This window comes from Antechinus flavipes, chromosome 2 (genome assembly GCF_016432865.1).
Source record: "Antechinus flavipes isolate AdamAnt ecotype Samford, QLD, Australia chromosome 2, AdamAnt_v2, whole genome shotgun sequence".
Classification (NCBI taxonomy): domain Eukaryota; kingdom Metazoa; phylum Chordata; class Mammalia; order Dasyuromorphia; family Dasyuridae; genus Antechinus; species Antechinus flavipes.
This window is the reverse complement of record NC_067399.1, coordinates 155652166-155724254: the sequence shown is the minus strand read 5'-3', so window position 1 is coordinate 155724254 and position 72089 is coordinate 155652166.

Below are 72089 nucleotides of genomic sequence, written 5' to 3'. Positions count from 1 at the left end.
ACAAAAAAAGAGTTTTATTGATATTATCAATTAGAGCTATAGTTACTTTGGCATTCCTGAGCAAGGAGTCACAAACCGCCTATGTACTCATCCTCTGATATTTATTAAATATTTTTTCCTCCACTATCTTCTATGGATCTACTTTATCATTCCAAAGAAGACAAGTAGCATCTTATTCTTGAAAAAGAGCATCCCATTTCTCTTTTTAATTCTAAGTTTATAACACAGCCATTATTTTCCTTATCTTCCTCTTCATTTTTCTTCTCTTCAACTACATGACAATGATTTTCTATCTTGCTACATGTTAGATTCTTTTTGCTTTATTGAAGTTAAACTTCATTTATTCTTACATCACTTTCCCTGATAACCTAGAGTATGGAGAGTATTCTTTGAGTTTCTGCATTTTTTTATGAGAGAGACTAGCTTCTCGTTGGCCTGTGATAGAAGTATAAATGTCCTGTATGCATTAGTAGTCAGCTAGGTAATACAATAGACAGAACTTCAGACCTGGAGTCAGGAAGAACTCACTTCAAATTCAGTGTCAGACAATTACTAAATATATAACTTTGGGCAGATTTTTTAATCTGTTTGCTTTTTTATAAAATGGGAATATTAGCACCTACCTCCCAGGGTGGTTGTGAAGATCAAATGAGATAATATGTGTAAAGTACTTGTTATAGTGCCAGGCTCCATCACTAAAACTCATCCTATTATCAACCTGACAAATTTCAACCTTATTTTTGAACTCCTTGGGTTTTTTATACTTTACAAACCTTAAAATTCTCTATCAGTGTTAACAATCATTGCTTTTTATTACTATTAAACTATGGAAACAATAACAAGTAATAGATTATAAATGTATATGTATATATACCTATGCATGTATGTATGTGTATGTAGATATACAGGTACAATATATGCATATATGTATAGAATATATACATGTGTGTATATACATTTTTATAAAATCATTTAATAGCTTTGTCTCTGTCTTCAAATACAACCCCACAATCCTGAGAAACAGGAATGGCTAAATTGTAGTTTTTATAAAGTTTTAAAAATAAATATATAAACATCTTTATATATATTTCATATATATTCGTGAATTTTTTATTCATGAATATTTATGTTCTTCAAAATTAGAAGGAATAGAGCTATAATTTAAAAACAAAAAGCTTATACAACAGAAATCTGATACCACTGCATTTTCTTCTTCTCTAACTTTATCAACTTTTGTAAAGAGTAAAATGGTTCCCAATTCTCTCAGTGTGTTGCAAAGGAGAGAACAAACAATCTAACTCTATTAATGTCTTCCAGTCTATGACAGAGAACAGGTTTTTTGGAACTGACGATTTTTATTATTTCAGAAAAGAACTGGCTTAGCCTGTAGACCTCTCACTCAAAATTGAGAGAAAAATCTGAGTGTAAATCTAGGTTTCCCAAAGGGGAGAAAATGAGAAGGCACTTCCTATCCATTAAAGTACCCAAAATAATTTTAAGGGAAAGTTAAGCCTCTCCAGATGCTAAGCACTTTATTTCTTAAAAAACTCAAAAACATTGTAGTCTGCCAAAAACCTTGCATATGTTGTAGTTCACCTAGGCAGCTTCCTAGTGACAGCCTTCTTTCCTGGACCAACAGCTCCTTGTTAGATTTACCTTTTCCTGTAGAGATGGAGAGCTAACTCATCATGTACAACTAAACTTGTATATACCTTCTTAACTAATCCAGAGCTCTGTCTCAGAAGAAAATTAATTTCTTATATGATTTGGTGTACCTGGATTAGGAAAGATATTGTGTAGCAGAAGGAATGATGTAGCATTACAGATAAAAGAAAGTTACAACACAAAGTAACCCTTTGGTGTCTTGAAGTCACATGTTGATCCTTGAAATGTTATGTATGTGTATAGGACTGCTTGCCATCTGGGGGAGGGGGTGAAGGGAGGAAGGGGAAAAGTCGGAACAGAAGTGAGTGCAAAGGATAATGTTGTTAAAAAAAAAATTACCCAGGCATGGGTTCTGTCAATAAAAAGTTATAATAATTTAAAAAAAGAAATGTTATGTATGTCTCTTTAAGGAATTATGATAAAACAAAAATTTTAATTCAAGAAAAATGATTTTTAAAAGGTATAAATATTCTTCATGGAAAATGCAGTAAACAGGGGGCATCTAGGTGGTGCAGTGGATAAAGCACCAGCCCTGAAGTCAGGAGCATTTGAGTTAAAATCTGGTCTCAGACACTTAACACTTCCTAACTGTGTGATCCTGGGCAAATGATTAACCCCAGTTGCCTCACAAAGGAAAAAAAAAGGAAAGGGAAAAAAAAAGAAAATCATTAAACATGCAAATGCATAAATGCAGTAATGGAGATATTTGTTAGTTTGTTTGAGTGTGATAAAGTATATTATTAAAATATTGTATATTGTACAGTTTAATATTCCAATTTAAAATAATTTTTACAATTAATTATTTCATTCCTTTATCAAGATCTCTGATAAACTTTAGTTTCCATCTTTTATCATAAAGGGTATTTCAGCTGTAAATTAAAATCTAAAGCCTTGTTACAGTCCATTGGATAGAGAGCTGGACTTGGAGGCCTCCCTTGGACATTTTATTAGTTGTATGGCTGTGCATAGATTACTTTATTTTTTTTTTCAATCTCAGTCTCCTCTGTAAATTAGAATCAAGAGAACACAATAATAGCAATATGCTAGAAAAAGGCAAGATTATTGTTAATGTTCAGTTTTAGCATTTATATATCAAAAATCAGCAAGTGCTATGAATTGGGGCTTGATCTATTATTTTATTGATTGTCTAGACTTAAGAAAGTGATAAAGAAAATGTTAATGATATAGTTTGAATTTAATGCTATTCATTAAATAAATATAATGCATATTCTTTTTTGAGGGAAAGACATTTATTAAACGCTTACCATTGCACTTCTGTTTATAATAGATATGAGGATTAAATGAGATAATATATTAAAATACTTTGCAAACCTTAAAACTCTAACAAAAATGCAGAGAAAAAGGAAAATTAAATCATAAGAATACAGCACATATTATCCAGTATAATATAAATAGGTACCAATAAAGAAAATTTCTCCATTGAAGTATTCCTCTGATGCTTTTTACATGGCATAGAAGTGACCCTGATTTCTCAGAGGCTATGCCAGATGAACACAAATTATTCCTATCAATCTAAAAGAGTTTTCATCATGGACACCTGAGTGCATTGGGACTCAACAGCAGGTCAGCTATGAGATGATGAAGTTATTTGGTCAAAATACATTAAAAAGAATGTTAAAAACAAACCTAATCTAATCCAATAAACATTTATTAAGTGTCCACTATGTGCTAAGCATTCTCCTAAAGGCTGAGACTACAACTGATAAAAAGAAATATAGTCCTTGCCCTCAAAGTGCTTACAATCCTATGGGTAGAAGACATTACAAAACAGAGACATAAAAACATATTGATGAGGGGGCGAGTAATACTAGGAGATACTTAGAATGGAAACATTTTGTTCCATGCAGCTGAAAGCAAGGGAGAAGAAAATACAAAGTAGAGTTGTACAAAGTAAGGCATTGGAAGGAGTTTGGTACTCCATCCTCAAATCCTCCAGTTAGAAGGGAGAAAAGGTACCAATCAAGCCTTGAATTAGGAGAATGGTAATGAGATTAAGCAGTGATGAGTTTAATCTCAGAAATTTATCCTATTACCTAGGAAATTGAAAGGAGGAAGAGCAGAAGTTGCAAAGTGGAGTGAGAGTTGTCTCAAGAAATTTCACACTGATGATTTATATGTCCTTGAAAAATAGGTTAGGTAAATGATGAAGAGAGAATCAATTTACTCTGCTTGGCCCCAGAGAGAAATAGCAGTCCAGAATGAAAGTTGCAATGAGACAATTTAGGCCTCATGATGTAAGAAAAAAAAGTGTTATTCAGTGGAATCTTACTCTTTGTGACCCCATTTAGGACTTTTTTTAGCAAAGATACGAGAGTGGTTTGAGACTTCCTTCTGCAGATCATTTTAAAATGAAGAAACTGAGGCAGAGGGGGTTAGGTGACTTGCCTAGCTGAGGCTATATTAGAGCTCAGGAAGCTGAGTCTTCCCGACTCCAGACTAGGTTCTGTATCCATTGTGCCATCTCCTGGCCTGAGAAAGAAAATAACTTTAAACTAAAAGGAATGTATTTGCGAGAAAACTGAATGAGCCTATATGTATGTATATAGGTATGTATGTATGTATGTATGTATGTATGAATGTATTAATCCCAAACTTGATATGATAGAGATTAGCCACCGCAAAAGTTAAGGATAAGCAGATGAGGCACTCAGAAGTTCACAAAGAGATAAAATCCAAGAAAGGATTCAATAGTAAATCTGCATTCTCAAATGTCTATGTATGTACTCAAAATTTAGACAACAAATAAGAGGAAATAAGGGGCCTGAATGTGAGCAGGTATTATCTCCATTTGTCCCATCTGCATCACTGAAGATTAAGGCTTCATTGAATGTTCACTACTATGACTAAAATGTATGTCTATATGGATATAGCTTGTAAAAAGGAAATACGTTAGATAAAAGAGCATGTGGAATAGCATTTTATGTATTAAAAAGTTATTATTTAACTGAATCAGTCACGAAATCAGAGAAAGATGGGTCAAAGAGGCAAAAGCAGTTGGCAGTGAACATTTGGGTTATCTAACTTCATTTGTTGGCTTACTAATGAATCACATACACAATCCATTATGCTTAATGATTGGTGGATAAAATAGGTGAAGAAAAATTTTTCATCATTGTGCATTACAAAACAACTGAACAAAATAGGGAAAATACTAATGAGTTAGGAAAAAATCAGAAACATGACATGGTGGATTTCCATGATCAAGACACCTACCCAAATTTTCTTTTTTCTAGAAGTTAAATTCTTTTGGATAAATTCTTGACTTGTCTTGATAATTTCTGCTTTCAAAACTTGACCTGAATTTGTTATTCTTAGTTTCGTTGACCTCAGCTCATTCCAGATCTTAATTCTCTGACACAATTTTTAAAAGACCATACCATTCTCTTGCACTCTTCCTATTACCTGTTCTTATTTCCATATTAAGTACATATATTTGTTTAAAAATCTAAACCGGCTGATGAGTCCTAAGTGTATCCTTTTCAGTCTATTAAAACAAATGCAGTTTTTAAATTATGAAATTATTTTTATGTCTGTAATTAAATTCTTGACCATTTTTCTTCATCCTGTTTGTAATTATTCCTCAGAATTTTAATTTACTGTTTCCAACTTATCCTTTCTTTGGTCATTTTGAAATCTGTTCTCTCAATATCTACAGTGTAAGTCAGACTATAATTAGGTTTTCTTTCCTCCTTCCATAACAGAATTTATGAGAGAATGAACTTCTTCTTTCCAAGGTTCTTAGGCTTTTCACCTAAGCAACTAGTTCCTTTCTATTAATGAGAATCAGATCTACTATAATATTTGCTATAATAGTTCCTCCACTGTTTGGGTCCTCCCTGTAGCAAGACAATTATTCTGCTTCATAATTGACTTTTTATTCCTCTTACCACAGCAGTGGTTCTGAACTTTTACTTTTGTCCTCACATCTCCTGTGCCACTCCTCTGCTTTCCATCTCAGTTGAGGACCTTATCTTATACTTCATGGGAAAAAAATGAGGCTATTCATCCTACCTGACGTTTTGTTCTCTTAAGTATCTTTGGTTTTACCTGTTTGCACTTTCTCTCCTTTTTCACTTTGAAGAGGTAGGGTTTTTTTTTTCCTTTGCCAAGGCCAACTTCACTATAAGTAGTGTCCTTTCTATGTCCCCCCATACTCTCTCAAATAATCCCCACTATAATCCCCATCTTCTTTCCTCTTCATTATTTCTCTATTTGCCCATATATTACAGCCTAAAGGAAACCTGATTCCTCAGTCCTTAAAAAAAAATGATCCTACCATCTACACCAAATATAGTTATACTTCTCCGGTACTTTTTTGCCAAATTCCTTGCAAAAGTAGGCAATCCTTGATCCTTACACTTCCTTTCCTCTTTTCTTTATCATCTGTAACCTAGCTTCTGATTATATTACTCAACTGAAACTATGCTCTTAAAAAAAAAGTAGCTATGATCTTTTATTTGACAAATATAAAAATCTTTGTGATTTCTTTTCCTTCTTAAACTCTGCAGCAGTTAATTGTTAGTCACCTAGATACATTCTTGTCTTCCTCTTTGCTATCTTTCCTGTTAACTATTTTTGAGTTTCTTTTCTGAGTCTCTATCTGTGTCATGCCCACTAATTATGAGTGACTAGCACAGCTATATAGCAGAATCTCTACTCTTTCTCTCTCAATATTCTCTATATATTCTATAGAGATAGGAAAAACTAAGAAATAATTTCTATATTGAAATTGACTTTTAAAAAAAATTGTTCATTTCTAAAGTTGTTTAAATCACTTTTTATGTTTTTAGCAAATTCTTATTGAAATACGTATTTTATATTTTTATATTTAAAGTTGCAGTAGAGTTTTTATGTTCCTTATTCAGTGTTTTTTACATTTTATATATTTAGATTCAGTGTTGTATAACTCATTGTGCACCTGTTTAGATCACTGAGGTGGCAGAAAATTATGGCAAAAGAAGGAAAAAATGGTAAATTATTCAAGTACCTTTTCCAAGAAAACACCATTGACACTATTAAAATGGTAGAACATAGGCATAGACAGATTTTAGGAAATAGTGAAGGACAGAAGGGCCTGATGGGCTATGCTGTAGAAAGCCTGAACTTTGGACAAGTATACTTGAAACAAAGTGTTAGTGGAATTTATGAGATGATTATTCTCTACTTCACATATATACTTAGTACTTAGCATGGTGATGTAATGGTTCTCTAAGTTCACACACAATCAGTATGCTATAATGATGTAATTACAATAAGGGCTAAGAAGGACTAGAAGAGAGACATTCTATCTTTTATCAGTCTCGTGATGGCTCTCATATCTCCTGCACTAAGATAAAGACTGGGCCAGAACAAAGAATCTAGATTCTATTCTTGACCACTGTCATAGTGTCTATGCTGAGACCAAGGCCACTCCAAAAGTGTTATAAAACCTGTCTGCTAGAGCCAGTGCAACTTTATCAAAACTAAAAAAAAGGTATAAAGAGCTAAATTTAAAAGATCTCTAGGGGTACCTGTGGCTCCCCCTTCCTTTTGTTTTTGGAGGAGCATCTTGATATCTGTTTCTCTTCTCTACTCTGTGGTCCACAGGGTTATGAATAATTAAGTGCAAATCAATGACTGAACAACAACAAAATTAAAATAATTACTTTTTGGAGTCAAATGGAAGTATGGGTATGCAGTTTATTTTTTATAAGTTCCCTAAAAGAAGCTTTAGCATAATTCCAGTAGCAGACAAGACAATAGGCATGATATGTACCTCCTCTTATCCTTTTCTTTTGAAGTTTTATTTTCTTCTATAAGATCATGACAGTTGGAAAGATTTTCATTCAATGTAGTTCGGAGTTATACATTATGGTGACATCTACTAAAATGTTCTGAATTTTTAAAAAATATCATTATTATTTCCAGGTACCATAGGATCAGTATCCATCAGGGTTCTATCCCATCCCACAGTCTATATAATTTAGGTTAATTTTTTCCTTAAAAGGTAAGAAAGCTGTCCTCAAGACTTAATTGGTCCAGTGAGCAAAACTCAAGTTGCCTTATAGTTGACTCAGCTTTTTGGTGGACCCAATTACTCTATACTCTGGTCCCCAAATGACATAAAAAGTATAGCCTTTTAGATTCAGGACTCTTCAAACCTGGTGGTGTAATCTCCTTACCATGATCACCAGACTATGTCCTGTTTAGAATAAAGATAAAGGGCCTTGTTCACTCAGATAAGTAAATCCTTATTGAATATCCTTTGTATCTTAAATTGAAGTGAATCTTTTATTAACTCTCAAGTGACCTAGTATCTTCATTCTAGAATCCAATATAGAGCAATATGCCAGAAGATTGCCCTGAGTCAGGTTCAGTGCACAACACCAAGTAACTGCGGGCAACAGTTTTGTCTGTGGAAACATACTAGTTTAAGTATAGTTTCTTTGTTAAATCCTAAAACATAGTTTGGGATTTGTATTTGTAGTATATGAGTTATCTTTCCACAAAAGATAATGAGATGAACTTCTGATACATAAAGACACAATCAGTGTTGATTATGCCTTTCTTGGTGTCTGGTAGATACTAGATATTTTTGCATATATCGTTAATAATTTTCTCATTATTCAATAAAATTGTTCTCTTTCAGAATCTGTTTAAGGATAAAATATTTGCAATTTATAATGTTAATTACTTGATCCTAAATGACTATCATAAACAGATTGTTTCTATTGATGAATCTGCATGATTCAGTCTTTTGTTTGTAACTTATTTGTCATCATATTGTTAGAGTACATGTAAATGTTACATATAAAAGTTTTTTTTTTAACTTGTTATTATAGCTTAAATACTTAATAGATTACATCTGGAGGTAAACCACTTCTGGTTCCATTTGACAATTTCAGCAAGAAATATTTGTAAGTCTTTTCTGTTGATTGATGAAGAAATGTCTGTTTTTTTTTTTTCCAGAAGTACTTCAATAAGTTTTTAGAACATTTATCTTTCAGGTGCTCTGAGAATACTTATTAATTCTCTTTTTCATAAAGAACTGTTTATTTTTTTATAATTGCATTGGGACTGTAAACTCTCTGTTTTCTAAATAACATATGAGTTTTTCTTAGTATATTTCTAAGTCTGTGGTTCATTCATTCATCATCATCATCATCTTCATCATCATCATTTTCCCCAAAGAAATTCCTTTAACTTCTCCAAATGTGTTTCTGGACATAGATCTTGACCTGATGACTAATGAATTCTTAATATTTTAGTACTTGGTTTGAAGAGATTTCTTACTTCTAGATTAGTGTTGTGAAGAAATAAAATTCTTAAAAAGAAAAATAGTTTTAAACATTTTATTCAAGAAACTAAATGTACTATGCTTGATTTTTTTTTTTTTTTTTGCTGTTTGAATTGTTATTATCATAGAACATTTCAGAGGAGCTACTTTGCTCTTAAAAGATTAAATTCCTATTAATGCTAATTACTATTTCCAATCAGGAGAGAATGGAATCTTGAATTTTTAAATAACTGAATTGTTGTATACTGTATCAAGTTCAAATGAAGATCATGCATTCATTTGTACTTGATTTTCAAACTTAAACATTCTTTGCTCAGCATACAATTCAAATGAGTGATATTTATGGAAAACCTGTATTGTATTTGTATAAAATTACTAAATATCAGTGGTCTCAATCTCATGTTAGACTCATATATTTTCTCTAATTTCTTTTTATTACTCTTTTCATAACTGTAAGGTAATACATTCTTCCAACTATAGAAACTACTGGCAAATATGAGCAGCCAATAACTAGAAGTGGACACCCATTTCCTACACTATACATGACACATTTGATCATTGAACATAAGTCTATGCCTTAGTTCAGAATTATTGCCATCAGGAGGGCTAGTGAAAACAGAGCAAGTCCAAAACAAAAATGGTTGGGTTTACTGACCACAGAGTTAAGGTCAACCAAAACAGCAAAAATCAAGAAATGAAAAACAATAATTACTGAATCTACTAGCCCCACTGCTAAGGTCAAAATCTAATCACCTAGGGCCAGATTCAATAAAAATTCTGTCTGGCTTTTATGCCAAGCAATGCAGGTCTGGAAAAATCAATTTTCTGGGGTTTGTACAGACTTCCATAGTCAGTGAGGAAGTCAGCATTTTAATTCATTTTGATTCTTAGGGAAATGTAGAGGACCCAGTCAACCAGAAAGCTAAATATAGATTATAGGACAGCAACTCTTGGCTGCTTTTACCAAGTTAGATTTGAAACATTTAGAAGAGTAAAGGATCAACTAAATAATATTTTTCCTATTTTTAAACTCAGCTTTTTCCACTGATGTTTTATTTGAATTCTTCAAAGGTCTATTGGATTGCATGCATTGTTACTTTGAGCAATAACTTTAAATATTACCTTAAAGAACTCTATTCAACATTCTTTCTTTACTATTGTGAATATTATTGGGTTAAATATGACACATAGGGTAGGAGGATCCTTTTATAATAGATATTTTGGGGATTGTTATTCCTTGCTACTTTCATTTATTTCAATCTATTCAAAAGTTAATAAGCAATTCAATACCAATTTATTAAACATCAGGCAGTTTGCCAAGGATGGTGTTGACTGCTCTTAAAAAGTTTATATTCTACAGCATAAACTTATCCTAGTGCTTAAGTGAACAAACTGAGAAATAGCTGGTTATCTTTTGATAGTTTTCAAATAACTGGAAAGTATTGTTTTGGATGGAAAACTCCATAAATGGCAGGGAAAGCAGCCATCAGGATTTGTGCTCCCAATTAGAATAATGAAATGATAAGTTTTTGGAATCTGGAGAACCTGTTCCTGGACAAGCTTATGGATAACCAAAGAGTAACAGGAGTGATGGCAGGAGAATAGATTCAGCAAGAGAAGTTGGCAGGATAAATAACTGGAGTTGTGATGGACTGCTAAAGGGAAGGGGTCACTAAGAAGGAAATAAGCATTAATATAGTACCAATTATGTCTCAAGCACTGTGCTAGGCATTTTTAAAAAATAAATATATCATTTAATCTCATTGATTTGTCTGGATAACTGTATTTTCTGTAAGATAATGAATCATTGAGTTTTTTTGTGTGATTGTTTGATTTTTACTTGGGAGGCAAAGACCTGCCAGTGGTAAATAATTTTTCCCTCAAAAGAAGTCTTTTGTTGTTGTTTTGTTGCTGCTGCTTTACTATTTATCTCTATTTTTTTGTTTTTGTTACTGTTGACCTTGGACTTGGATGCTATACAAGGCAATTGTGCAATCCAGTGAGAGAATTTTACCCAGAGATTTTGCTGGAAATAATCAGGAATTACAGAAGTATTCTTGGTGATGCCTTTTAAAGTTAACATGATATTCTGGAAACAGTATAAGATGTACAACCAAGAACAGCCAGGAATTGTATAATATAGACAAAGAAATTCAGTCATAATACTTATATTTTGTGTAATAAGTGACTTTGCAGATTTCTTGAGGCCTTCAGGACTAAGAGTTATTCATTTTTAGTTTCTATTGTGTTAGAAATAATCATTTTTGCCTTAATTTTTTTCTGTGATACTGTAATCTGGATATTTAAAAGTGGAGGAATTAGCCTTGGTATTGAGGAAGGGGTAGACTTAGATATACATTATCTTGGACTTCCTAGTAAGAATATTTGAGTCAAGAGGAGTGGGGGAAAAAAACTTCTGGTATAGCTAGGATCGTAATGTCCTGGGATTCCTGTTACAAAGTTTACATTTTTATATTCTATTTTTCAGCTAGTATATTAGAATAAATAAAGGCAATGACTTCTTGCTAATGACTTTATTTATCTATCTATTTGTTTGTTTATTTTTGCTGGGACTATTGGGGTTAAGTGACTTCCTCAAGGTCACACAGCTAGGAAGTATTAAGTGTCTGAGGCCAGATTTGAACTCAGGTCCTTCTTCCTTCAGGGCTGGTGCTCTATCCACTGCACCAACTAGCTGCCTAATGACTTCATTTATAATTTTAACAGTGTATATCTGGATTAGTAGGGACAGAGAATAGGGTCTATCAAATTAAGGGAAAATATTTTGTGCAATATTGGAATAAAGATGTTATTAGTAAATGAAATGTCTTTTGTGTTTCCTTTCATTGCTTCTATTATTCCTAATAGTCAATCCACTTGTTTCATGTTTTGCCATTATACTGGTACCCCTAAAATGCTATTAAATAAGACCCAGCCTTCTTCTGATCAGGAGCATGCATTGCTATCATAATTTCTTTGAGTAAGAGCCTAGAATGAGAAATGAATTCACTATTGGTAATTTTTGATGGATCTCCAGATTATCATGTCTGTAAAGACTAGAAATATGTGAACAATTTTTCAGTCAGGTTTTTAAAATATGTGCTCAAGTCATCAAATTTAAAGCCAAGGAAAGCTGAAAGAAGATCAAAGAGCTAATTTGAACCAAAGAATGAAAACAAGTTTGTCAAATCTGATGAAGCCTTAAGTCACCAACAAATCCACTTGGGTATCATTTATTTCATGAGACCTAAAATGTGAAGGGAAGTTGAATTTAGAAGATGTAATACCTTCTTACAACAAATAGCTTAAAAGAGAAAGTCAAGACCATCATAATCCAAAGACACTTCTTTCCCTAGTTTGTGAAAAAAATTGAGACAAATTTATTCATGTTGTTATCATACAATACTGTTAGCACAAGTCCACTCTCGAAAGTGGAGACAGCTTCATTCCACCTTCCACCTTTGTGCTGGCTGGAGGCTGAAGTTGGCAGAGGCAAAGGATTAGCGGCAGGAATCAAGGAGAGAAATAGGTCTCTAAGAAAGCTAACTGGGCCCAAGGAAGGAGACAATAAAGGATTTGGGCTTTAACTCCTGGCTGCATTTTGGGGTGATTACACTGAATTGAAACAAAGGCTGCTCTCAGAAGCCATACGACAAACTTGCTCCAAGAGAACATTATATTTTAGAGAAGAATATTATATTTTGGTGCCAGAATGTGGAACAGACATGATTCTGATCCAGTGGAAAAGTCTCCTTGACCCAGAAACTAGGGTGAGTATGACAAGGAAACTTTGTTAAAGAGCTAAAATAGTATTTCATCTAAAATAGGAGAGATGTTTAGAAAACAGCGTTTTTTTCCAATTCAAGGAAAATGTGTAGAGAGCATTGTCAGGGTTGTGAAAAGCCAAGGTTTGATTATAATTTGGGAACAGATCACTGAACTTTTAGAAACTGTACAGTATACTCCTTGGTTCTCCAAGGAAAAAGAATTGAATCCAGATGAATGGAAATTAGTAGGAGAACAACTAGGTGAATGCTACAATTCCAATCCTAACTCAATTTCCAAACTTTATACATATAATTTAATACAATTGGCTTTAAAAATTTTGTAAGTGTTAGAATAAGGAAAAAGAAGAAAGAACAGAAGGAAGGTGTGCCAACTAAACTAGGTGAAAAGGATGAAGAATCAGATAAGAATGGAGTTAAGTACAATTTTGAGTGTGATACTTCACAGCAGGAGAAATTAGGTCATTCCACATCCCCTGACCCACCTCCCTCAATTAATCCTTCATAGATTGAGGGAGAAGGAGGAGAGGGAGATGTAGTGACACAACCACCAATGAAGCAGCCTGTGACAAGATTACAAAAAGCAGTGGTTAAGGCAAAAAATGAAGGACAGGATGTATCTGATTTAATACATACATACCCTGTGTTTGAAGAGCTTGACTCTTCAGGTCAAAAAAGGAGAAGATACACTCCTTTTGATTTGGAAAAAATTAAGGATTTGAAAAAAGGTTGCACTCTTTATGGGGCTACATCATCTTATGTTAAGATGTTACTAGATAATTTGTCTTATGAAATCCTAACCTCTAGTGACTGGAAATCTATAGCAAGGACATGTTTAGAATCTGGACAAAACTTTTTATAGCTTTTGGAATATCATGAATTATGTAGGATTCAAGCCCAACAAAATAGGCAAATAGGAGTTAATACACAAATCATTTTTGACCAACTAGTAGGTGAAGGTCAATATGCAGAGAATTCAGCACAGATTAATTACCCCATAACAGTTTATGAACAGATTGCTGCTGCTGCAACAAAAGTTTGGGATTCTCTACCACAGAAGAATGATGGAGGTAAAGCCTTCACAAAAACAGAGCAAGGTCCCAATGAACCCTTTGTGGATTTTGTGGGATGTTTGCAAACAGCTGTCACAAGGACCATTGGCGAAAATGCAGCTACAAAAATTATGCTAAGTAAACTAAGGAAAATGCCAATGAGGTTTGCAGAAAAATTATATGGATACTACAGAAAGATGCCACAGTGAGCACAAATGCTTATTCTATCCAGACTATGAAGAACATGGGAAAACAGGGTCCCTCTTAGCAAGGGACTTCTAGAGAAACTTGTTGATGTTTTCAGTATGGAAAGAATGGACATCTGAGAGCCCAATGCAGATATAGAGACAGAGTGAGAGGACAGGGTGAGAGAATAAAATCCAAAACCCTATGTCCAAAATGCCATAAGGGCTTCTACTGGGCCTCAGAATGTAGATTGAAGGATATGAACAGACTATTCTCAGACAAAGAAATTGAAACTATTTCTAGCCATATGAAAAAATTCTCCAAGTCATTATTAATCAGAGAAATGCAAATTAACACAACTCTGAGATACCACTACATAGCTGTCAGATTGCCTAGAATGACAGAGAAAGATAATGCGGAATGTTGGAGGAGATGTGGGAAAACTGGGACACTGATACATTGTTGGTAGGATTATGAATACATCTAGCCATTCTGGAGAGTGATTTGGAACTATGCTTAAAAAGTTATCAATCTGTACATAGCCTTTGATCCAGCAGTGATCCCAAAGAGATCTTAAAGAAGAGAAAGAGACCTGTATGTGCAAAAATGTTTGTGGCAGCCCTCTTTTTAGTGACCAGAAACTGGAAACTGAGTGGATACCCATCAATTGGAGAATGGCTGAATAAATTGTGGTTTATGAATATTATGGAATATTATTGTTCTGTAAGAAATGACCAACAGGATGATTTCAGAAAGGCCTGGGGAGACTTACAAAAACTGATGCTAAATGAAGTGAGTAAAACCAAGAGAACATTGTATGCAGCAACAAGTTTATGCAATGATCAATTCTGATGACATGGCTCTCTTCGACAATGAGATGAACTAAATCAGTTCCAACAGAGCAGTAATGAACTGAACCAGCTACACCCAGCGAAAGAACTTTGGGAAATGACTATGAACCACTGCATAGAATATCCAATCCCTCTATTTTTGTCCGCCTGCATTTTTGATTTCCTTCATAGGCTAATTGTACACTATTTCAAAGTCCGATTCTTTTTGTACAGCAAAATAGCTGTTTGGACATATATACATATATTGTATTTAACTTATACTTCAACATATTTAACATGTATTGGTCAACCAGCCTTCTGGAGGAAGGGGTGAAGGGAAGGAGGGGAAAAGTTGGAACAAAAGGTTTTGCAATTGTTAATGCTGAAAAAACACCCATGCATATATATCTTGTAAATAAAAAGCTATAATATTATAATAACAATAAAAAAATAATGTTGATTGACCCAAGGAAATGAGAGGCAGGGCTCAGCTCCAAGATATCATACTAAAGACAGATGGGGCATGATGGCAGTTGAGTTTACACCCAGAGAGTCTTTAGAAGGTCAGCACTCTGATGTGATCTATCAGCCAAAAGGCAATCAGATGGAAGAAAGGGATTACATGATCTATCAGTCAAGAAGCAATCAGAGGGGGAAAAGGGATTGCAGTTAGGAAAAATAAAGTTGTATGCAGTAGGGACTACTGAGATATCCCCTGGGGAGGTGAAATCTGTTCCTGTCTGGCCATGTATCCCTTGCCTCCAGGCACAGTAGGCTTGACCATTTCACCTTCTGAGAGTGCTTACAAAACAGTATTCATCCTGATGTGGGAAACTGAAGAATGTGTAGCTAATATCCCAGTCACTAACATAGGTAGAAAATGGTTGACTTATCAATCAGGAGAAATAGTAGCATCAGGTTTACTGTTACATAACCCTAACAGGCAACCTGATGATAGTTGCCCAGATTTTGATTCCAAGCAGCAGAGTCCAGGAATATTCTAGACTGCAGCTGTGACAGCTGGCCGATCTATGCTCCCTATTTATATAAATGGAATACCATTAGAAGGATTGGTAGACACGGGTGCAGATAGTACAGTCATTAGAGGTGCCAGCTGGCCCAGTTACTGGCCAAAGATTGAGGCAGACACCTATATGTCTGGTGTAGGAGGATCAATAGCAGCAGAATTTAGTGCTGCTCCTATGAGATGGACATTTGAAAATGAAACAGGAGTTTTTACTCCTTTTGTGGTTAATAAATCCCTATCAATCTGTGGGGAAGAGACATTTCTCAGCAGATAGGATTACAATTAAGCACTTCGGCTTTTTAGGTAGGGCTGCTGTTGAAGGCCTGCCTGCACTCTCACCGGTTCCTATTCAGTGGAAAACTGATACACCAGTGTGGGTAGAACAGTAGCCCTTAACAAGCAATAAAATTCAGGCCTTAGTATAGTACAAGAGCAACTTGACCAAGGACACTTACAACCTTCTCTAAGTCCTTGGGATTCTCCAGTATTTGTTGTAAAAAAGATATCTGGAAAATGGAGGATGTTGACTGATTTAAGAACAAATGGAAACTATGGGAACTCTTCAGCCTGGACTTCCATCTCCTACTCAATTGCCTAGAGAATGGCCTCTTTGGGTTATAGACATTAAGGATTGTTTCTATTCTGTCCCTCTAGATAAGGAGGATATGAAAAGATTTGCCTTTTCAGTTCCCAGTGTTAATTTAGCTGAGCCTTATAAAAGATATGAATGGACAGTTTTGCCACAAGGAATGAAAAATAGCCCTACTATGTGCCAAATGTATGTTGCTGCTGCTCTTACTCCAGTAAGAAAAGCATTTCCAAAACTAATATCTTTACATTATATGGATGATATTTTGGGATATGCACCTGAGGAACAAATGTTAGAAGCATGTCTACAAAAGACCATAGAAACACTAAGAAACTACAAATTGCATATAGGTACAGAAAAAATTCAAAGGCATGCTCCTTTTCAATATTTAGGATATGAAGTATATCATAAGGTGCTTACAGTACAAAAGCTTTCTTTAAGAATAGAGAAGTTGGATACCTTAAATGATTTCTAAAAATTAATAGGAGATATCCAAGGCATACATCCAGTGTTAGGCTTAACTACCAATCAATTGCCACCTCTATATGACCTTTTAAGGGGAGACACTGCTTTAAATTCACCATGCCAGCTTACAAAAGAAGCCCAAGGGGCTTTGAGAGAAATGGTTTTATCCAAATTGAAAGAATAACTCAAAAACCCTTGGAAATATCAGCTTTTGCTACAAAAGAGGCACCCACAGCAGTCCTTCATCAAGAAGACAGTGTGATAGAGTGGGTGAAGCTCCCAGAACAACCAGAACAAAGCCTTACTCCTTACCCAGTGCTTGTGGTTAGAATTTTATTGAAGGCTATTAAGCAAGCAGTACAATTATCTGGCATAAGACCTGAAAAAAATATACACATTTTATACTAATACACAAATGAATGTATGTTACGAGACCATCCCAGAATGGCAAATTTTATTGGCCATGGCTCCAAATTTTACATATGGGTCTCCATTAAAGATAACCCAGCTATTACACAATTGGCAATGGGTTTTTGAAGAAAAGGTTTCTAAGGTTTCTCTTAAAGGACAAACTATCTTTACAGATGCATCCAAACACAATATTTGTGCTGTATACTCCCATGACTTAACTATAAAAAGAGTAGTCAGAACTCCTTTTCAGTCCACTCAGCAAAATGAATTATATGCAACCATGCTAGCACTTACTTGTTTTCCAGGAGATATAAATATAATATCTGATCCAGCCTATTCAGTAGGTGTAGTACAAAGAATTGCCACAGAGCAAATAAAATTTGCAGCTTCTAATATTTATCAGCTCTTTAAGGAACTTCAAGAGCAAGTGAGAAAGCATCCAGGTAAGATTTATATCTTGCATGTCCACTCACATAGCGGACTTCCAAGTCCTATTTTTGATGAAAATTCAAAGGCAGATAGCCTTTTAACTATGTTAGCCAGTAGTCCTTTATTTCAGTTAGCCCAAGAATCTTATTCCAAATATCATCAGCCTGCTTGAGCTTTACGTTTACAATTTGGGATAACAAAAGAGGAAGCTAGGAGCATAGTAAAAAGCTGTACAGCTTGCCTTCCTTTCCACGCTCCTATCCTCCTTCCAGGGAAAAACCCTCATGGTTTAAGACCCAATGAAATCTGGCAAATGGATGTGACCCATTATAAATCTTTTGGTCATCTGTCTTTTGTCCATATTGTAGTAGATACCTTTTCAGGATTCACTTTTGCAATACCAACAGCAAAAGAGACAGCCCGAGTGGTCACTGAATTCCTTATCCAAGCATTTGCAATTATGGGTGTGCCACAAGCAATAAAAACAGATAATGAACCTGCATATACTTTTAAACATTTTGCACACTTTTGTGCACAGTATAAGATTTTATACACTACTGGCATACCCTTTAATCCTCAAGGACAGGCAATAGTAGAAAGGAGAAACAGAGACAAGATACTCCTCCAAAAACAAAAGAAAGGGAGAGCCATGGGTAACCCAGGAGAACTTCTCAATTTAGTTCTCTATACCATTAATTTTTAAAATTTTTGATAAAGATGCAGTGGCTCCAGCAGACAGGTTTTATAACCCACCAGAAGGACGATGTCCAGTGCGAGTAGCTCCACTATCTTTAGTGATGTGGAGAGATCCAGAAAGTGGTGAGTGGAAGGGACCAGATAGGTTAACTGCTTGGGGAAGAGAGTTTGCTTGTATTTCTACAGATGGAGAAGGAATTATATGGGTGCCAATGAGTCATATATGCTTTGCCCATCAGAAAGAGACAGAAAAAGAGAAAAACATTGAAATAAAGGATAAGACCTAAGAACAAAATCTGCAGGAATCATTGGATCCCCTAACACAAGATGAGGCTGTTGCAAGACTTGAAAACCAGCAGGAATTATTGGATTCCTTGAGATGAAAAATTGTTAATGAGACTATTGCAGGACTTCAAAACTTGCAGGAATTATTGTATTCCTGGCACATGAACTAATGGATAATAGATTTGTTTTAGACTATTTCTAGGACTTATGGATATGTATAATTATTCCTCATGTTGATTCATGTTATTTGTTACATCACTACTAGCCTGTGTTTTATTGCTATGTGCTTATGCGATTTATGTAATTATGTGTAATACCTCCCATATTGATGGATTTAGTAAACCTGTTTCAAATGAGCCCTTTCAGAAACCCGCTAATCTGCTTTGATTTCCCATTTCCCTTGGTGTTTTCATCTCCCTTCCTGATATGTCAGGGAGGGTGTGATCACCTCCTTTTTATGATATTTTCACTCCTTTTTTGAGCAGTCAGGGAAGGCATGATCACCTTCTTTCGGGGGGTTCTCACCTCCTTTAGAAGTCAGGGAGGTCATGACCACCTATGTTCTAAATCAAAAGACAGCGGGAGACAAATGTATTATTCTTCTTTAAAATATAAGGTTCTCTGGGAGCAGGTTTCTTGGGGGGCTTCTGGAGGCAGCCTTAGTTTCAATTCAGTGTAATCACCCCAAATGCAGCCAGCAGTTAAAGTCCAAATCCTTTATTGTCTCTTCCAAAATCTTATCTCCTTCACTTGGGGCTCGGCTAGTTTTCTGGAAGTCTTCCGGGTCTTGGTTTCAGTGTTTTCCACAGGATAGCCTGCCACCACTTCTCTGCCCAACTGCTGTCTCTGGCTTGTGAATCTCCTCAACTGAATCCTGGCTTGTGAATCTCCCAGAGTCAGTCCTGGTTGGGGCTCCTAGCTTATATATGCTCTCTTAAAGGTGTGAATCTTGTGGAACAGTAATAAATACTAAGTACACCTAGAGAACTGTTAAGCATCCTGCTAAACAACTATTGTCTCTATCAATTCCACTGACTTAGCACCTTGTAAGAATTCTAACAGGTTTCTGGCTATATCTATAAGCAGGGGCCATGTTTTATAATTTCATTTTATACCCTCAAAATGTCTGCTACTTAAGTACCTAGTATAATATTAAATACAGAATAGTTGCTTTTTAAAAGTGCTTTTTTATGAAAAAGATTGATTTATGAAGATGTCTTACCAAATCATACATACATGTGCTTTTAGTTTGTGATTCTAACTACAGATAATCATTGTTTTGTACTTCTCTTGGCAAACATTAAATGCCTCTACAAAATCATGACATTGCAAAAAGACCTTTTATTGATATTATTCTCAAGTGATGTAGAGCATAGAATTTAAAAAGCCCTTTGGCATAGTCATGTAACCTCAAACAAATGATTTATTCTCAATTTGCCTCAGTTTTCTTCTACAGAAAATGATGCTAATAATGGCACCTATTTCTCAGGGTTGTGAGGATAAAACAAGTTAATATATGTAAAGCACTTTGCCAACTTTAAGCACTATATAAATGCTAGCTATTTTTATTATGATATAGGCAGAAAAATAAAACTATTGTCATATAAATATGTGTTAAATTAAAATTGGGATACTATAGTACAGTCTAGGGGGGAAAACATCATGTTCTCTCATCTTCCCCATCCCCTGCCTCTCTGTCTCTGTCTCTCTGTCACTGTCTCTCTCTCTCTGTGTCTCTCTGTCTCTCTCTTTCCCTGTCTCTCTTTCTATCTCTGTGTGTGTCTCTGCTATCTCTGTCTTTGTCTCTCTGTATCTTTGTATATCTCTCTGTGTATCTCTCTGTCTCTGTCTCTGTCACTTTGTCTCTATGTTTCTCTGTGTTTCTCTCTCTCTGTGTCTTTCTGTCTCTGTCTTTATGTCTCTCCCACTGTTACAAATGATAATTTTTGAGGGAAACAATGCTAGATAAAAGAAATACTTTGTACTCAAAATGACCCTCTGTCCAAAATTGGGCACTTGTGCTCAAATTATTCCCCATCCTCACCACAGTCATTTTTCAAATGCTATATCATGTCATCTTTGCTATACTCATTACCCTGTTTTTCTTGCTACTCTTCTAGGTGAAAGGAGATCCTAGAAATTTATAAAACTTTTCTCTTACAGAAGGGTGCTATTTGGGGTATCATAGCATTGTCTCAGAAGAAATGATTTCCCAAAGCAGGCACTCATAAAACTAACTGTATTAGAAAGGGCAGATGTCTCACCACAGGTATACCACTCTTCCTTTGGAATGCTCTTCAATGGGGTTCTCTTCTCCCTGTGGTAGCAAGATTTTCTTCCTTATATTCCTATAGTCTTAAATCCTTCTGTTCTGCCTCCCCCATTCTCTTACAATCTCCACAATCTTTGTTGTTGAATAACAATAAAATTTGTAATCCTTTCTCTGTTTTCCTCTAGTTTTTGGATATTCCTGTCCCTTCCCAGTTTTTTATGAAAACTCCCACTCCACAATTCTGCCCCAAGAGATCTTAACTCACCTATAATAGAGATCATATTACCTTGATTATCAAGTGTCAATTTCTCTATTTCACATTCAGTCTTTAGAAATCTTGCTTTAACCTATCTTTTCAGACTTAAGTGATGTGGTACAAAATACTTAACTTTTGCCGTTTTTATTTTTTTTAACCCGCTTCCATTCATGATAATTTAAGTTCTTCTTTAATCTGATACTCTTGGGTCTTTTAAAATGCTTTGATAATCCCTCTTTGTTCTTTTGTCTCATATTTTTAAAATTCACTAAATATGAAGTAATTGCTTTAATTACTTATTCTTTAATAATTGTATTTATTCATTTTGTTTCTACAAGACAATATAAGATAAACATTTATTAATCACCTACTATGTACCAGGTACTATGCTAAATGCTGAGCATAAAATAAGAAAAAAAAAGCCAAATAGTCCTTGCCCTCTAGGAGCTTACAATCTTATGGAGGAGTTCAGTACAATTAAAGAAGCAAAAAAGGGGCAAGATTAGATGATGAGTGTCAAAGGGTACCTGAAGAGGGAGGAAAGAGTTTTTCAGTTACTCATTTAGACTTCCAGTAAGAGAGGTAGAAGCAACTGAAGGTGCCGATGAGGTATGAGTAACAAAATTCAAGCAATCTTCATGTTGATGTTTCTTTTTGAATTTATGTTACTATTGTTTGAAAGTACTTAGGAGTAAGATATCCTCTTCACTTCTGTCAAGCTTCCTCATTCTCCCAGAAATGTCCAAAATTTTCAATTTCCATTATTTTTTTCTCTGTGTAGAAAACAAAATTTTCTATATACTTGAATGTCAGTGTCAATCAGCTCTTCTATGCATTATGCATTTATGCTTACATTAGATTTATAACTAGAGAAAATATAACTAAAATATATTCAAAAATCCCATCCCTAAGTTTCTATCTACCTATGTCTCTGTCTATCATCTATCTATCTATCTATCTATCTATCTATCTATCTATCTACATCTATCTTTCTATCATCCATTTATCTATTAATGGATTTTCTTCTTTATATATAAGACTCTAGTTTGCAGGATATGTCATAAGCTACTTTGCTTATAATACTATTTCTTCTACCTTCTGAAATTCTGCAAAGTAATTTTGTGTTATTCAGATTTTCTTCTTTTCAATATTTAAAGGTTTTTATCTTAGATATTTGCAAAATATGTTCTTATTTATTGAATTTGTTGAATTTAATTTGTTTATTGAATTGAAATTGTTATCTGTAACTACTATATGCGTTGGTGTTTGAGTTTTGTGTGTTTGGTGTGCGTGTGTGTGTGTGTATGTACACATGCCTACATGGTATAACAATTATCTATGCCTTTGATCAATGTTTTGTTGGGTATATTTATAATTTCTTGTCATATTTTCATATTATTTCTTGTATTTCCATAGTCAGCATTTTAATATTTAAACTTTTGAGTTATTCTTGGAAATCTATGAACCTTATTTTCTTCAGGATTAGTTACTTTGACTTACATAGAATTTATATGTTTTGACACTGTTGTATTTAGATTTTCTTATGTTGACTTTTACTCAGTTTTAGTATTTTTTTCATTTCAAATCTGCTAATCCATTTCACTTTTTCAAAAAAAATTTATAGTATGTATTCATTTATTCATAAGCAATTGTTTTTGAATTCTTAACAGTTCTTATTTCTGACCTATATTCATTCCTAATTTCTCCTTTTCTGGATTTTCTCTTTTACAACTCTAGAATTTCTTATTCTTATTTCATTCTCTATAAAGAAGGTACAATATTCTTTTTCCTCTTTGAAATTTTTGCTTCACTTTCCTTCATACTATATAGCATTTGCTGCAGTATATAATGTTCTCTTGGTGATATCTCAAAATTTTTCCTTTGGATTTCAGGACCTCCTCTGTTGATTTATATACTGGGAGTGAGGTGAGTTTGGTAAAGCTTTTTCTTTTGATATTTCTAACATTCTCTACTTTTTTTTTAAAGAAAAAAACTTCTGACATTTATTTTCTGGCGTCTGGCAAGCAGACTCCTGGATCTAAGCTGAAATGTTCCCATAGTTTCCTGTTTGGGAGAATTGAATTTGCTGACCTGTATCTCTCCTCTAAGTGCCTTCTGAGAAGAAGGACACAGAAATGGCTCCAGTTGAGTATTCTTTTTATTTCAGTTCTAACACAGCCATCCATGTTAGCACCTCTCCTGATTCCTCCCTCTACTCTTTTCTTTTTCTTCACATATCTGAGAAGAGTAAACAGCTTATGTATGTTACAACGTATTAGGGATTTAGAGGAAGAGTTATTGAAGCAGTGTGGGCTTACTCATCCTCTTGCTGTAAGAGGTCAGAAGGCTAATAGATGGGGAGTATTGAAAAAGTCTACTAAGCACACTATTAAGAGTTCTATGGTGGTAATTTAAAAATAATTTTAGTTTATTGGAGAATCCATTCAATTGTATGGGCTTAGTAGGAATTACATCTAAAACAATTCTTTTTTATGTAAGTGTTGGGGTTGGGGAGTGTTGAGAAAGGACTAATCCAGCATCTTACCAATTGTATCATTTACTTAGATTTTTGACAAAGAAATTAGTAAAGTACAACATTGAATTTTGTAATAAGGATGTACAAATGTGGATATGTTAGTTCATTTGGGTGGGTTCAGATTCAAAGAGTAAAAATAACTTCTATCTATGTTCTTAGCACATAATAGAGTATTGCATAAAAGTACTTCAAAACTTTATGATTAATTGAACTAAGAAGTTCTCTAATGGAATGTTCCAGGTATCTGAATTCGTTTTCTTGTTTCATATTTTTATTAATGACTTAGAATACTTATCAAATTTCTACATTACAGAAATGTTGATGAAAAAGTAAAAATGTTAAGGAAATCATGATACAAAAAATATAGCATACTACTGAAACTTACAAAATGGAATTCTATAGGGATAATCATGAAACCTTACAAAGGGCAGCATTGCACAGTGGGTAGAGAGCTGATTTAGAATTCAGAAAGACCTGGGTTGAAGACCTGCCTTTGCCACAAGCCAGGGCTTTGTAATTCCAGGTGGATTAAGTAATCTCTCAGAACTCTAATTTACTCTCTAAAACTCTATACACAAAGAAGTATTGCTGATCTTCATTGTTAGAAGTATATAGAGATATATATAGAGAGACAGTATATATAGAAGAATATAGAGATTCCCTATATTGATAATAACATGGGCCTGGTCCCTCTCCTCCCCCCAAAAAAAGTTTTACACTTGATTCCAAAAATTAATCTTTAGGAGTGGTATGGCTAGACAACTTTTCTTCTGAAAAAATAAACAGAGTAACTTGAAGGTTTTAATTCACTGAAAACTCAATATAATTTAATAGTATCACCTGTCAATTAAATAAAAAGAGAGAGAGAGAGAAAGAAATGGTATTATTCTAGGTTGCAACAAGAGAAGCAAAGTGTCCTGAATGAGGAAGGTAATAGGCCTACTTTGTCTTGGTCAGATCACATATGTAGTTACAGGTCCAGAGTTACAGGACCATATTTTAGGAGAAAGGATTTTGATAAGCTAGCAAGTATCTACTATAAGGATGTATGGTGAAAGACTATATATAAAGACTTGAGACCATAAAAAAACTAAATGAAAGACTAAAGATTTTTAGGTTGGAGAAGAGAAGATTTAGGGTAAAATGAGAGGAATTCATATATCCAAAATCTAGCTGGATGGCCAACATTTGGAAGAAACATTGGATTTATTCTTTTTTTCCTCAGACAGCACAACTAAGAGTATTAAATGGAGAAAATACAGAAAAGAAAATATGGGAATAAAATAAGAAAAAGAATATAAATTAGAGATATGATAAAATCCAGTTCCCTTTCATTGGATGTTTTTAAGTGGAGACAGTATGAACAAATGTTTATTTTGGCTTCTATAAACGGCATCTAACTGTTGACCAATCCTGAGATTCTATGTTTTTGTAATCTAAATTTCTTCTTTATTTTTAACATCTTCCATTCCTCCAATATTCTTCTTATATTATGATTTCCATAAGTTTCACTAACCTCTTTTATCTCCTTAGGCACCTATCAGTTGGTTAATGTTTTTCTTAAAAGATGTTACTTAAAACTGAATGTCATACTTCAGATATAGTTAGACAAGCATGGATTAGAGTATGATTTTTCTCTTTTTCAAATTGTGTTCTGTATTAATTACATGAATTAATGTAGTTTGATATCATTGATTTTTTTGCCACTATTCTACATTTTTTACCTCTTTTGAATCTGCAGTAAACAAAGAACAAAGAATCTTTTACGTTTTCCTGAAGTTGATCCATTTCCTTTGAAAACTGACCAATTGCCTTGGAACATAAATGTAGAAGTATTTACATTTAATCTGATTATTTTTGGCTCATCAACCTAATCTACCTCAACATCTCTTTAAATTTTAGTTTGATAATTTATTAACTATCCTGTCCAACTTTGCAAAACAGATAAACATTTTATAAGCATTTTTAACACTTTCTGAAAAAAAAAATCATAGAGGTCTATGCCTTAACTACATTTCTTTAAAATACAAAGTAAATCAAATATATTATAAGCATCTGTTTTACAGTTTAATAGACAATATAAATGAAAGTACTTTCCTGTTAATGTCTTGCTGGTGCATTACCTTAATTTTCTTATCTGAACTAGATGCAGATTTTTCCTGTTCTTTTTGGAATAATTGTAATTTCCTATTTTAGCCTAGAATGTTAATTTACTTGACCAATCGCTTAAGATCTGATTTGTCAGAGTAAGCTTTAAGGAAATATGGAAGCAGGAAAGGTTTTCTAATCCAGTCTAAGTCTCTGCCTTCAAACTATTTCCTTAATGCTGCCCCATTAATGAACTCAGTTAATATTTTTATTTGGTTGGCAAGATTTTAGGAAATCACCCATGGGTTCTTATATTCTCTGGGTTGTCTAGGAAGGTTGATACTTCACACTGGAAATCACTTATCTATCCCTTTGAAAAGTCTATTACCCAGACCAAACAACAAAATGACAAATGGGAAGAGGTTGTTATCTTATCTGCTTTGGCTGGTAATATGGAAAACTATTCATCTGTGGAGTCATACTTGTTTGTATATACTTGTTCATATTATAATCTGTTCCTAGTCTGTTATTGAGATAAAATAAAACCTGATGATATCTTGGAAACAAATTCTGACAAATTTGAAAGGATCCTCAAAGGTGTTAAGGAGCATATCAGTCAGAGCTATTTTGTCTTGGCTTAATTCAATAAATATTTGATTTATAACTGTTTTATTTTTAATGCTAGTACATGTTTTCCCTCAGAGTATACACATTCATTCATTCAACATTTATAGTCACCTACAGTATATCTATTAGTGTGTTATGCTTATGTCATCTCCAGAAAAAAAAAGTCTCAATTTTAATGATGAGATGTCTTGAAACAATTTTCCCATTAAGATATAGTATTCATATACATTAGTTTATTGATTCCTTAAAAAACAATTCATGAATTTTTATTCTCCTTGTAGAAGTGTTTTTATTGAAGAGATGTGCAAACATTTGGCCATTATGCCTGCTGTGAATGCAAAAGGTGACTTTTGTATCTGCAGAAATATTAGAATTGACAAGGCTATTCCTAGGAGGGAACATTAGCTTGCAATATATATTTCCAGATTCATGATAATTTACCAGAATAATTTGACATCTGACACAATGACAGATAAGATCATCAAGAATTTGACTAACTAAAAACTGTCATTTTTAGAGTGGGCCTTTGTTGGGGGTACCTTAAGTGAACTGTCTTTTGGCTCATAGTAGCTGATATTCCATATTTTGAAAAAATGCATTTTTCTATTTAAATTTTTATTGATATATTTTGTTTTTACATTACCCTCACTTTCTAATATATTACTACTCTATGAGAGAGAGAAAAAGAGAGGGGGGAGAAAAAGGGAGAGGGAGAGGGAGAGAAAAGAACATGGAAGAGAGCAAAAGAGAAGAGAAAGAACAAGGGGAGGGAAGGAGGGAACAGAGCAGAATAAAAACTCAGAAACACAACAAACATCTCATCAAAATTGGACATTGCATACAGTGTTATACATCAAAAGTCCTCAACCATTGCAAGAAGGAAGGAGGCAGATACATATCTTGTTTTTGACACTAAACCTAATCTTTAAATCTCTTAACAAGAAATATACTCTTTAGAGCTATGTCTTTTTGTATGCATATATATACATACATGCATGCATATGTGTATATATATATATATATATATATATATATTATATATGAAACTTCATAAGATTACTCACTTAAAATGGTCAGACTTTTCTCATTTGTCTTCTGTCTGCTTAAACCCTGGCAAAAGAAGTTGTTCAGCTTGGAAACTCATGCAATATGAATGAATCAATATAGAGGAGGCCATGGTTGAATGGAAAGGTAGTGCACCCTGCTGATGGAAACCGTTTGTGTGTGCTTGCCACCCAAGTGGTCTTACTCCAATTTGTGACAGGGGTTCATGGCTTATACCTACTATGAAATGAGTAGATCAGTAAAAATGTTTGCATAAAGATCAGTATGTAAGGTCCCCCTAGATTTTAAAGTATTCTGGGCCTGTCAAACTTGTGTCCCTTGGATGCAAGAAAAGAGGAAAATTAAGTAATTAGAATACAGGGTAACTTGTAACTCACAGCTTGCTATCCTGGACAGTTATAGAGAACTTCCATCTGGCCCTTCAGAGGAAGCAACTCTGTTCAAGAAAGCATCTGAGATTATTATGTGGGCTGCTTATCTAAAATGTTCAATGAATTTAATTGGGCGTATAACTGACACTTTCCATGATCAAGGGAACTCAAATATCTGCCATTTTGTGGAAGAATTCTCTAAGAACAAAGACATTCATTCATCAGCTAAACTTCCTAAAATTTCCACTTGATTCTTTCAAGGAATTGACTTGTTTTATATATTCTAATTTAGAAATTACTCCTAATGCAATTGTTCTTCTGTCCAAGTAGGTATATGTTATCTTTGCATAGCTTTTTAAAAATTGAATAATCATGATTCTTATATGTGTATGAGAATAGACCTGTATGATCGATGACTTAAGTAGATCAACTCATGTCCCAAATGTTTTGCCTGGTAGGAATTGACAACTAAACAAGCTAGTTATTATACAATATTGAGTTCAAAAATAGTTCATTATTTAAACACTGAAGAATGACAAGATATCTGTTCCCCTTTTGTGTGAGGACTTGCATATAATATATTGTATTATTATTATTATTATTATTATTGCACATAATATATATCACTTGCACAATATATATTGTATGTCTTTGTGAGGAGGTAGGTAGGTGGGTGAGATCAGGCCAGACTTTCCTATTCATCTGTGCCTTTGGTTAAGTGATGCAGTTCCACTACAACACTGCCACCTGCTGAAAAAAATGAAAACAAAATCCTGAAAAACCAGTGCAATGAGGCCCTGAGGGGAAATGAAATTCTGTGTGGGATGATCTAGACCAGGAGGTTCTTAACTTTTTATTGTGTCATGGAGCTCTTAAGCAGTCTGGTGAAGTTTATTGTTAGATGTTTTTCAGAATACAAATTTAAATGCATAAATATATAGGGTTATAACAGTTATCAATTGTATTGAAAGTTATCAAAATATTTATTTAAAAACTAGAAATCCACAGATCCCAGATTAAGAATTTCAATGGATATATTTTTAATTACCAGTATTTATTAAAATAAAAAAGATCATGATGAGATTTTGTGGCTAGAGAAGGTAAACTAGGGGCTTTGGATTTTATTATTCTCTTAACCCTAAATAAATAGGATCATGGGGTTTAGAGCTGAAGAGGATTTTTGAAGATACTAAATCCCAATTTTTTATTATACAAGGGAGAGGACTGAGTCTCACAAAAGTTGAACTAATTACCCAAGGCTGCAAAAGTAGCAAGTGATAGAGCCAAGATTTTAACACAATTCCTATTTTTAAATCCAATACAAAACAATAAAAATGGGGAAAAATGAAATTCTGATGTAACATTTCTTTCTTTCAAATATTTATTTAATTTTCAATTTATGGAACAAAAGCAAGCATTTTAATAAAGCATAATAAAATAAGTATACATGAAATTACAAATCTATTATGTCCTACTTGCTGTTTCTTTTAATTTATTATGTAAATTTATTTATTTCTTTTTTTAACCCTCAACCCATATTATGGATAGCTACCATTAGACACAAATATGTATATATGTGTAAAATTATTCTATTTATCAATTCTTTCTCTGGATGCAGATAATGGGTTTCTTTACATTTTCTTCATAGATAATTTCCATATTTGGAAGAGTTCTCTCTAGGATTAGGAACATTAAATCATCAATGAAACTTCTCAAAATCTCCATTTTATTCTTTAAGGAAAGTGGTCTTAATCATTGAAAGTTTTTCTTGAATCAGTATTGTTGTTACTATATACAATGATCTTTTGGTTCTGCTCATTTAATTCTTCAGTATTTCAATCAAGTCTATCCACGTTTTCCTAAGATCACTGAGAATAAAGATTGCTGCTAGATACATTTTAGAACATATAGGTTCTTTCTCTTTTGAAATAGACCCAGTTGAGGGTCAAAGGATATAGGCAGTTTAATAATTCTTTGGGTATAATTCCAAATTGTTCTTCAATATGTTTTTGTCAATTCTTAATTCCACTAAGAATGAATTAGGAACATTTACACAGTCCTTCCAATATTCATTTCTTTCCTTTTCAAACCTTTTAGCTAATCTGATAGGTGCAAAATAATATTTCAAGGTTTTCTAATTTGCAATTCTCATATGTCTATAAACTGTTTTGCTTTCTTCATTGAAAAACTGTCTATTCATGTCCCTGACCCATTTATCAAGTCAGCAGTGACATATTATAGATTTGAGAATTTTAATATATTTTAAATATAAGACTTTTACCTGAGAAATTGTCTATATCCTCCCCCCCCCCCAATTTTATGCCTTTCTTCTGATCTTGGCTACATTTATTTTTGTGAAACCGTTTTTTTTTAATTAAGTTAAATTAAAAATGTCAACTTTACACCTCACTCTGCTTCTTATTGTTTGTTCCTAAATTATCCCCCTATTACTGAATTACATTTAGCAAGTTTTCATAGGTCCTAACACTAGTCAAGCAATAATATTCATAAAGTTATGAAAGCAATGAAAGACCGTAGCTTTGTAGTCTAAACTGTGATTGAAATATGTCACCAATATCAAAACTGAAAAAGCCAAAATAATTTTTAAAAATTGGTCTGAATTGTAGCATCTAATAGCTTCCTATCCAATGAAAAGTTGTCTTTGGTTTTTTCCTGTAATTAATCTATTTCTTTCCTTAGTCCAGTGATCTCCACTTTAAAACCAACATAAGAAAATTTGTGAGAATTTATCTCACTATTTAGTTTTCTCATGACAATTGTATTTATTCACCTCTTTTATGTTTCTAGTATTTGTGGTATTTGCAAGTAGAATTATCAGTTCCTCCCATTTTTACTCCCCAAAATTTGAAATCTTAGTTTTTGCTGAAAGTGATTTTTTTTCCATTTAGGTTTAGGCCAAAATTTTAGGACATACTATAAACAAACTATATTGAAGTTTGAGTTCATTTGTGTTATGGAATATGTTAAATCATTCTTCCTCATATTTCTTGAAACTGTGAAATAATCTGGTTTATTCGAAGATCTGGAGTTAAAAGGACTCAACACATCAAGTAATTCAATTCAACCAACTTCTTTTTCACAGATATATGAATGGGGCTGATTGGATGAAGTATTTCTTATTTTGAGACTAAGTCACATGATTCCTATACCCAGAACAGGAAGATGAGGTCTTGGGCCTCAGGTTTCAGGAAGTCACAGATCCCTATTCCCAGGCCTTCAACCCTGGGATGCAAGAAGTTAGTGAAGTTACAGGAAGTGACATGACCTACAGAAAGCAGACAACATTGGTGACCATTGGTCAAGGATGGTTATGTCCTTTTAGTCTATCTAAAGAAAAGGCTCTTGTCTTTTGCTTTTAAAATCTTGGACAAACAGAAAACTGGCCAGTTACCAGGAGCACATGGTGGGAGTTGGGATGGACTCCCACCTTTGTGTCTGGGCCTCTCCCTGCAGGGAGTAAATAAAGGCTTTCTCTTTGTACCTGAAGATGTCTCTGATTAGTTAATTTGGGAAAAGGAGTCTTCTACCCTATCCCACACATATGGAAAGGGATATTAAGTGATTTGTCCAAAGGTATATATCTGAGGCTGGTTTTGAATTCAGTTCTTCCAAATCCACAAACATGCTATTTCTATAATAATATATGGTTCCATAATAATGTTCTATAATAATTTTCAATTTGTCATTCCTGTTCATAACAGTTCTTCTTTATTCTTAAAATTGTCAATTATAAACATTATGTACCTTGAATTTTTAATAGCTTTTTATTTTTAAATACATTTAATATAAAGATAGTTTTCAGCATCCACCCTTACAAAACCTTGTGTTTCAAACTTTTCTCCCTCCCTCCCCAACACCCCTCCTCTACATAGTAATCCAATACCGATTAAATACATGCAATTCTTCTAAACATATTTCCACATTTATCATGCTGTACAAGATGTACCTTGAAAGTGTATGTTGCCACCCCTCCTTCAATTTGTTAATTTCATCATTAAATACTTAGTTGTCTGCATTTAAACTTTCTGAAAACATTTTTGCATATATTTTCCCAGAAATTTTTCATTCATTTTTAAATATTTGTCTTCTTCTGGGTAACCAATAAACACTACTATCTCAACATACCCTGTTTTCAAGGACAGTTCCTTTAACTTGCCTTTCATATGCAGATTTAGCCTTGTTGCCTTTTGTTTTCCTCCAGCCAAATTTTTCCACCTAAGTATTTTTGTCCTTCAAATCTATTATTCTTTTTCTCAGAACTACTAATTTAGAGAGTTTTTCTTTTCTTTTCATTTCCCCCACTTTCTATTTAAAACAGGAAAGCTTATTTGTTATGATTATATAGTATCTCAGCTTTTTTTGCTGTTGTTGTTCTTTTATAATATACTACTATATTCATTGTGCTATTAACTTCATTCCAATTCAGTTTAGATGACTCTTCTTATGCTTCTTTGAATTGATCATTGCCCTTTTTTTCATTTACGTTGTACTTTATTTTACTTATAGCCTTTTATTTTTCAAAATATATGCAAAAATAGTTTTCAACATTCATTCTTGCAAAACCTAATGTTTTAATTTTTTCTCTTCCCTATCCACTACCTCCCTCCTCCCCTAGACAGCAAGTAATCCAATATAAATTAAACATGTGTAATTCTTTTAAACACATTTCCACATTTATTTATTTATTTTTTTTTATTCTCTTCCAAGAGTTCTAATTCAAAACCTTAATTCATTCTTAATTCTCTTCACTGTTGAAGTTTTATTTCTCCAATTTTGGGTGATCTTCTTGTTACTATTTTATAATCTCTGAAGAATCAAGAAGATTCACTTTTTTTCTACTAGATAATTTAGGTTCATTTTCTTCTATAATATTGTTTTAATTCTTCTTTCTTAGTCATTCAACTCTTTTGAATTATTACTGTTTTTCTCATTGTAAGTTTTGATTTTTGTTCAGATATTTTCTTTTAAATTTTTAGTCTACTAGAATTTATTTTGTATTTTCAGTCATTTGCTTCTTATTTCCTAACTCACCTTTTGATCCTTTATGTTTTTACTGTTGTGCAGACTGAGAATGACAGTCTTCTCCTTCTTTGTATTAGAAGGGTGGCCATTGGGCTGAGTGGGTACTTGCACAGGGTGAGCTCTGAATAAGTGACTAGAAATAACTTATTAACTAAGTTTCCATTCTCTTACTGTATTCATTTTCTGTTGATTCCCTTCTATCTGGTTCTATGCCAATACATTTTATATCCTTTATAATTAAGTCTGTATTGTACTCCATATGGATAGGTAAAATTAGAATCTATCATGTCTTAAAGTTAAATTGAGCCACTGCTGTAAAAGAAGTAGGCAGAGTTCTTCCTATCTTGATCTGGAATCACAGTTTGTTAATTTGTTTGCCCTAATTGGACTTGGTATGTAAAATGAGTATAGGAATAATGAGAAGGAGTTCAAAGAATTTAATTTAAACTTTGTTTAAGTTAATATAAAAAAATGATTTAAATTCTACAGTGATTTTATATAATTTTGTTTTTATGAATTGTTTCTGTTTTTTATTTTGTAGATTTAGATTTATTAATTTTGTTATATAATTCTTTTTTCTTAGGATTTTCACTTGTAGCGAGCAAAAAACTTGGCACTTTACTGGTTGCATGCATTATTATTACTTTTAAAAAAGTTATTAAAGCTTTTATTTACAAAACATATGCATGCATAATGTTTCAACACTGACCTTTGCGAAGCCTTCTGTTCCAAATTATCCCCTCTTTCCCCCAACCCCCTTCCCTAAATGGCAGGTAGTCCGATACATGTTAAATATGTTACAATATATGTTAAATCCATATATGTATACATATTTATACAGTTACATTTGGATGCATTATTTTTTTTTAAATAAGAAAAATGAGAAAACAGTCATATAACTTTTGGTATTATATCAGTTGCTTTTTTGTATTGGGGAAAATTCTATAATTTTATCTATTCCTTTGAAATCATGTTTATTTTTATTTGTTTTTGTTTTTTTAATTTTTTATTTTTTGGAAATATCTTGAAAGATCATCAGTTTCACTGCAAATGAAAAATTTTGTTGAATCTATTATCCTTCTTCTGAATATATTCGATCAGTAAAATTAGTCTTTTTTTTTAACATTGTTTTTATAAATGATGTTACTATTTCTTCACTTATAAATCAAGTACTGAGCTAGTATAATCCAGATGAAGTGGTTTTAATATCATAAGCAAGGAGAAGTGACAAAAATTCTGAATTTGCTTTCCAGTTTTTCTTACTTACACATTATTGTTTCTTACAAACTATATACTCCAGCTAAATGAATTTATTTGCTATTTCCAAGAGAGGACATTAATTTTCAGTATTTATCCCACTGTACACACTCTCCCCAAAGCCAGGAATATTTTTCCTTTTCATCTCAATCTTTCAAAATCCCTAACTTTTCAAAATTTAATTCCTTTTCCTATCCCCCTCTCTTACTTTCCTTCTCCCTTTTCCTTTCCCTCTCTGTCTATCTGTCTCTCTCTGTCTCTGTCTTTCTCATGTTACACACTAATTTTTTCACTTAATGATAATTATTTTTCCACTTACATGTAAAAACAGTTTTCAACATTACTTTTATAAGATTTTGATTTCTATTTTCCTTTTCCCACCCTTCTTAACTCTCCCATCCCCAAGACAATAAGTAATCTGATATTAAACATCTTTCTTCATTAGACATGTTGTGAAAGAAGAATCAGAAAGAAAAACCATGAGAAAGGAAAAAAAATAAAAACAACAAAAAAGTAAAAATAGCATCTTTGATCTGCATTCAGACTACATAATTCTTTTCTGGATGTGGATAGTATTTTACATCATGGGCCTCTTGGAATAGTCGTAGATCATTATATTGCTGAGAAGAGGCAAGTCTCTCAAAGCTGATCATCACATAATGTTGCTTTTACTATATATAATGTTCTACTGGTTTTGCTCACTTCACTCACTATCAGTTCATAAGAATCTTTCAAATTTTTGAAAATTGCCTGTTCATTTCTTATAGAATAATATTCCCTTTTATTCATATGACAATTTATTTACCATTTCCCAATTCATGGGCATTTCCTTCATTTCCAGTGAATGGTATTGATTGATCAAAGAGCCCAATTCTGATGTTTAAGAATTCTAATATTTAATGTTTTTCTTCAGTTAGGTTTTTTCAACCTTCTTTTCTATTAAGCTAATTCTATTTTTAAAGGAGTTGTTTTCTTCAGTGGATTTTTTTTTTTCAATTCAGCCAATTGTATTGTTTATAGAATTGGTTTCTTCAATAAAATTTTGTGTATCTTTTTTCAAGCTATTGACTTTCTTTCTTCCATACCTCTCATTTCTTCTCCCATTTTTTTCTTCAACCTCTCTTATTTGACTTTTAAAATGCTTTTTGAGCTTTTCCATGAAGACTTTTTTTTGTATTTCAGACCAATTCATATCCCTCTTTGAAGTTTTTGTAGGCATTTTGTTCTCTTCTGAGTTGGTGTTTTGATCTTCCCTGTCACCAAAGTAGCTTTCTATGATCAAGGTTCTTTTTTGTTTCTTGCTAATTTGGGGGGCATATTTTGTGGCTTTTAAAGTTGGGCTCTGTTCCTGGAGCACAGTGGATATAGTCCTTTTAGCTTCTGTGCTGGGGTCTAGAGATCAGGTCATTGACTTTGTGCAAGGGGCTTCAGGTATTTGATGACTTACTCACTGAGCTGGAGTAGCCTGACCTAGTTGTGCTGTTGTTACATGGCAATTTACCTCTTAGAGGTACCACCGCTGCCTTGCTATGCCACTGTCATGCTGAGCCAAAACTTAGGGACTTTGGTTGCTCACTTGTGCTGTGGCTAAGAGCCTCCTGTTGGCTTGCCTTCCAGCAAGCTGCATTCTCCTTTCACCCAAGTGAGACTGACTTTTCCTGAAGTCTTTCCAAGCTATCATAAGCTGGAAAATCATTTCATTCCATCTTTCCAATGCCATCTCTTTTGTGTTTTCCTGATTATGCCAATTATTAATCTTTACCTCAAAATCACTTTATATTAATTTTATATAGTGTCCCTAAAACTTAGTAAAGTTGTAAGACTTAAAATTGCTAAGACCCGAGACACTCAAAATCCTGAATTTTAAAAAACAATCCTTAAAATAATACTACAGTAGATATGGCACAATTATTCCCAAAAGAAATTGGCAATAGATTAACTGTTGATACCTTTTCTAGGCCCATTAAGGCCTGCCTTGACATGAAAGTCACATAGATTACATTCATTTATTCACTCTCCCATGCTTTCATTCATCATTATTTTAACAAACATTTATTAAGCATCTACTAAGTATCATGCACTGTGCTAGGCCCCAGGAATGCAAAGCCTTTTTCCTTTTTCCTTTTTTTTTTTTTTAAGTCTCTTTTCCCTAAGGAGAGTATTAAAGGAAAATGACAAGTACAGTGAAAACTAAATAAAAATATATTTTTAAAAATATCAAGGGGAAGAATATTAAAGATTGGGCATATCAGGATACTACCTTTAATTGATATCACTTGAGAAGAGTTTCTGTGAAATGAAGTGCTTTCCAGGCATAGTGACTTCATTAACATTTGGAAAGCCTCCTACTTAACCTAATACACATGACTCATTAGGGAGTAGTGTGTTGAATCACAGTGTCTATTCATGAAAATAACCCACCCTTTCAATCAAAAATCCATTGGATATTAACAGTTTCAGTCTAGGGAGAGAGCACTTTCTTCCATGCCCTCCACTTGCATTGAAATAGGTAGAAAGTATCAATTAACTATGTTATTTCAAGAATTGCTTCGAGGAGGAGTTTGTAATCTCAAATAATGAGGTTAGTTGAGCATAACTTATTGTTAATGAATCTATCCTGCTTCCATCTCTAAATGTTCAGAAGCCATTCCTTTAATATCATTTTCTAGAAATTTTTCAGGAACTAAGTCATTCACCTTTAAATGCTCTATTAAAAACAATATGTTTGCCCTTTGACAGAGTGAATGTAGCTCTCTGATTCGACATAGTTTTTCATAGATTACTGCTAGTAATAAAGTAAATAAAATAATCTCTTTTTTCAAGTTTTTCAGTATCCTAGAATGCAATTCTTTGGAGACTGGTAACTTGATCTCATTGGTGGTTGTTAGATTCTCTTTTACCTTCTCCTTTATCATATTAGGTTTTAACTCCCTATCAATGTGTGTTTGGAAAAGTATGTGTTTGTGTGTCTTTGTATACATATGTATAACATTAATATAAAGGAGTTAACTCCTTGTTAACTCAATTGGAAGTTAACTCAATGGAAATTATGTATGTATACATATATGCACACAATATGTATATAATTGCTAGTAATAAGTCATATATAATATACATAATGGCAAGCAAACAACAACAACAAAAAAGTGAAAATATTATGTTGTAATCTTCATTCAGTCCCCACAGTCCTCTCTCTGAGACTGATGTCTTCATCACAAGACCATTAGAACTGGCCTGAATCATCTCATTGTTGAAAAGAGCCATGTCCATCAGAATTGATCATGGTTGCTGCTGACTACAATATTCTCTTGGTTCTACTCACTTCACTTAGCATCAGTTTATATAAGTCTCTCCAGGCTTCTCTGAAATCATCCTGTTGATTGTTTCTTATAGAACAATAATATTCCAATGGTTTTTTCTCAATCATCATTCTTCTTGACCTCTCTGTGGCCTTTAACATTTGTTGATCATTCTCCTTTCTTTGATGCCCTCTCCAATCTAAGCTTTCAGGATACCAATCTCTCTTGATTTTTCTCCTGTTCATCCTCTACTTCCTTTATTGGATTTTCCTCCAGATCATGACTTCTAACTATATGTGTCCCTCAAACTTCTATCCAATGTATATACTAAATTAAATATATTCAAAGCAGAACACACTATCTAACTCCACCCCCAGATTTTATTTTCCTTATTATTATAAAGGACAACACCATCCTTGCAGTTCCTCAGACTTGTAACCTGAGAGACCCTGTATTCTTCCCTCTTTAATCCTTTCCTCTCTAATCCTTCCCCCCAACATATACAATCTGTTGCCAAGTCCTGGTCCCTTCCCCTTGTTCTAAGATACTACTTCTACTTGATCCTTTCTGAAACTATATTGGCTTTCAGGTAGATGATCATCTTCCAGGTGATAGATTAGTCTATTAAGGAGAACTCTTAAAAAATATTTCTAGTAATGACTAAGAAAGAAAGCCCTCTCTGATTGTCACAGGACAATCTATTTCCTTTAGCTTTATAGAGATGGATAATGGAGGTGTCTTTGAAGTACTTCCGAATACTGTGCATAAGTTTACTTACCCTAACAGTATACTTTCTGAGATGTACACATTAATATTGAAGTTGGCAAATTCATTGTAAAGACATCTCAATATTTGGGAGGTTTTGAAGGAAAGTGTGGGAAGGAAGAGGTATTAGACTGACTATAAAACTGAAGGTCATTGTGTTGACCTCATTGTATGCTTGTGAAATCTAGACAATGTACCATTGCCATGCCAGGAAACTTAAACACTTTTATTTGAATTGTCTTGGGAAGATTCTGAAGATCACCTAAAAGGATAAGGTACCATATGCTGAGGTCCTTTCTCAAACTAAACTGCCAAACACTCAAATTTTACTACAAAGGGAGCAACTCTGATAGCCTGGCCATGAGGTTTGAATGCCAAACATATGCTTGTCTAAAAGATTGTTTTATGGAGAATTTTTGCAAGGCTACATTCACAAAGAGGTGAAATCTAAGGATACTTTCAAAGTCTGTCTGAGGAACTTTGGAATTGATTGTATGACAACACAGGAGCAACCAGCATGGCATGTCCTCATCACAGAAAATGCTGTGTTCTTTGAGCAAAGCAGAATTGCAATAGGTCCAAAGAAATGTGAGATGTGTAAATTAAGAAAGCTTATCCCAAATTTTCATATAGTCTATTTGTGACCAACCTGTGCTACAGCATCCCAATCTCAGATAGGTCTGATCAGTCACTATTGGAGACACTGTAACTTGACTTTAACATAGTGATGCCATTTTGGTCTTTTTTGAGAAAGAAGAATGACAACTAAGCAATTCATGGGGTAATTTCATCCCATGGATTTAATTAATATCACTATGTTGGTAATTCTCAGATCTACCTGTCCTCTTCAATTTTTCTGCTGACTTCAACTCTCATATCTGAAATTAGCTTTCAGAATTCTTGAGCTGGATATCCAATAGACCAACATCTTAAATTCAAAATGTCCAAAATAGAACTCATTATTATTTTTTTTTCTAAAATGCCTTCTGCCTAATTACTGTAGAAGGCAACATCATTCTCTCAGTTTCTCCCAACCTCCGAATCATAGATTCTTCTCTCTATATCTCTAATGCCCATTTATAATCTATTGCCAAAAGCAGTCTTTCAACTTCACTTTTGCAAATCTCTTCAATATATCACTTTCCTTCAAAACTGCTTACCACTCTAGTGTAGACTCTCCTCATCTCATAAGTAGATTATTGCAGTAGCCAGTAGCTGAATCTGCCTACCTTGGATTTCTCTCCACTCCAATCCATCTTTTCTTCTATTCATCCACTAAAATGTTATTGTTGTTGTTGTTGTTGTTATTGTTGTTGTTTTTCTGAAAGTATAGCTATGACCATGTCATCCCCTCACTCAATAAACTCTAGTGGTTTCCTATTAACTCTCGGAGCAAATACATTTTTTTTGGGGGGGCATTAAAAGCCTTTTATAACCTAGCTCCTCTTACTTTTTCAGTCTTTTTATACTCTATTGGTTAACTTGGTAGAAGTGTACTCTTTTGTGCTTAATGATGCCACTAACTAGGGATCATAGGACAGTGTGTATACAGTACAGACTACATTGCTGATCAGATCGATACACGATTAGAAACTTATTAAAGGTCAGGCACAAATAGTTCAAATAAACATTTGGAGTGGAGATGTCTCTAAATTTGTGCATTTCATATTTCTTTTGAGCTACTACAATTTCGCACATTCTATAATATGGGCACATTTTGCTGGGCAGCCTTATAGCAATGTCTCCCATGTCTAACAAGTTATTTTTAAAAGAACAAACAACTAATCAGTGAATAAATATGTGGAGTGCTTGCTATGTGTCAAGTACTATGCAAAGTTCTGGAAATACAAAAAGAAGCAAAAGACTTACTTCAAGACCCTTCTAATCTAATGAATGAGATAAAATGCAAACAAACCAAGCTATGTTCAAGATAAACAAGAAAAAATTAGCAGAGGCAAGGTACTGGAATTAAGAAGGATTAGAAGGAGCTGTCTATAAAAGTTGAAATCTTAGTTGCAATCTAAAAAACAAGGGAGGAGTGTGTGTATGTCTGTGTGTGTGTGTGTGTGTGTGTGTGTGTGTGTACATATACACACATATGTATACATACCCATATATACCTATATCTTTAATGTTTGCAAAGGATTTTACAAATATCATTTCATTTTATCCTTATTTATCCTAATAACCTTGGGAGTCAGAAGTATACTAGAATCTCTTCCCACTAACTTGTGAGAACAAATTATTGAATTTTCAATGTGAACATTTATACTTTTAGAATGGGCAATGCTACAAACCAGAGTTTGTTTTATTGTTTTGTTCACTGTCTAGACTGGAGAAAGAGATGGAGAAAATGTTAATAATGCAAATTTAATCTAAAAGTATATTATACAGACCTGATTAAATTTAATGGGGATAAATGCACAATACCCTATTACTATAACATAATAGATAACAAGGACCTAAACTTAGATAATGGCAATAAATTTAAAAGGTGGGAACAAAATATTTAGGAAGTACAATCAATAAATTTTAGAAATTAATTTGACATTGGGAAGGAAGAAAAGGGAAAAATCAAAGATACTTCTGAATTTTTGAAACTAAGTCACTAGATCCTAAGGAACTTGGAATTCTTTGACGAAATAAGAAGGAGAGAAATCAGAGTCATAGAAGAAAGTACAGAAATGTAAGAAAGCTAATAAGTTCAATTTTTGCTATGTTGAGTTTGATGTGTGAAGATGTCAAGGATATAATTGAAGTCATTAGATGCATTTTATTTCTAAGAGAAAGCATTTATAGAGAACCAAGGACAGAAAATTGCAGTATGCCTCAACAAGGACCTCATGATTTTATAGGAATCATTTTATTCTTTTCTCCCTCCCTATCACACTCACTGAAGTTGTCATTTTAAACCTATTCCTCACTTTTCAAACCCCTACTCCACTCCCATTCCAGCCTCTTTTAACAAATGACACATTTTCTTTTCTGAGAAAATTGAGGAAATTTATCACACATATTTATCACACATATTCCATATCTCATAATCTCTCTACATCTCACTCATATCCTCTTTTTTTTATTGTTTAGTTTCAGAAAATAAGGAGGTTCTCCTCATACAAGGTGTGGCTTTCTGATTTTTTTTATCCCATTTTATTCTTAAAGTAGGATACACATTTAAAATCATTATCTCTTTCTCTCAAATTACTCATTCCCTCCTTACTATCTATAAACATATCCAAATATCTCCTATCAATTAACAAGTTCATATTGGCAAATATTCATTAAGTATCTGTTATATGTCAGACACTATAGATTCAATGTATAAAGTAATTCTCATCACAAAGATCTAATTTGGAGACAAAAAAATACAATATTTCCCAAAAGTCTTAGTGCAGTCTTAAATGTCAATTAGTTTAAATAAACACAATAATAAACCCAAATAAATACAAGAGAGTTAATTAAAATGTAATTTGGAAGGCACTTGCGATTGGAAGGCTATTAAGATTTCACAAAGGAAGTGTGGTTTGAACTGCATCTTGAGAGAAGAGAGAGATTAAAGTACATTCCAAAAATGGAGAACATCCAATGCAAAAGCTTAGAAAAGGAGAAACAGAGAGAAGGACAGTTAGACTGGATTGTAGAGTACAGGAAGGAGAGTAATGAATGATATGACTGAAATGATAGATTGAGGCCAGTTTTCAAAGGGTTTTTTTTTGGGGGGGGGGAGGGGCATAACTTTCTTTTTGTTTTAATATGCATGCATAATTTTTTACAACATTATCCCTTACACTCACTTCTGTTCCAGCTTTTCCCTTCCCTCCCTTCACCCCTTTCCCTAGATGGTAGGCAGTCTTACACATGTTAAATATGTTATAGTATATCCTAGATACAATATATGTATGCAGAACTGAACAATTCTGTTGTTGCACAGGAAGAATTGGATTCAGAAGGTAAAAATAACCTGAGAAGAAAAACAAAAATGTAAATAGTTCACACTCATTTACCAGTGTTCTTTTTCTGAGTATAGCTGTTCTGTCCATCCTTGATCAATTGGAAGTGAATTAGATCTTTTCTTAGTTGAAGATATCTACTTCCATCAGAATACATCTTCATATAGTATTGTTGTTGAAGTGTATAATGATATCCTGGTTCTGCTCATTTCACTCAGTATCGATTCATGTAAGTCTCGCCAATTCTCTCTGTATTCATCCTGCTGGTCATTTCTTACAACAATAATATTCCATAACATTCATATACCACCATTTACCCAACCATTTTCCAATTGATGGGCATCCATTCATTTTCCAGTTTCTAGCCACCACAAAAAGGGCTGCCACAAATTTTGGCACATACAGGTCCCTTTCCCTTCTTTAGTATCTCTTTGGGAAATAAGCCCAGTAGAAAAACTGCTGCCTCAAAGGGTATGCACAGATTGATAACTTTTTGGACATAATTCCTGATTGTTCTCCAGAATGGTTAGATTCGTTCACAACTCCACCAACAATGCAACAGTATCCCGGTTTTCCCACATCCCCTCCAACATTCATCATTATTTTTTCCTGTCATCTTAGCCAATCTGACAGGTGTGTACTGGTATCTCAGAGTTGTCTTAATTTGCATTTCTCTGATAAATAGTGATTTGGAACACTTTTATATGAGTGGAAATAGTTTCAGTTGTATCATCTGAAAATTGTCTGTTCATATCCATATAATGGCTTGATTGCTTATAAATTAGAGTCAATTCTCTATATATTTTGGAAATGAGGCTTTTATCAGAACCTTTAACTATAAAAATGTTTTCCCACTTTGTTGTTTCGCTTCTAATCTTGTTTGCATTAGTTTTGTTTGTACAAAGGTTTTTTAATTTGATATAATCAAAATTTTCTATTTTGTGATCAATAATGATCTCTAGTTCATCTTTGGTCACAAATTCCTTCCTCCTCCACAAGTCTGAGAGGTAAACTATCCTATGTTCCTCTAACTTATTTATAATCTCATTCTTTATGCCTAAATCATGGACCCATTTTAATCTTATCTTGGTGTACGGTGCGAAGTGTGGATCCATGCCTAATTTCTGCCATATTAATTTCCAGTTTTCCCAGCAGTTTTTATCAAATAATGAATTCTTATCCCAAAAGTTGGGATCTTTGGGTTTATCAAACACTAGATTGCTATTTTGTCCTGTGAACCTAACCTATTTCACTGATCAACTAATCTGTTTCTTAGCCAATACCAAATAGTTTTGGTGACTGCTGTTTTATAATATAGTTTTAGATCAGGTACAGCTAGGTCACCTTAATTTGATTTTTTTTTTCATTAATTCCCTTGAATTCTCTACCTTTTTTTCTTCCATATGAATTTTGTTGTTGTTTTTTCTAGGTCATTAAAATAGTTTCTTGGGAGTCTGATTGGTACAGCACAAAATAAATAAATTAATTTAGGGAGTATTATCATCTTTATTATATTTGCTCAGCCTATCCAAGAGCATTTAATATTATTCCAATTATTTAAATCTGACTTTATTTGTATGGAAAGTGTTGTATAATTTTACTCATATAATTCCTGATTTTCCTTTGGTAGATAGATCCCCAAATATTTTATGCTATCAACAGTTATTTTGAATGGAATTTCTCATTGTATCTCTTGCTGTTGGATTTTGTTTGTGATGTATAAAAATGCTGAGGAATTATGGGGATTTATTTTGTATCCTGCAACTTTACCAAAATTATGAATTATTTCTAATAGCTTTTTAGTATAATCTCTGGAGTTTTCTAAGTATACCATCATATCATCTGCAAAGAGTGATAGTTTGATTTCCTCACTACCTACTCTAATTCCTTTAATCTCTTTCTCAACTCTTATTGCCAAGGCTAGCATTTCTAATACAATATTGAATAATAATGGTGATAGTGAGCAACCTTCTTTCACTCCTGATCTTATTGGGAAAGGTTCCAGTTTTTCCCCATTACATATGATGCTTACTGATAGTTTTAAATAGATGCTCCTGACTATTTTAAGGAAAAGTCCATTTATGCCTAAACTCTCAAATGTTTTTATTCAGAATGGATATTGGATTTTATCAAATGCTTTTTTGGATCTATTGAGATGATCATATGGTTTTTGTTTGGTTGGTTATTGATATAGTCAATTATGTTAATAGTTTTCCTAATATTGAACCAGCCCTGCATTCCTGGTATAAATCCTACTTGGTCATAGTGTATTATCCTGGGAATGATTTTCTGTAATCTTTTTACTAATATTTTATTTGAGATTTTAGCATCAATATTCATTAGGGAGATTGGTCTATAATTTTCTTTTTCTGTTATCAACCTACCTGGTTTAGGTATCAGTACCATGTCTGTGTCATAAAAGGAATTTGGTAGGACTCCTTCAATCCCTATTTTTTTCAAATAGTTTATATAGCATTGGAGTTAATTGTTCTTTAAATGTTTGGTAGAATTCACATGTAAATCCATCTGGTCTTGGGGATTTTTTCATAGGGAGTTGACTAATAGCTTGTTCTATTTCTTTTTCTAAGATGGGACTGTTTAATTTCTTTCTTCCTCTGTTAATCTGGGCAAGCTATATTTTTGAAGGTATTCCATTTCATTTAAGTCATCGAATTTATTGGCATAAAGCTGGGCAAAGTAATTCCTAATTATTGCTCTAATTTTTTCTTCATTAGTGATAAGTTCTCCCTTTTCATTAACAATTTGATTTTCCTCTTTCCTTTTTTTAAATCAGATTTACTAAGGGTTTATCTATTTTGTTGGTTTTTTCATAGAACCAACTCTTGGTTTTATTGATTAATTCAATAGTTTTCTTACTTTCAATTTTATTAAGCTGTCCTTTTATTTTTAGGATTTCAAGTTTAGTGTTTGACTGGGGTTTTTTAATTTGTTCCTTTTCTAGCATTTTTAGTTGCAAGACCAACTCATTGACTTCCTCTTTCTCTGTTTTATGCAAGTAGGCCTGTAGAGATATAAAATGTCCCCTTATTACCACTTTGGATGCATCCCACAAATTTTGGTATGACATCTCATTATTGTCATTTTCTTCAGTGAAGTTATTAATTATGTCTATGATTTGCTATTTCATCCAATCTTTCTTTAGTATGAGATTATTTAGTTTCCAATTATTTTTGGTCTGTTTTCCCCTGGCTTTTTAATTGAATGTAATTTTCATTGCATTGTGGTCTGAAAAGGATGCATTTACTATTTCTGTCTTCCTGCATTTGAGTTTGAGGTTTTTATGTCCTAATATATGGTCAATTTGTATAGGTTCTTTGAACTGCTGAAAAGAAAGTGTACCCCTTTTTGTCTTCATTTAGTTTTCTCCAAAGATCTATCATATCTAACTTTTCTAGTATTCTATTTACTTCTTTGACTTCTTTCTTATTTATTTTGTGGTTTGATTTATCTAATTCTGAGAGTGCACGGTTGAGATCTCCCACTATTATAGTTTTGTTGTCTATTTCTTCTTGCAGCTTTCTTAATTTCTCTTTTAAGAATTTAGATGCTACATCACTAGTCCATATGTTTAATATTGCTATTACTTCATTATCTATGCTACCTTTTAGTAAGATATAGTGCCCTTCCTTATCTCTTTTAATTAGATAATTTTTATTTTTGCTTGATCTGAGATGAGGATGGCTACCCCTGCTTTTTTGACTTCACCTGAAGCATAATAGGTTCTGCTCCAACCCTTTACTTTTACTCTGTATGTATCACCCTGCTTCAGGTATGTTTCCTGCAAACAACATATTGTAGAATTCTGGCTTTTATTCCAGTCTACTAACTGCTTCCTGAGGAATTTACCCCATTCATATTTATGGTTAAAATGACCAATTTTTTATTACTTGCCATCTTGTTAAGCCCTGCTTATGCTTTTCTCCTTTCCTTCCTCCTTACCCCCCTCCCCAGTATTAAACTTGTGAGCACCATTTGCTTCTCACAGCCTTCCCTTTTTATTATCCCTCCCCCTCCTTATAGTTCCTCCTCCTATCTTACCCCTTTTCCTCACAGTTTCTGTATTCCCTTCCGCTTAGCTTAGTCCTTACTACTTTTCAATGAGGTTGGAGATGTTTCACCATAAATTGAATATGTCCAATATTTTTCTCTTTAAGCCAATTCTGATGGCAGTAAGATACACACTATGTTCATTCCCCTCCATTCTTTCTCTCAGATATAATAGGTTTCCTTTGCCTCTTCATGAGATGTAGTACCCCCACTTTACCCTTTTCCCGATACAATTTCCTTTCCAACTCTAGTTTCTATAACAAAGTATACATGTGTTCTTTATATAACTTTATAGCAGAAATATAGTTCCCAAGATTTCTTTTTACCTTTTTAGGTTTCTCTTGGGTTCTATATCTGTAGATCAAACTTTTTTGTTTACTCCCGTTTTTTTCATCAGAAATAGATGAAATTCACTTATTTTGTTGAATATCTATCTTCTTCCCTGGAAAAAGATGCTCATTTTGGCTGGGTATGCTATTTTTGGCTGCATACCGAGTTCCTTAGCTTTTCAGAATATCAGATTCCAGGCCCTTTGATCCTTTAATGTGGATGCTGCTAGATTCTGAGTAATCCTTATTGTGGTTCCTCTATATTTGAATTGATTTTTTCTAATAGCTTGCAGTATTTTTTCCTTCATTTGATAGTTTTGGAATCTGGCCACTACATTTCTTGGAGTTTTGATTTTAGGATCCTTTTCAGTAGGTGATTGATGAATTCTTTCAATGTCTAATTTACCCTCTGTTTCTATAATATCTGGGCAGTTCTCTTTGATAATTTCCTGGGAAATAGTATCCAAGCTCTTTTTTTCATCATATTTTTCAGAAAGTCCAATAATTCTCAGATTATCTCTACTAGATCTATTTTCCAGGTCTGTTGTTTTCCCAAGAAGGTATTTGACATTTTTTTCCCATTGTTTCATTTTTTTTTTTTGACTGATTCTTGGTGTTTCCTCAAGTCATTCATTTGTTTGATTCTGATTTTTTATGAGTTATTTTCTTCACTCACTTTTTTATATCTTTTTCTACTTGTCCAATTGAGTTTTTAAATGAGTTGTTTTGTTCTTTGGAATTTTTTTTTCCATTTTGCCAATTTTATTTTTTAAAAAGCTATTTTCTTTTTCCAACTCACTAATTCTGTTTTTCAAGGATTTGATTTCTTTATCCACTCTATCTTTAAATGAGTGGGATGACTTATCCAGACTCTTTTGCCAAGCTTCCCTTTCCTTTTCCCATTTTTCTTCTGGCTCTCTTGTGAGAGTCTTTTTAATTTCTTCCATGAGAGTCTTGTGTGTTGAGGATCAGATCATATCCCCCTTTGGGGATTCATCTGGAGACAGTCTGTTTTTAGTCTCCTCAGGGTTCAAAGTCTGCTCTCTAGCCATATAGAAGCTATCAATAGTCCATTTTTTTTTTTTTTTGCTCATTTTGTCAAAGAAGAATCAAAGAAAACAAACTACAAGAAAAGCAAATGCAGTCTGCTTTTTTTTTTTTTTTATGAGGTGGGGTGGGGCTGCATGGTATTTTCAAGCTTCCTTTACAGACTTCAGAGGGCAGCAGCGAGGCACTAGCAGGACAACAATGACTGCACTGCGCCTGTGCTCTGAGACTCTGAGAGTGTGCTGAGATACTGTAGGTGGGTGTGGCCAGATCCTGAGAGACCCTAGCTTTTCAGGATTATAGTCTTTACTCCCTGTGTTTATAGCTTCTCTGCTTGTCTACTGGCTTACTGCCAGGGCAAAGTAGCCAATACTGTAGTAAAGCTCTGATTTAATCTCAGCTGAGATTATACCTCAACCCTGCTCCAGTCTGCTGTGTTGCCACTGCCTGCCTTCAGTTTGCGCCCAATCTAATCATCCCCACCCACAAGGAAAAGAGACCTTTTCTGTTGAAATTTGAGGATATCTTCTCTTGATAATTATTTGTGATTTTTTTCAGTCAAGCACTAATTCCGAGGCTTATCTTGAAATAAATTATTCTAAGAAAAAAGACAGAGCTTAGATAGATGTGTGTGTCCTCTCTGTCATCTTGGCTAAAAGCCTCAAAGTTTTTTTTTTTTTTTTAATGTTAAACAGAGGAATTAATATTTTATCCTAGAAGCAATGAAACACCACTGGAGTTTATTGAATAAAACAAAATTATTATCCTTAAAAACCTTCCTTTGATAGAGAACTGACCCTAATTTATAAGAAACCAAGCCATTCTCCAATTGATAAATGGTCAAAGGATATGAACAGACAATTTTCAGAGGATGAAATTGAAACTATTACCACTCATATGAAAGAGTGTTCCAAATCACTATTGATCAGAGAAATGCAAATTAAGACAACTCTGAGATACCACTACACACCTGTCAGATTGGCTAAGATGACAGGAAAAAAATAATGATGAATATTGGAAGGGATGTGAGAAAACTGGGACACTGAGGCATTGTTGGTGGAGTTGTGAACGAATCCAACCATTCTGGAGAGCAATCTGAAATTATGCCCAAAAAGTTATCAAAATGTGCATACCCTTTGATTCAGCAGTGCTACTACTGGGCTTATACCCCAAAGAGATACTAAAGAAGGGAAAGAGACCTGTATGTGTCAAAATGTTTGTGGCAGCCCTGTTTGTAGTGGCTAGAAACTGGAGAATGAATGGATGCCCATCAATTGGAGAATGGCTGGGTAAATTGTGGTATATGAATGTTATGGAATATTATTGTTCTGTAAGGAATGACCAGCAGGATGAATACAGAGAGGCTTGGAGAGACCTACATCAACTGATGCTAAGTGAAATGAGCAGAACCAGGAGATCATTATACACTTCGACAATGATATTGTATGAGGATGTATTCTGATGGAAGTGGATTTCTTTTACAAAGAGACCTAACTGAGTTTCAATGGATAAATGATGGACAGAAACAGCTACACCCAAAGAAAGAGCACTGGGAAATGAATGTGAACTATTTGCATTTTTGATTTTCTTCCTGAGTTATTTTTACTTTCTGAATCCAATTCTCCCTGTGCAACAAGAGAACTGTTCGGTTCTGCAAACATATATTGTATCTAGGATATACTGCAACATATCTAACATATATAGGACTGCTTGCCATCTAGGGGAGGGAGTGGAGGGAAGGAGGGGAAAAATCGAAACAGAAGCGAGTGCAAGGGATAATGTTGTAAAAAATTACCCTGGCATGGCTTCTGTCAATATAAAGTTATTATTAAATAAAATTAAATTAAAAAAAAAAAACAAAAAACAAAAACAAACAAACAAAAAAAACCTTCCTTTGGTCCAAAGGTTACAAAAAAAATTACAAAAGAATTTCTATTTAATCTCTAACAATATTTAAATGTTATTAGCATTTGGTATTGATTTTTATTAATTATTTGGATAAAAACATCAATAAGATTGTTAGCATAGTTATAGATGACACAAAGTTAGAAGGATTAGACAATAAACTGGATAACAGATTTAGAATCCAAAAAGCAATTGACAAACAAAGAAAATGGGCTTCATATACTAAGATAGAATTTATTTGGGTCAAATCACACATCTTACACTTGGTTTAAAAAAAAATCAACTTCCCAAGTATGAAAGGAATAGCTAGACATCAGTGTGCTAGAAGACATGGAGGTTTTAACTGACTATAATGAAAGTTAACGAAAGGAAACAAAATCTCAAATTACATTAAGAGACATTGCTTCCATGAATTTTAAAAAAAAGTTTTCAAGGAGGATGTTATTCTTTGGGTTATTGCACTCCAAATCATATCTAAACTATGCTGCATTCATTTCTGTTCAATTCTCTTGTAAAGAATATAATCCAAGAACATAAGAGAATAGTCTCAACAGACCTTAAAAGTGATTTGTCCATCATAAAATGTCATTGCATCCTGCAATGCCAAAGGTGTGAGATACTTTGGGTATACATATTCCCTAACAACAACAACACCCCTTTATCAGTCTCTTTATAGATAATTTGTAAACAGTATTTCAGGGAGAATAAACATCATATTTATTTTGGTTGTGGTAGAGTATTTTATAACTACAATTTAGGCTATTCCATTTCAATAAATACATTCCTTTGAATTATTTGCTTTCTCTGGCTATTGAAAATATACCACTCATAGCAAGTCATAAATTGTAATTTCAGAAATGCAGGCCAACAGAGTACCTAGAACTTGGGGTACTTGTTTCCTAGGAAGTCAGTGTTAGAGTTTAGGAATTAGCCCAGGGAGAATATTACTCTTCTTAATGTTAATATGATCTGTATCTACTAATGATGTGAGAGGATAATAGAACCAGGAAAACACTACCATTACAATAAAACAATTGAAAGTGGCAAAATTAAAATGAATAGTAATCATCTGAAATGCTACAATCAATAATGATTCTAGATAATTGATGCTAGATTACATTGTATAGAGTTAATGGGTGAGGTGAAAATATATTCTATCAGATGTAGTCATTCTATTTTAAGGTTTTTAATGAATAGTTTGTGCTGATTAGGGTAGTAAAAGTTGAAGTAGATGCTTGTGTAATAATTACAATATAAAAAAACAAAATACATTTTTAAAACTCCCTAAATTAAAAAAAAATAACCATCACTTTATTCTGATATTCCCTGGAGACAAAGCTAGAATTAGGAATTTTGGCACTTATGGAAAATTCAGTTGAAGAGATAGGAGGAGGGTTGTGATAGTAATGGCAAACTCTCTTGGAAAAAATATATTTTTCTTATATTTGTGATTGAGGCAGATAATTTCTTAGGGTATGATTTTTGTTGTTGGGATGCTTTTAACTTCTCTTTTTATTAAATTTATTTTTCTATTAATGATTGGAATCAGGTTTGTAGGAGATATCTATCCCTTTACTCTTTTTATCTTTGAAATACATTATTTTACTCCCATCTGCAGTTTCTAGTGAGAGCCAAATAGTCTTGGTTGTTCTTTTCTTTTTAGTTGAAGAATTCCCCCCTTTCACTTGAAGAATTTCTTATTTGTCATTAGAATTTTAAAATTTAGCCAGTGTATCTCTTAGAATTGCAGCACAAGAGTTTTCTATAAATAATCTGTGGACTCTTTCAATTGACATTCTTTTTTTCTACTTTTTGGAATTGTTGGACAGTTTTTTAAAATTCCATTTTTACAGTGTACAGTTTTTTTGACTTGATTTATTTATTTTTTATAAATCTCTAATTCTTGTTATCCTCATATATGTTTTCCTTGAGATAAATGTTTTTCTTGTACAGAGATTATTTTCTTTTAATGCTTTTTACTTTTCTTCCTCCAGTTTGTCTATTATTTCCATTTTAAGTCATTGTCTATCTATCTGTCTGTGTCTCTTTCTCTCTGTCTCTGTCTCTTTGGTGAGGTTTATCAACATAGATTTAAGTTTTTTTCTTTTGACAATTATTCTGCTGCTCAAGGTTATACATTCTATTTTCATAATTCTTATTTATAATTTAAACACTTAGGAAATTTTGCTATGGTTCCACATTCTTGTGGGAATTCACAGGATTTTCTGTCTCATCTAATATTCTTCCCATATGTATTTATAGATATCTGAATTCTTTTATCTTATCTAAAGGCCACATTTGCTTCTCCTTGATGATGTATCTGTTTGTGCTCAAGGGCTTTGGCCTTTTTTTTTTTTCCTGTGGTTTTTGTTAATCTCAACTCCCCCTATTTTATGTTTTCATATTGCTCACTTTTGTGATCCTTCTCTCTTGATGGCAGTTTTCTCAGGGTTGAATCTTGATTACTTCTATGCTGAGCAATTTCATTAACCTCAGCCCTTGTCCCAAGTGATTTCTGAGGGAAGATAGTACTTCAAGCTAGATGTCTTTTTCCTTTGCTTCAGCCATGATGGAGTCACAGCCCTGTTGGAGTCTTCTCATAGTTCCTTCTGTTTCTCAGTTATCTAAATAAGCTTTCTTGGAATATAAAGTGCTGCCATGTTGCAGTCCCAATCAGAGTAAACTTTTGCTTTTGGTTTACCATGTTGTAGGGTAGGATACTGAGTGGAAAGGAGAAAAATTGAATTCTGTTCCAAGCATGCTAATTTTAGATTAGGAACTAACTTTTCTTTGGATCGGACATTAGGCTGCTTCCTTGTTAAAATTCTTGATATCTCATATGATCAAGATAGATGAAATTACTTAATATTTTGCACACAGCTCCTCTTTGGTATAGGTTTTGAAAGGTTGTGAGGATTGGGGAAATTTTCTAGTCTTCTATTTTGATTGTCACAAGACCAATAAACCACTCTTTTCTTCTTTCAAATGTGAATATATTTACTTTCTAAATCAGAAAGAAAGCAAGTTTGGTTGTTGATGATGTCCTAAACTTGCAGGATTTTATTTATTTAATTAATTGTAATTTTCTCAATTACATGTAAAACAGTTTTAAGTTCTAAGTTCTCTCCCATCTGCTTTTCTTCCCTTTTCCATTGAGAAGGCAAGAAATAAACTCAGAGAATTCTTGATATGTTAGCATTTAAGTATTGTTTTATTATTCACTTTACTGAGTCCAGATCATATCAATTAATATTATTTTAGTGGGTTTCTTACTTTTCCAAGTACATTAAATATTTTAATCCATCACAATTTGCATAAAGAGAGCAGTCAGAAGATAGAGAGAAAGCCATAAAACCAACAAACATTGACTCTAGTTCCACTTCTTATTTGTGACTCTGTCTAGTCAATTAACCTCTCAATATCAAGGAAACTAAGACTGTAAACTAAAGATAAGGTGATAACCTACATTGGTACCAAAAGTAACCTCTTCCTTGAGATCCCTCTAGCACTGAAATCCCAGGTCTAAAGCCCTTAATTTAGCTAACCTTAAGAAATGAGTGGTTTATTTATTTATATAAAAATACATACACATATATATATTTGCAAGGTAATTTGGGTCAAGTGATTTGTCACACAGCTAGTGTTGTGTCTGAAGCCAAACTTGAGCTCAGACACTCCTAACTACAGAACTGGTGCTCTATCTATTGAGCCATCTAGTTGCCACACTAGGTGGCTTATTTTCATAGATATAAATACAAGCTAAATGGCCCTTTCATACCAAGGGTGCCTTAAAATAAGTGACCTCAGTCTGGTAGATATTGTTAACCTCATAGTTGGCAAATGTTTTTTTTTTTTTAATTTTTATTTAATAATTACTTTATATTGACAGAAGCCATGCCAGGGTAATTTTTTTTTTTACAACATTATCCCTTGCACTCACTTCTGTTCCGTTTTTTTCCCCTCCCTCCCTCCACCCCCTCCCCTAGATGGCAAGCAGTCCTTTATATGTTGGATATGTTGCAATATATCCTAGATACAATATATGTTTGCAGAACCGAACAGTTCTCTTGTTGCACAGGGAGAATTGGATTCAGAAGGTATAAATAACCCGGGAAGAAAAACAAAAATGCAGATAGTTCACATTCGTTTCCCAGTGTTCTTTCTTTGAGTGTAGCTGCTTTTGTCCATCATTTATCAATTGAAACTCAGTTAGGTCTCTTTGTCAAAGAAATCCACTTCCATCAAAATATGTCCTCATACAATATCGTTGTCGAAGTGTATAATGATCTCCTGGTTCTGCTCATTTCACTTAGCATCAGTTCATGTAAGTCTCGCCAGTCCTCTCTGTATTCATCCTGCTGGTCATTTCTTACAGAACAATAATATTCCATAACATTTATATACCACAATTTACCCAGCCATTCTCCAATTGATGGGCATCCATTCGTTTTCCAGTTTCTAGCCACTACAAACAGGGCTGCTACAAACATTTTGGCAATACAGGTCCCTTTCCCTTCTTTAGTATTTCTTTGGGATATAAGCCCAATAGAAACACTGCTGGATCAAAGGGTATGCACAATTTGATAATTTTTTGGGCATAATTCCAGATTGTTCTCCAGAATGGTTGGATTCGTTCACAACTCCACCAACAATGCATTAGTGTCCCAGTTTTCCCGCATCCCCTCCAACATTCATCATTATTTTTTCCTGTCATCTTAGCCAATCTGACAGGTGTGTAGTGGTATCTCAGAGTTGTCTTAATTTGCATTTCTCTGATCAATAATGATTTGGAACACTCTTTCATGAGTGGTAATAGTTTCAATTTCATCCTCTGAAAATTGTCTGTTCATATCCTTTGACCATTTATCAATTGGAGAATGGCTTGATTTCTTATAAATTTGAGTCAGTTCTCTATATATTTTGGAAATGAGGCCTTTATCAGAACCTTTAACTGTGAAGATGTTTTCCCAGTTTGTTGCTTCCCTTCTAATCTTGTTTGCATTAGTTTTGTTTGTACAAAGGCTTTTTAATTTGATGTAATCAAAATTTTCTATTTTGTGATCAGTAATGGTCTCTAGTTCATCTTTGGTCACAAATTTCTTTCTCCTCCACAAGTCTGAGAGATAAACTATTCTATGTTCCTCTAATTTATTTATAATCTCGTTCTTTATGCCTAGGTCATGGACCCATTTTGATCTTATCTTGGTATATGGTATTAAGTGTGGGTCCATGCCTAATTTCTGCCATACTAATTTCCAATTATCCCAGCAGTTTTTATCAAATAATGAATTCTTTTCCCAGAAGTTAGGGGCTTTGGGTTTGTCAAACACTAGATTGCTATAGTTGACTATTCTGTCTTGTGAACCTAACTTTTTCCACTGATCCACTAATCTATTTCTTAGCCAATACCAAATGGTTTTGGTGACTGCTGCTTTATAATATAATTTTAGATCAGATACAGCTAGGCCACCTTCATTTGATTTTTTTTTCATTAATTCCCTTGAGATTCTCGACTTTTTATTGTTCCATATGAATTTTGTTGTTATTTTTTCTAGATCATTAAAATATTTCCTTGGAAGTCTGATTGGTATAGCACTAAATAAATAGATTAGTTTAGGGAGTATTGTCATCTTTATTATGTTCGCTCGGCCGATCCAAGAGCACTTAATATTTTTCCAATTATTTAAGTCTGACTTTATTTGTGTGGAGACTTTTTTATAATTTTGCTCATATAATTCCTGACTTTCCTTTGGTAGATAGATTCCCAAATATTTTATGGTATCAACAGTTATTCTGAATGGAATTTCTCTTTGTATCTCTTGCTGTTGGGTTTTGTTGGTGATATATAAAAATGCTGAGGATTTATGGGGATTTATTTTGTAGCCAGCTACTTTGCTAAAATTATGAATTATTTCTAATATCTTTTTAGTAGAATCTCTGGGGTTCTCTAGGTATACCATCATATCATCTGCAAAGAGTGATAGTTTGGTTTCCTCATTGCCTACTCTAATTCCTTTTATATCTTTCTCGACTCTTATTGCCAAGACTAGTGTTTCTAACACGATATTAAATAATAATGGTGATAGTGGGCAACCTTGCTTCACTCCAGATCTTACTGGGAAAGATTCCAGTTTTTCCCCATTGCATATGATGCTTACTGATGGTTTTAAATATATGCTCCTGACTATTTTAAGGAAAAGTCCCTTTATTCCTATGCTCTCAAGTGTTTTTATTAGGAATGGATATTGGATTTTATCAAATGCTTTTTCTGCATCTATTGAGATGATCATATGGTTTTTGTTTGTTTGGTTATTGATATAGTCAATTATGCTAATAGTTTTCCTAATATTGAACCAGCCCTGCATTCCTGGTATAAATCCTACTTGGTCATAGTGTATTATCCTGGTGACAATTTTCTGTAATCTTTTTGCTAATATTTTATTTAAGATTTTAGCATCAATATTCATTAGGGAGATTGGTCTATAATTTTCTTTCTCTGTTTTCAGCCTACCTGGTTTAGGTATCAGTACCATGTCTGTGTCATAAAAGGAGTTTGGTAGGACTCCTTCAATCCCTATTTTTTCAAATAGTTTATTTAGCATTGGAGTTAATTGTTCTTTAAATGTTTGGTAGAATTCACATGTAAATCCATCTGGTCCTGGGGATTTTTTCTTAGGGAGTTGATTGATAGTTTGTTCTATTTCTTTTTCTGAGATGGGACTGTTTAGGATATTTACTTCTTCCTCTGTTAGTTTGGGCAAGCTATATTTTTGGAGGTATTTTTCTATTTCATTTAAGTTGTCGAATTTATTGGCATAAAGTTGGGCAAAGTAACTCCTAATTATTGCTCTAATTTCCTCTTCATTAGTGGCGAGTTCTCCCTTTTCATGTTTAAGACTAACAATTTGATTTTCCTCTTTCCTTTTTTTAATCAGATTTACTAAGGGTTTGTCTATTTTGTTGGTTTTTTTCATAGAACCAACTCTTAGTTTTATTAATTAATTCAATAGTTTTTTTTACTTTCAATTTTATTGATCTCTCCTTTTATTTTTAGAATTTCAAGTTTAGTGTTTGACTGGGGGTTTTTAATTTGTTCCTTTTCTAGCATTTTTAGTTGCAAACCCAATTCATTGACCTTCTCTTTCTCTATTTTATACAAATAGGCCTCTAGAGATATGAAATTTCCCCTTATTACCACTTTGGCTGCATCCCATACATTTTGGTATGATGTCTCATTATTATCGTTTTCTTGGGTGAAGTTATTAATTATGTCTATGATTTGCTGTTTCACCCAATCATTCTTTAGTATGAGATTATTTCGTTTCCAATTATTTTTTGGTCTACTTCCCCCTGGCTTTTTGTTGAATGTAATTTTCATTGCATCGTGGTCTGAAAAGGATGCATTTACTATTTCTGCCTTACTGCATTTGAGTTTGAGGTTTTTATGTCCTAATATATGGTCAATTTTTGTATAGGTTCCATGAACTGCTGAAAAGAAAGTGTATTCCTTTCTGTCTCCATTACATTTTCTCCAGAGATCTATCATATCTAACTTTTCTAGTATTCTATTTACCTCTTTGACTTCTTTCTTATTTATTTTGTGGTTTGATTTATCTAATTCTGAGAGTGCAAGGTTAAGATCTCCCACTATTATAGTTTTACTGTCTATGTCTTCTTGCATCTCTCTTAATTTCTCTTTTAAGAATTTAGATGCTACACCACTTGGTGCATATATGTTTAATATAGATAGTGCTTCATTGTCCATGCTACCCTTTAGCAAGATATAGTGCCCTTCCTTATCTCTTTTAATTAGATCAAGTTTTGCTTTAGCTTGATCTGAGATCAGGATGGCTACCCCTGCTTTTTTGACTTCACCTGAAGCATAGTAGATTTTGCTCCAACCTTTTACCTTTAACCTGCATGTATCTCCCCGCTTTAGGTGTGTTTCCTGTAAACAACATATTGTAGGATTCTGGCTTTTAATCCATTCTGCTAACCGCTTCCTCTTTATGGGGGAGTTTACCCCGTTCACATTTATGGTTAGAATGACCAATTCTGTATTACTTGCCATCTTGTTAACCCCAGTTTATGCTTTTCTCCCTTCTTTCCCCTTTACCCCCCTTCCCAGTATTAAGCTTGTGAGCACCACTTGCTTCTCACAGCCTTCCCTTTTTAGTATCCCTCCCCATGCCTTAGAGTTCCTCCTCCTATTTTACCCCTTTCCCTCCCAGTTTCCGTATTCCCTTCCGCTTAGCTTATTCCTTCCCTTTTCACTTTTCCCTTCTCACTTTTCAATGAGATGGGAGAAGTTTCACCATAGATTGAATATGTCTTAAGATTTTTCACTTAAAGCCAATTCTGAAGGCAGTAAGATACCCACTATATTCATCCCCCTCCATTCTTTCTCTCAGATATAATAGGTTTCCTATGCCTCTTCATGAGATGTACTACCCCCACTTTACCCTTTTTCTGGTACAATGTCCTTTCCACATCAATTTCTAGAACAAGGTATACATGTACTCTTTATACATCTATATAGCCGAAATATAGTTCCCAAGATTAATCTTTACCTTTTTAGATTTCTCTTGAGTTCTATATTTGTAGATCAAACTTTTTGTTAAGTTCTGGCTTTTTCATCAGAAATAGATAAAATTCGCTTACTTCGTTGAATGTCCATCTTCTTCCCTGGAAAAAGATGCTCATTCTCGCTGGGTAAGTTATTTTTGGTTGCATACCAAGTTCCTTAGCCTTTCGGAATATCATATTCCAGGCCCTTCGATCTTTTAATGTGGATGCTGCCAGATCCTGGGTGATCCTTATTGTGGCTCCTTGATACTTGAATTGGGTTTTTCTAGCCGCTTGCAATATTTTTTCCTTCGTCTGAAGGTTCTGGCATTTGGCCACTATATTCCTTGGTGTTTTGATTTTAGGATCCCTTTCAGTGGGTGATCGATGAATCCTTTCAATGTTTATTTTTTCCTCTGTTCCTATGACTTCTGGGCAGTTCTCTTTGATAATTTCCTGGAAAATAGTGTCCAGGCTCTTTTTTTCATCATGCTTTTCTGGGAGTCCAATGATTTTCAGATTGTCTCTCCTGGATCTGTTTTCCAGGTCTGTTGTCTTCCCCAGAAGGTATTTCACATTCTTTTCCATTGTTTGATTTTTTTGGATTTGTTTGACTGATTCTTCTTGTCTCCTCGAGTCATTCAATTCCAATTGTTCAATTCTGATTTTCAGTGAAGTATTTTCTTCACTCACTTTTTAAAAATCTTTTTCTAATTGTCCCATTGAGTTCTTTTGTTCTGTAGAATTTTTTTCCATTCCGCCTATTTTGTTTTTTAGAGAGCTATTTTCTGTTTCCAGTTCACCAATCCTATTTTTCAAGGATTTTACTTCTTTATCCACTCTCTCTTTAATAGTTGGCAAATGTTAAGGGAGATAGTTAGGGTTTATAGATATAGCCCTATTTCTTTTAATTAAGTGAAAAATGTAGCAAAAAAGCAATTCACTCTAAATTCAAGGTTTTACACATATATGTAACTGTATAAGAAGCCCTAGCAATATTCAGAAAGTCATAAAAGAAGTTCATTTGGAGAATATAACAAGAGTGAATCTGGTCTGAAGAAGAGGCGACTTTGAAAACTTGGCATGAAGTGCTAAGCATTTCATCTTATGATATGAATTTGGGTCTGCAATAGCATCAGATGGCAATTTGCTAGTGAATTATGTGCTGGTAAATAAAAGACTGACTGGACAGTGCTCCTATTGAGGTGCAGTAGGATACACATTTATTCAATGAAGACATGACATCTTCTGGAGGAGTTTAACAACCTTATACAACATAAATTGTTTCTTTTCATAGATCACAGAATTGCAGGAGTGGAAAGGAATTCAGGACTTGCTTTGGAGTCTATATGCATGGAAATAAACATTTTATTGAGCACCCATTAGAAATACTGTTAGGTGTTATGGTAAATACAAGATGTAAAAGTAAGCTTCTACTCTCAAAAAACTTAAATTCTAATTAAGGGTATGACACAAATAATTATAGTGCAAATTAGAATTTGACAAGTGCTATAAAACAAAAGACAAATGCTATGCAGGTGCAGAGGTCAGTTGTAATTATAGGAAATAAGAAATACTTTTTTGGAAGAGGGGACATCTAAATTAATTGATTGGTTTATCTGGGGAAACATTGGTCAGAGCTTCAATTAACACAGGGAAAATGGGGCTTTATTTCAAAGAATCAGTATTGAGAGATTGTATTGTATTTCCTCCCTGTAGTCACTATTGTCCTCATCTCTCTTGATGTTACATGGAACAATGGTCACCAAGCTCCATCTCTCCCCCCTCCTCCAATTTATTTTTCATGAAGAATTCTTTCTCTTTCTTGAAAGCTTTTAGGAACAAAGTTGAGAATTTCTCTTTCTCTGTACTTGTGATAGGACCATATTTAAACAAATACCACCCACCTCCTTTTTTTCCCTTCTACACCAAATGCTTTTTTTTTTGTTAGTTTTGTTTTCCCCAAATAATTTTAATTAGGGTTCTGACTTTGATAGCAATATATGAGAGTTTTGTTGTTGTTCTTGATGCTGCTGTTGGTTGTTTTTATAATGCTAACATTCTATTCTGGAAGCTAAGGGGAAATCATTCTTATGATATTCTCCTTTGCTAACCCTTTTTTTTTTTAAATTTTTTATTTAATAATTACATTATATTGACACTCGTTTCTGTTCCAATTTTTTTCCCCCTCCCTCCCTCCATTCCCTCCCCTAGATGGCAAGCAGTCCTTTATATGTTGGATATGTCTTTGCTAACCCTTTAATGAAATAGTTTTAATTTGTTTCCTAACAGTAGGAAAAGAAATTTAATATTATTTAATAAAAAGAAAATTTTGTATAATACTGTAGGACCAAAAAAATTATAAATACTACCTGGAAAAATTCAGTTTGGATAATAATTTTTAATGTAGAAATATGGTTTTAGTCTATTAATTTATAAATGTCAATATTATGTTCTATTCCAAATTTTCTCCTATCAGTTTGATTTTTTACTTTACTGGAGCAAATTGTGTCAGAGTAGCTGATACATCCCAGGAGTGAAACCACAGAAAAGTATTGTCAAAGAGATACATACACTGTATTTTCTGCATCAGGGAAAGAAGATTATCCAAGGGGGGGGGGGGGACTAATCCCCTCCTATAGAAGTTTAAAATTTGATGGTGAAACAAATTGATTTTTTATTAGCTTCTGTAATATAACTCCTTCTTTTTAAGGAATTTAATTCTGAAATTTTTCTCTGGGTCTCACTTGTAAAAGAATAAGAGAGAACAGCTATAATTTGTGGTAAAGTGAGAGTTTCCATTGTGAAAATATTTTTTCTTGCCATAAATATAGAATTGCTCAGTTCTTAGAAACTAATTTCTAAATGTTGCAATTTCTGTTTTATCTTACTCTTGCAAATATCCTAAATCTTCCTTAGCCTTAATAAAATCATTTTCCTTTTATTTTTGTGGCAATTCTTTTCCCCCTTCCTGTTTTCCCCAGGAAATCCTCCTCTTAAACAAAATATTCCTTCAGATATGCTGCAGATATAGAATCTCTTAATGACCTACCCATTTGATGGCAGGTTAAGTGAATGACTATGAAGAAAACAAAACGTAAGAGCAACAAGTCCCAAGGCTCCAAAGTATTAAGTTAACTTTGCAGTTATTTCTGAAAATGGTAGGCAAAGGTTAAGATTAAGGTTAAATCTGCTATCCCATACAATTGAGATAAAAGGACAAAAACCACTAAAATGCATAACTGCAGTTTGAGGATGATGGAATTTTAGAGTGGTAGGTTTTTCAAGTTGCCCCCCAAAAACTCTTTTACAAATTGAGTGGTATTATTATTAAAATGGGGGAGAGGAAAGTATAGAAATTGGCTGAATGATTTTGAAAGCAGGATAGCATACAATTTTGTGGTTTCCACTAATTCCTTCCCTGGTGTGAGCCATCACAGTAGTTTAACTGGCAAGCCTGTAGATCCCACTTCACTTAAAAGACTACGGTTTGATTTTGATTGGGTTAGGAATGACAAAGAAAAATTGTAGGCACATTTCCAGAAGGTTAAAGGGAGAAGGGGAGGTAGGATTTAAGTAACTTTGCATGCTACATGCTTCCTGATGGATGTCTACTGAGAGGAGGCACTGAAAAAAAAGTTCATAGTTTTCTTTTTTTTTTTTTCATTTTATGTAATTGAAAATGCTATGCAAAAAGTAAAATATGTCAACAGTTCCCTTTGCCTGCCTATTATCATGAAAGGCCATGTATCATTATAGGTTATCCCTGCAACTTTAAAGAATTACTACCACAGTGCTTGTTGGGAGAGCAGCTGGTTTGCAAAGCTGCTCTGGGTAAACCTGTCAGAGCTCATGAGTAAACAGACTCTGAACACAGACCCTGTACTGTTGGGGAAACCAATTGCTTTTTCTCCAAAATAAAAGGAAGAGTTTTGCTCAGGGCAATGTAGAATATAACTTGCAACTGTTCTGCATTAGCTGCAACATTCTTCTTCCTTACCACCCAATTTTCTTTTATTCTGCAGTGAGCAGTTGAGGCTCCATGTTGCACATTGGGAATATCCAAACTGGAAATAATTAAAATATATATTTCATTTATAGTAGACCTTATGTGAGTCGAAGTAAAGATTGCCACAGCTTCCTGAGTATATGATTTAATGATGTGTTCTGCATTTTCTTAATTTTCCACATTTTAACTGCCTCTGTTCCTTATTTGGAGAGAGGTAACTCAGTGAGGCACTGAGTAGAGATTGGCTTCAATAGGAACTTAGAGTTTCAAGTATATATGGGATTATAGTTAGAATTTCTGGTTAAGTATATCGTCCCTTGATTCTACTTTTCTTAGGTAGCTTCCTGAGAAGCTTAATGCCAACACAACACAAAAAATCCCTGAAATTTGTCTTAATAAATCAGCATTTAGACAGAAAGACATTTCAGATTATGGCCAATTAAAATGTTCTGAAGTTCCATTATTATATTATATATATATATATTATATATATAAAAATAAAAATCAAACTATGCTTGCTAGAGTGAAATCTATGTTGCATTCTGTTTCTGTTACACATCTATTAAATGGATATCCATGGAAGAATGAAATCATCACTAAAGTAAAGGCAAATGGCCATTCTTCAGATTTAATTAAGACATCATTTTGATGGAGACTAAGCTAACATAAACAAACCCAGAGGGGGGATAGAAAGGATGAATTGATTATAAACCCTGGAGCTCATTTGTATGCCTGTGTTGCATGACTGAAGGTTTTTTTTTTTTTTTTTTAAGTGTTTTACACTGAACTACAAGTGTGTTTTTGGTCATGGTTAAATGTAAAGGGGAAGAAATATGAAAGTTGTTCTTTATGATATTTAATGATATAAACTTCACAGTTGCAATTAAAAGCCAGAAGGTTGAGAGTATATCTTTTTCTTGTGACATTTTTAAAGGAAAGAAAATAGAACAGTTAAAAAAAAGCTCAGACTAAAGGACATGATTAAATAAGGGAGCTAAAAAAATGAAGTATGATGAAGGTGAGCCATTTTATCTAACATAATCTGTATAAAAATAAGGATGAATGAAAAAGTAATGTCTTTCATAGCAATTGATAAAAGAAGCAGACAGACTTTTACATAGAGTAAGAGTGTTGGTCTCAAAAATGATTTGCATTTCTCACTCTTTTTCTTAAGATCAAATAGAGGAGTTCTGTGAGCTCCTGTCTTTGGAACTGCAAAGAGAGAATAACTATTGACTTGTCTTTTCAGATGTGTAGATTTGCTAGTGATTGAAAAGAATCTAGAAATATCTATCTGTATATACCATTTCTATATTAGGAAATATCAGAGAAGAGTTGAGCAGCCTTTCTACTTTCATGTAATGTTCTTCTCTAAAATATAATATTCTCTGGGAGCAGGTTTCTTGGGAGGCTTCTGGAGGCAGCTTTTCTTTCAGTTCAATTATTACCCCAAATGCAGCCAGGAATTAAAGTAGAAATCTTTAATTAAATTAATTTAATTTCTTAATTAAATTCTTTAATTTCTCTTTCCTTCACTTGTGGCTTGTCTAGCTTTTCTGGAGGCCTTCCAGATCTTCTTGCTTTCAGTGTTCTCCACAGGACAGCCTGCCACCACTTCTCTGTCTTCCTTAGTTCTGCCTGACTGGGTTCTCTGACTTGTGAATCTCCTCAACAGCATCCTGGCTTGTGAATCTCTCGGATTTAATCCTGTTTAAGGCTCCTAGTTTATATATGCTCTCTTAAAGGTGTGAATCTTGTGGAATTGTAGTGAGTACTAAGTACATCTAGAGAACTATTAATTAAGCACCCAACAAACCATTGTCTCTATCAATTCCACTGATTTAGCAACTTGTAAGAATTCTAACACTTTCACATGATTATTTTTGGAAAATAGAATGATGTAGATTTTAAAATATATTTTATTTATTTCATTAAATTTCTTCCAGTTAATTATATAAAATTTTAACATTCATTTGAAAAAAAAGTTGATTTTCACATTTTCTCCCTCCTTCTTGCCTCTCCCTTCTCCTTGCAAAGACAAGCAATTTGATATCATTTATATATGTGAAGTCATGCAAAAAAGTTTCTTCATTAGCCACATTGAAAACAATTACCCCAAAACAAGAAAATAACATTTAAAAAATATATTTTTATCCTTACTCAAAGTTTATCAATTGTATCTTTGGAGATAGAGAACTTTTTTTTTTTTCATCATAAGTTCTTTGGAAATGTACTGGATCATTATTTTGATCAGAATAGCTGTCTTTTACATTTCATGATGCTGATTCTGTCTACAAGATTGCTTTGGTTCTGTTTACTTCACTATATCAGTTCAAGAAAGTCTTCCCAGGTTTTTCTGAAGCCATTCTCATCATTCTTATAGCATAGTAATATTCTATCACAATTGCATTCACAATTTATTCAGCTAATCTCTAATTGATGGGCACCTTTTCAATTCCTCATTCTATTCCATCACAAAAAGAAGTACTATTGTTTTGTAGAAATAAGTACTTTTCCCTTTATGCTGACTTCTTTGGAATACAGACTTTTAATGTTTTCGCTGAATATGTACATTTTACAGCCCTTTGGCTGTAGTTTAAATTATTCTCTGAAAGATTTGAACTAGTTCAAGACACTATCAACATTGCTGTAGTGTTTCATTTTCTTCACATTCACTCCAGAATTTGTCTTTTTTCTTTTCTGTAGTGGTAGCCAATATATAAATGTAAAGTCATATATCAGAATTGTTTTAATTTTCATTTTTCTGATCAGTTGTGATTGATAGGATTTTATGTGACATAACTTTGATTTCCTTTTCTGAAAATGCCTGTTTATATCCTTTGACCAGTTGTCAACTGGGGAATGGTTGTTATTTTTATAAATTTGACTCAATTTTATAGATTTTGAAAAAAAACAATATATAGAGTTTCAGAGTTAGAAGGAAATTTAGAAACCATCTAGTTTAATACATACCTAAAAAGAATCTTCACTACAATATTCCCCATAAAGCAATCATGTAGTTCTTTAGCTGAGGAAGGTGAACTCATGATCTCTCCCAGGAGCCCATTCTAATTATTGATAGTTGAAATTTTATGTAAGTTTTTCAGATCATTAAACCTAAATCTGCTTCTCTGAAATTTCCAACTACTGCTGCTGTATTTGTTCAAAGTCTAAACTGGCCAAAGGATATAAACAGGCATTTATTAAGCAAATACATTTCTCCACAAAATCCTCCATCAAAATGCTTCATCAAGTTGTAGAGATACCTTTAGATGTAACACATAACAGTCTCTGGCAGCTTTCCCATAACAGTTAGGCTTTAAATGTATTTTCTGAAACAGAATACACCCAGAACACTGCCTGGCACATAGTTGGTGCTTAAAAATGTTTATTAATTAGCTTCCCTATGTACCAACTTAACTACAGAGAGTTATGTCACTAGTAGGATGTCTGCCTAAAGTAGATACATATTTTTGTCCATGGCAACCCATGAAACAACAAAAAAAATTAACATAATATTATATCTAACTCCCTCCTACTACTCTGGGTATGGTGGGAGATTAGTGAAAAAGGAATCAGAGGCTATTAAATATCATAAAGTTCTAAAACTTTCAATAAATTTTTAATTTAACTACTGTTGCTCTAAATGTGAGATTCTTATCCAAGGAGTAGCTATATAGCATGAGGAACTGAACTATATCAATTTCAACATATTGTTGCTATCAACAAAAACCAGAAGAAATAAATTTGTTGCAATTAAATGTAAAAATGAATTGTAGGTACTTTTTGGAGAGGCAACAAAAACAGTCAGCAGAGAAGATATTATTGTACTCCCTAAGGAATAAAAAAAAAAAAAAAAAAAAAAAAAAAAACATTTTTATGGCATATTTGGCTATGACAAATTGTAATGATAAATGTTTGCAAAAAGACTATTATAAAACTGATTACAGTATATGCAGCAACATGAGATAATAGAAATGAAGTAACAAATATTCTACAAAGAACTTGACAAATTTTTGAAATCACATCAACATATATTCTTATACTTAACAGATTTCATTGTAAATATGGTAAAGATTGAAAGTGGGAATAATATATATGGGACAATAAGCTTCAGAAAAAAATAAAGAAACCAAAGGCACATTGCTTGTAAGTTCAGGTCATAATAATAATGATAATAGTTAACGTATATATAGGATCTGCTATATGCCAGTTAGCATATTAATTATTTCACATATACAGTCTCATTTAATCCTTACAATAATCCAGATAGATGAATACTACTCTTATCCACATTTTATAAAGGAGAAAACTAAGGCAAACAAATACTGTTACTTGTGAACATCACACATTCAGTATATGAATCCAGTTTTGAATTCAGGACTTAATAACTCTAGACTCAGTGCTCTATCCAGTACTACACCTAACTGCTCCTACAACATGAACACTGTATTGTGAGATATTGGTGTATGCCTCCTTTTTTCCAAAATGCTTTCTAATTTTCTCAGCATTTTTTGTGAAATGCTGAGTTCTAGTCCCCAAGGATCTCTGTGTTCATCAAAGGCCACATTAGTATAGTCATTTATTACTGTATGTTGTGTGTTTACTCCATTCCACTGATTCTAATGATTCATCATTCTATTTCTTAGCTAATACCAGATTATTTTCATGTTTACCTTGCAATATAGTTTGAAACATGGCCCTACTAGACTACCTTTTTTCACATTTGTTTTCATTGATTCCATTTGTTTACCTTTTTCTTTCCTTATGTAAATTTTATTATAATTTTCTAACTGTGTGAAATAATTATTTGGTACTTTGATTAATTTAGTTACAATTGTCACTTTTAATATATTGACTCATCTTACTCATATGCAATTAATATTTTTGTTTAGATTTGATTTTATGTGTGTGAAAAGTATTTTTTATTTTTAATTTAATTTTAATTTTATTAATATAGCCCCTGGGTTTTGATAGATTCTCAAATATTTTATAATAACTCGATATTTTCAATGGAATTCCCCTTTATATTTCTTCCTACTAGACTTTATTTATAGCATATGGAAATGCTAATAATTTATGTGAGATTTTTTATATCTTTCAACTTTCCTAAAAGTGTTGTTTTAATTTTTTAGTTGATTCTCTAGGGTTTTCTAAGTATACTCTCCTATCATCTCCAGAAAGAATGATAGATTTATTTCCTTATTGAATATTTTTATTCCTTCAATTTCTTTTACTGTTTTCTTATATTATTAGTATTTGTAATACATCACTGAATAATAGTATTGGTAATGTATATGCTTATCTCACCCATAATCTTATTGGGAAAGTTTCAGAATTAATCCCATTACAAGTGGTGCTTAGTCTTGGAATCAAATAAATACTGCTCATTAATTTTTTAAAAGACTCCCTTGATATCTATGATTTCTATTGTTTTTAATAAGAATGAGTGTTTAGGTTTGAAAAAAAAATTTTTCTGCCTCTACTGACATAATCATTTTTGTTGTTTTTCTTATTGATAGTATAATTTATGCTGATAATTCTTTTAATATTAAAAAAAAAAAAAACACCTGCATTCTTGATAAAAAAAAAAAAAAAATCCTACCTTATTGTGGGAGCCACCTGCTAATGGCTGCTGGGGATTTAATTCTGACCAGCAGAATAGATCCATTCCTGTGAGAGGATGATAATGATACAAGGAGACTGAGAGGCAATTGCATTCTCTGACCTCTCTCCTCTTCCCTGTTCCCTCCAATTTATTTCATTGGCAATTCACAAGCAACATCTGCATCAGTAAAGGCTTATTTGCAATTCCTTCAAGTGTGTTATGATCCACAGCTGTGGGGGCTTTCAGAGAATCTACCTCCCCTTCACACTTAGGCATGATCCTTAATACCTTGTCATGATGTATATTCTTAGTGATAAATTATTATAATCACTTTTCCAATATTCTATTTAAAATTTTTATGTCAATATGCATTAGGGAATTGTTTGTTAATTTCCCCTCTCTGTTTTGGCTCTTCCTGATTTAGGTATCAATACAATGTTTGCTAAGATGTCTTCTTTGCCTGGTTTTCCACTGAAATAGTTCATATAATATTGAGATTAGTTGTTCATGAAATGTTTAGAAGGGATTCACTTGTAAACCTATCTTGTCCCAAGGATTTTTGTTAGAGAGCTCATTTTTGGCTTGTTTTAAATGTATTTTAAATATTGATTTCCTCTCCTGTTAGTTTAGGAAATTATATTTTTGTAAATCTTTATCAATTTCATTTAGATTGTCAATTTTACTAAAATATAATTGAGCAAAATAATTCATATTAATTTTCTCTTCACCAGCATATTTTTTTTTAATTTTTGAGACTTATAATTTGGTTTTCTTTTTTTTTTCTTAGATCAAATTAACCAATGATTACTCTATTTTATTTATTCCCCCCCCCATAAAACCAATTTCTAATTTTATTAGTTCAATCTTGTTTTTTTTTTTTTTGTTTGTTTGTTTTTTTTTTTTTGTTTTTTTTTGTTTTTTTTTTTTTTGTAAAGTATAAGTTTTAGAAGTCTTTTCTCTGATTTTAAGGATTTTCATTTTGGTATTTAGTTTAGGATTGTAAACTTGTTCTTATGTTTTATTTTCCATTATATTCCAACTTCACTAATCTGCTCTTTCTCTCATATATTGATTTACGAATTTATGGATATTTTTCCCTAAGGACTGCTTTGACTACACCCCACAAATTTTGATATGTTGTCTGTCATTATTTGAAATGAATCATTGATGTTTCTGTGATTTTTTCATTGACCCATTTATTCTATTGGACTAGAATATTTTCTACAATATAGATTGAAAATTTTATACTTCTAGTTCTCTGTAATTTTATTATATATAATGCAATTGTATTATGGTCTGAAAATACTGTTTTTTCTGCTTTTCTTTGTGAAATTTGTATGCCCCCTAAAAGTTCAGTTTTATAAAGTTGCCATGTATGAAGCAGGTTGTTGTCCCTTTAAGAAACTGATCCTTTCAGATTGATTTATTCCTTTCTGATTCCCAACCCCTCCTAACTGATGCATTATCAATTCAGGAAGCTAGGACCTTTGATTCACAAATCCTGGTCAAAAGCACCCCTTTTGAATTCCAATAGGAGATCTGGGCTTGTCCCAGCCCCCATCAGATCTGAGCTAACTTGAGACTCCACCCACAGGTCCCTTTAGCTAAATCTCTCATTATAAAAGAGCAAAGCTGGAGTCCTCTCTTTGCAGAGGTTCCAAACATGCCAGCCTTACACCTGGCATGCCAAGGGTATGTGCCCACTTGAATAATATTTCCAGTGCCCTCTTCTCTTTATCTAACACCTTTTACTAACTAGACTTTAATCTTACTTCCTATGCCCATAATAAATCTTTTTATATCAATTTAGGTTTTCAGATCTGTAAATTCCTTTACACAGAACTGCTTGCGCCACCACTAGACCTCATTTAACTCCCTGCCCTTATGCCAAATCCAAAGGGGTTGCAGAGGAGCTCTATTTGACTCCCTGTACCCCGAACCTGCCATCAGACCTCATTTTCATTTGGGTACCCCAAATCTAAACCTCATCAATGCAGAGTGAGAAAAAAAGTCTACTTCTTTCAATTTCCTGTTTTCTCTAATGGTCTATCAAACATAATTTTTCTAAGCTTTTATTGATATCCTTAACTTCTTTCTTGTTGATCTAATGATTAGATTACCTTCTTTTGAGAGAAAAGGTTTAGATTCCTGAAAGTAAAATTTTACTATTTCCTCCTTTATTTATCTTGACTTTCCCTTTAATAATCTGTGTACTATGCTTAATATTGATATTACTTCACTTTCTATGGGCTCTTTTAGCAAAATGTGGTTTCTCTGCTTATGTCTTTTCATTAGACTTTTTTTCTTTTGCTATCTCTGAGATAATTATTATCCCTTCCCCTTTTTTTGTACTTCACCTGAAGCATAATAGATTCTTCTCAAACTCTTTTTTAAAAATCTGTGTGACTTTCTGTTTCAAGTGTTCCTTGCAAACAACATATTTTTGCATTTTTCTGTTATCCATTCTCTTACATGCTTCCATTTTATGAGTGTGTGTTAATCCCATTCACATTTGTAAGTGTCATTACTAATTGGGCATTTCCCTCTGTCCTATTTTCTTTTATTTATTCCTTTCTCTATTTTTCTCCTTTCCTCCCTACCTCTCTTCCTTCCTCCACCTCTCCCTCTCCCTCCATTAATAAATGCCAATTAATTATTATAACAAGGTGACTAAAAGCATGTGAGTTAATTAATATATGTTTTAAAAATCAAAGAGGTAGCTGCTAAAGAAAACATTGAACCTTTGTTTTTAAAATCTTACAAGGGTTGAATAGCAAGTATGATCAATATTCTCTCTGTGATAGGAACATCACCTCTTTTATATGACCTGGGCTGATCGTTGAAAAGATTGAGAAATCCATTTTCCTTCCTATTTACTTAAAGTATAAAAAGTACCCTAGTACTGTCAGATATCAGTCAATACCTAGGAAGGGACATGAATCTAGGTGTGATAGGCATACAGAATAACTGTTGTCTAGACTGAAACATGCATTTGAAAGACAACTTAAATAACTTGTCCCTCAGTATGTATATTTGGGATGAGCTCCACAAATGGTTAACAAATTGAACCCAGGATTGCAAATGAAGAGAGAGGACAACAGGGTAACATTAACTTTGGGAATTTGCAATGTCCTTTTTTACTTAAAGTTTGCCATGAGAGCAAAAGTCAATCTTTTAAAAATACTCTCATTTTTACTACTTCATTGATATTAATCAATACTTATTAATATTTTTATTAATACTAATGTTTTACTGGCATTGCTAATTTAAATGAGACGTAAAATGCAATTGACTCCAAAAAGTTTAAAAAATATATATCTCACAGAATATAATGAAGTATACATGGTAGATATGAGCAATGAGATATCACTAATGAGATACTCAGATAAAGAACAGGAGTAAAATAGATGACTAAAGAGTTTCATGGCAGACAAGATATTGACCAAACAGGATTCCAGAGTAGAAGAAAAATATATAGCCCTTCTCTTTTCACAATTATTCTAAAAATCAAAAACAAAACGAAGAAAAAATGCTAGAGAATATACCAAAGCAAGAGCTAATTGAGAAATCTTTTAAAAGTAAAACTACACTTTTAAACTAAAACTTCTAAAATTATTTGCCAGCTCAAATTTCTATGATAATCAGAGATATCTGGTTACATTGGAGACAGGACCCTGACCAAGAAGGGAAAAATCCTTTCAGAATTAGCACTGCCACTGTGCACTAGGGAAAGAAGAGGTTACATATTTATTTCAGAAGGGTTTGATACTCTGAAGGGAACAGAAACAGGGCTCAATTCACACCTCTGTCACTTTTACCCTAATTCTGAGTCAGAGGTCAGGCAGTATTTATGAAAATCGATGTAATGGGCAAAGGAAAGAAGAGATAAGGACCAAAGACAAAGATCTGAGCAAAGAATGGAAAAAGAAAGAGAGTCAAAGATTTGTGGAGCATTAACAAAATAGAATGTAGGAATGAGCCTTAAACTATAGCAGACTTACCAAAGGAACTTTTATGAAAGAAGAACCTGATAGCATATCATTAAGAAGAACTTAAAGAAGCTTTTAGTTAGAAGATGACTCATATCTGGATTAGTCTACTTGAAATTCAACTAGAAGTAATTACTTAGATATAAATTGAGATCAGGACATTCCCAAAATCAGACAAGAAAAGCAGTGATTAGACTTCTCCCCTAATCAAACTATTCATTTACACTGAAAATCTAAAGATCTCCAGTTTAAGTTATATCTTAGATTCTTGGAAGATCTAGTACATAGAGCCTGAAGAAAGTAATAGCAAGAATGACCCTCCT